This window comes from Leuciscus leuciscus (genome assembly GCF_965113295.1).
Source record: "Leuciscus leuciscus genome assembly, chromosome: 13".
Lineage (NCBI taxonomy): Eukaryota > Metazoa > Chordata > Actinopteri > Cypriniformes > Leuciscidae > Leuciscus > Leuciscus leuciscus.
In genome coordinates this window covers 38,898,625-38,959,572 of record NC_138737.1, presented here as the reverse complement: position 1 = coordinate 38,959,572, position 60,948 = coordinate 38,898,625, and the positions used below count along the sequence as shown (strand labels likewise).

Below are 60,948 nucleotides of genomic sequence, written 5' to 3'. Positions count from 1 at the left end.
CGACAAACACCACACACACCAAACACAACGACTTCTGACCGCCAGAACACGAAAATCACCACACACACCAAACACAACGACTTCTCACTGCCAGAACACGACAATCACCACACACACACCAAACACAACGACTTCTGACCGCCAGAACACGACACTCACCACACACACCAAACACAACGACTTCTGACCACAAGAACATGACAATCACCACACACACCAAACACAACGACTGCTGACCGCCAGAACACGAAAATCACCAAACACACCAAACACAACGAGTTCTGACCACCAGAACACGACAATCACCACACACACACCAAACACAACGACTTCTCACCGCCAGAACACGACAATCACCACACACACCAAACACAACGACTTCTGACCGCCAGAACACGACACTCACCACACACACCAAACACAACGACTTCTGACCGCCAGAACACGACACTCACCACACACACCAAACACAACGACTTCTGACCACAAGAACACGACAATCACCACACACACCAAACACAACGACTGCTGACCGCCAGAACACGAAAATCACCAAACACACCAAACAAAACGAGTTCTGACCACCAGAACACGACAATCACCACACACACACCAAACACAACGACTTCTCACCGCCAGAACACGACAATCACGACACACACCAAACACAACGACTTCTGACCGCCAGAACACGACACTCACCACACACACCAAACACAACGACTTCTGACCACAAGAACACGACAATCACCACACACACCAAACACGACTGCTGACCGCCAGAACACGAAAATCACCACACACACCAAACACAACGACTTCTGACCGCCAGAACACGACACTCACCACACACACCAAACACAACGACTTCTGACCACAAGAACATGACAATCACCACACACACCAAACACAACGACTGCTGACCGCCAGAACACGAAAATCACCACACACACCAAACACAACGACTTCCGACCGCCAGAACACGAAAATCACCAAACACACCAAACACAACGAGTTCTGACCACCAGAACACGACAATCACCACACACACACCAAACACAACGACTTCTGACCACCAGAACACGACAATCACCACACACACCAAACACAACGACGTCTGACCACCAGAACACGACAATCACCAAACACACCAAACACGACTTCTGACCGCCAAAACACAACAATCACCACACACACCAAACACGACTTCTGACCGCCAGAACACGACAATCACCACACACACCAAACACAACAACTTCTGACCGCCAGAACACGAAAAAAATCACCACACACACCAAACACAACGACTTATGACCGCCAGAACACGAAAATCACCACACACACCAAACACAACGACTTCTGACCGCCAGAACACGACAATCACCAAACACAACGACTTCTGACCGCCAGAACACAGCAATCACCACACACACCAAACACAACGACTTCTGACCGCCAGAACACAGCAATCACCACACACACACCAAACACAACGACTTCTGACCGCCAGAACACGACAATCACCACACACACCAAACACAACGACTTCTGACCGCCAGAACACGACAATCACCAAACACAACGACTTCTGACCGCCAGAACACAGCAATCACTACACACACCAAACACAACGACTTCTGATCACCAGAATGCACGGATGCTCTCTGAAGGTCAAACGTTCAAGGCTCGCTGTGTGTGATGCGGTTGTGTGTGTGTGACTCGACGCTCACTTGTGTTGAAGATCACCGTCTTCTCTCAGGATGATGGAGTGAAATTGAAGAACAGTGGATAATTAAAACACAACAGACCCTGACAGCCGTGCAACGACAAAAACCCTTATTGTAGACGTACAGATTTGTTCACGCATGGAAATATTTTTTATTCAAAACTAAATAAAAATTAACACGGATTGAATAGTCAGGTTATCAAACAAAACACAGATCAAAACATTTATCTGTTCTCAGATTCATGTAATAATGTAAAACTTTAAGCCACAACAAACCCAAACTGGGTTTGTTGTCTGACCTGATTTCTGAGGAATATTCTGTAATTATAGAAATAAAAAAAAAATAAAAAAAAAAATGCATTTGTGGTGGCAGATTGGGAGGTTTCAAAAGGTTTATATTTGCTGAAAGCACAATTATCCTTACTATGATTTTTTTACATATTATAATAATATAAGGATAAAGCTTAATTTAATTGTTGTAATAAAGGTTATACTTTTTGCTTTAAAAATCAGCCCAATACAGATATATATCCAATATGTGATTAACGAATGTCTATCAAGAGAAAGGTTAGGTTGCTACTGAAGTAGCCTACTACTACTTTTACTATAATACTCTCTATAGTCGTGTTATGCCTTTAACCGCTAGCGTGACGCTTAGCACTCTTTTTCATATTTTCGTAATCATCATAAATTAGATATCCTTCAAAAGTTTAAAAACTCCAAATTCATCCCGTGAAAACCGTTTTGAAATTAGACATTGCGTTATCATGGAAACTGTACTTTAAAAACTTTTAGCAGGCTCCTCCCCCTAGTGGGCGGTGTCATACTTCACATTACAACATTTATTTGAACTATTTTATAATTTTTTTCTAATCTTGACAAAACACATATCGTTGGAAAGGTCTGAGACTCAAGGTTTCGTTTTCGGATTGTTTTGTGATTGAAGTGATATTGTGACAGAAATGTGTATAAAAAAAATAATTATTATAATAATTCAATGGAATGTGGTTGACACTATGACTGGGTATTTATTGGTATTACGCCTAAACAAATTTTTTTTGTGTGTGTGATATCAACTCCAAATTTGGAAAACATCTTGTTTAGACATATGAATTCAATTTTATAACAATTTTGTAAAACATATTTTGTATAAAATACAAATGTTTAGTACAGAACATTTGCTCTACAGTAAACTTAAACTTCTATAGCACTTTCATTTTTTGAAGTGCTTTTACTTCAGCAATAATCTGAGTGTATTCTTTAAAAAGAGACCAACCTTAGGTCTGGATTCCAGCATTTATGAATTACAACCATTTAAGTTTGGATAGTGCATGTTCATGTCTATGCAGTTAAGAGGTTAAAAATTCTGCGCAAAGGTTTGCAGAGTTGACGTTCACCAATCACATCACTCCGTCACACGGGTCAAAGTGTCATTGCACGTGAAACTCCGCCTTCAACAAACTTGCACTACCTTTCATCATCGTTATAACCAAAATCTAGATTTTTGCCTGTTATTTCGCTATATTTGTGATATTTGTGGAGTAAGGCGGTGTTTGAAGAGTCTCTGCACTAGTGTGAGCGCACTGGTAAGTGTAACGTTAGCTTTACTGTCATGGATGTGACTGTGTGTTTGTCTCGCCATGTGTTTGGAAGCGTGGAAGTAACGTTACCGGTTTGCTGTAAATATATATTCCAGATCTATAAATACATCTGCAACTGAATGTTCAGAGTATCGTGGCTTGTCAGCATTGCAGTATTCCTAACGATTTTAGTCCTACATCCTTAACAACAGTTCTTCACAATTTGTACAGAATTTCTGTGAGAGTCTGGGATCAATCCTAAATATTCATAATGGGAATTGTTATGAGAATTCCAACATAACAACACCAACGCTAGAATTTTTACAACACGTAGTTCTCATTAAGACTGTGAAGATTATCAGAAGCATGTAATGAAACTTAATGAGTTTTAATTTAATTATTTAGAAATTGTTATATTTAAAATGTATTCATTAATATACTAAAAACACATGTATGTGTGTGTGGCTGCGTCCGAAATAGCATTCTCTCTTGAGTAGGTACTTATTTTAAATATGTAATTACTTTACGACCGCTAAACAACTATGTTCTATAATCTATATATGAATTTAATCTGGACGTAGATTCGCCATGTTGTCATTATCACGTGACCTACCAATTCTTAAATTAAATTTTCTTCATTTCTTCTATAATATTGTTCCTTTCTTTTTCATACTTGATACATTTGAGAATCGCATGAGGTATTTTTTCTTTAACATGACATTGTTCACATTTGGATGCTTCCCTATTATTTTAAGTGTGCAAGTATCATTTGGAATGTCCTAAAATTATTCTATTATAAACAACCTCTTCTTTCCTTGATTTATCTATATATCTTGGGCAACGATTAATCACATCCAAAATAAAAGTTTGTGTTTACATAATATATGTGTGTATAATTATTTTGTATATGTAAATACACACATATGTATATATTTAAGAAATATTTGCATGTATATACTGTATATATATATTTATACATAATTTATATTATATATAAATAAATATTTTAGAAATAAATAACACATTTTTCTTAAATGTAAATGTGTGTATTTATATTTACAAAATAATTATACACACTAGACACACATATATTATGTAAACAAAAACTTTTATTTTGGTTGCGATTAATCGTTGCCCAGCACTAATTCATACAATATAGAACAGAACATGCTTTTTTAGCGGTCGCGAAGTAATTACTTATTCAAGATGAGTACTTAATGCGATTTCAGACGCAGCCAAAGTGTCCATCATATTCACACTTCAGAATCTCACCGGGAGTAGTAGATCATCCAGGGACTTTAGCCGTGTTTTTCTCCTACTATATTGTAGGAAAATATGTGAGTTTGGATGCAGCCTGTATATGTTATAAAGCTGTTTTGCATACGCTTGTAATAGGGCTGCACGATTAATCACGCTTAACTGATTTGGATTATTGCGATTATAAAAATCACAAAGGCTGCGATTATTTAAATTTTTTTATGTGCAGCTTGTCAGGGACGTACGGCTCTGTGATCAGTAGTAAACGCTGCTCCATCTGAAAACTGTGACCGAGTCGCTTATAACGTGAATTTGAAAAAGCAACACGCATCAAACATGAAAAGCGTTTATGAACCTTGTCCAACAAAAGACAACATTTAATAACATGCTTTTACTCCAAACTCACTCCATAAGGATAGTTGAGCTCCTTCTTCTGTGAGATGATGTGCTTCTCTTACACAGAATAAGGCAGTCGTGTGTTTATTAGTCATGTTTAATCAATCAAAGCATTTCAATCTTCTGTTTATTCAGAGACAGCGATGATGCCCGATAGTGATTTCCTGGAATGATGTGCGTTATCGTACTTCTGCGGTGGGGCATATTTGGCGTGTGTGTGTGAGAGGCTCTCTGGTGTTCAGATGGATAAGTGGTGTGTGAGAGACAATAAGTGGTGTGTGAGAGACACCCTCTGGTGTTCAGATGGATAAGTGGTGTGTGAGAGACAATAGCCCTATTCGCACGGGATTAGTATTACCCCTGGACCTCTGTAATTAAGAAATTACCCCCTGACGTCTGTGTTTTTGGTGGCTCATTCACACGGGCAAATAAATGTTCGTAATTCCCTCGAGTTTACGGACTTTACAGCGTGCGCCCACCCATTCACACTTCACTAGCTGAACGTGCTGAAACGAAGATCGCGCTGCAGTATTGCAATTCAAAAAAAGAACTTATTTAAAACCAATTTATTAGAGAAATATATAATATATATTATAGAATATGATATTATTGTATATATATAATATATCTTCTTTTTCTTTTATTCTTTGTCCATATTTAAAACAAGCCTGCCTGAAGAAGGTATTATAAATACCGAAACGTCGCGATAGGCTTGTTTTTCTATTCATTTTATTTGGTTTATTTCATTAAATATCATTTTTACTCTTTCACACTTTGATTTCTTGAGATACTTACAGGATGGACGTCTTTAGAGGCCGTGTGAGACAAAGAAATGCTCCACGATACAGACTACTAAATTACACTACCACAAAAAGCGTCCAAACTTTCCAAAAGAGCTTCCATGTTGCGCCAAAATACTTAATTTGACGTTTCCATGACAACGGTCCGAGTTGAGCTTCCGGATCACGTCTTTACTGTAGTTTGTTTTCTCTTTTGCAGCACTTCATAGTTTTTTTGGAGAAAAACTATAATCGGATTGGAGTAAAGCATATCGAGAGATTTTATTGTTAATATAGTTTTAATACAGACGTAAAATGGACTGTTAAACGGCCCATAATGGTTATTACGTTCTTTAGGAAACGATAGGCTCACAGAAAAACAGCCCAAATCACAGACATGGGGATTCGCACGGGACTGGTATTATCAGAGGACCCCTGTGTTGGCCGAAATACGGTAGGTAATTTTCGGGGGAATTTTTACAGACATTTTTACAGACATGGCAGATTCGCACGGGATAAAAATCACAGACGACCTCTGCGATTATTACAAATTACCGGAGGTCCCTAGGTAATACTAATCCCGTGCGAATAGGGCTAATAAGTGGTGTGTGAGAGACACCCTCTGGTGTTCAGATGGATAAGTGGTGTGTGTGTGTGAGACGCCCTTTGGTGTTCAGATGGATAAGTGGTGTGTGTGTGTGTGTGTGTGAGAGACACCCTCTGGTGTTCAAATGGAGCATTTACTACCGATCAGCCGTTCTGCACTGACAAGCTGCACATTAAATAATCGCAGCCTTTGCCAAATCACGTGCGGTTTCATTGTGATTAATCGTGCAGCTCTAGCTTATAATTAAAAGCATGTGCCATTTAATTGACATATAGAAGTTTGCAGTGATTTGGTAACATCTCTTGTCTTGTGTCAGTGAGATGGAGAGCTCTGGTGATCCCGGTCCGAGGACCCTGCAGGGTTATTATGATATTAATGATTATAATCATATAATAAGGATATTGGTCCTTATGATTATTACTCATAATTAAATATAATAAGTAAGCATATTCATCTATTTTCTCAGTCCGAAATCACATACTGTCTGAGAAGGTACTACATTTGAATTTGAATTTGTGACCGTTAAATAGTATGAATATGGATGAAAATGAAATTCGGACGTACTACATCTGTCATATTGTTACTGTCACATGACCAACCAGCCTAGGTTCACTGTCATTCATAAATCCTCTCCTGTTGCCTCATGGGATAGTAAAGTGTCATCACACTTCATAATCCCGGCGGAAGTAGTAGATCATCCGGGGACTTTTTTCGAATACTATATAGTAGGGAAGTGTGTGATTTCGGACGGAGCCTGTATGTGTTAGTATAGTCTGTTTTCGGATATGCTTGTAAAAGCATGTGGCATTTAATTGACCATGAAGTTTGCAGTGATTTGGTAACATCTCTTCTTCTCTTGTGTCAGTGAGATGGATGGCTCTGGTGACCCCGGCGGGCCCCCGAGGACCCCTCAGATGGGCGGAGCCAGAGGGTTGCCGATGGGCCGCCGGCTCCCCGCCTCCATCACTCCGGGACGGCTTCCCACAATGCGCTCCAGAGACCTCACGTTAGGAGGCGTCAAAAAGGTTACCGTCCATAGCTGAACACACCAGGGTTTGAAATTAACACTGTAGTACGCTGTCAAATCACGAGCCAATTTGGCGTGTTACTTATTATGTTTACTCACTTTGCTGGGGAAGTTCGTGTAAACCAAATCTGTACAGATTTAGCACAAATACTGAACTCATGAGTCACCATGATATATCAGATACAGCGTATTGTGCAGAATCTGCTCATATCTGGCTTACTTGAACACACACGTCACTAACAACAAATAACGGCACGCTTCTTCATTTGCATTGAAGCAAAAGCGAAGATTAAAAAGCATCTGATTAACAGAAAAGACGTTATTTTCCAACATCCTACATTTGTTTTAATGTTCTCTGTACTGTATTCTGTCCATCTAAAACACATTTATGGTGAAAATGATGAGGATGAAGGAGGAAGGGAGGGGATGGATGGATGACAGGATTTTGTTTCAATAAGAAATTAATGTATGAAATCCAAATTTTATAAATTTTATAATATATACAGTACAGGCCAAAAGTTTGTTTTTGAAAGAAGTTTCTTCTGCTCATCAAGCCTGCATTTATTTGATCAAAAATACAGAAAAAAATGTAATATTGTGATATATTATTACAATTTAAAATAATTGGTTTTCAATTTATTATACTTTAAATTAGCATTTATTTCTGTGATGCAAAGCTGAATTTTCAGGATCATTACTCCAGTCTATCACATGATCCTTTAGAAATCATTCTAATATGATGATTCATTATCAAAGTTGGAAACAGTTCTGCTGCTTAATATTTTTTCATAACCTGTGATACTTTTTTTAGGATACTTTGATGAATAAAAAGTAAAAAATAAAATAAATAAATAAATAAAAAGAAGCAAATGTTTAAAAAATAGAAATGTTTTGTAACAGCAATATCCACTACTGGTCAGTCATTTGGGGTCAGTCATTTTTTTTTCTTTCTTTTTTTGAAATAAATCAATACTTTTATTCAGCGAGGATGTGTTAAATTGATAAAAAGTGATAGTAAAGAAGATTTATATTATTAGAAAATATTTTTTTATTTTGAATAAATGCAGTTCTTTTTAACCTTTTATTCATCAAATATATTAGGCAGCAGAACTGTGTCCAACACTCATAATACATCAGAATATTAGAATGATTTCTAAAGGATCATGTGATAGACTGGAGTAATGATCCTGAAAATTCAGCTTTGCATCACAGAAATGATAATTTAAAGTATAATAAATTGAAAACCAATTATTTTAAATTGTAATAATATATCACAATATTAAAAAAAAATTCTGTATTTTTGATCAAATAAATGCAGGCTTGATGAGCAGAAGAAACTTCTTTCAAAAGCATTAAAAATTCCAAACTTTTGGCCTGTACTGTATATATGAGCTGTGACATAGTTAATCTGGTTCATGTTTTGGCTAGTAGAATTTTGTAGAAATTTAGCAGCCAAATTGGCTGGTGAGTGAAAAAGTAAATTTCAAACCCTGCTAAGTCACTCACTACTAAACATTTCAGATTCAATTTCAAGTGTGTTGTCATTTGTCCCGCAGAAAACCTTCACCCCCAATATTATCGGCCGAAAATCTAAAGAGGAGTAAGTGACGGACTTGTTTATTCCCTAGTGTTCCTCAGTCCATCATGCATTGGTGACATAATGAGTGCGTCACTGTTACTAACAAGTGATGCTGTGTCACAGATTAAAAGCTGATGAAGGAAAGAGACGGGATAAGAAGGATGTTGATCGAGGCCGGCAGCGGGACGGGCGAGGGAGGGGACGGGGTCGTCCTGAGGTCATACAGTCTCACTCGATCTTTGAGCAGGGTCCCGCTGAGATGATGGCCCGGAGGAAAGGTAAAGGAGGATTTGAGAAATCATTAGGATGGATACTGCGATCTGAGCATGATGTCAGTCACACTGAATGTCATTAAAGCTTTTCAGATATATTCAAATATCTGTGACACTAGCGAATTAAAATACTTATGAGCAGTAATTTATTCATAAATGTATGTACACCTGCTCTACCGTTCACAAGTTTGAGGTTGGTAAGATTTTGTATGTTTTTGAAAGTCTCTTCTGCTGACCACGGAGATTTATTTGATCAAAAAATACAGTAAAACAGTAATATTATGAAATATTTTTGTTACATTATAAAAGATATGAATATATTGGAAAATGTAATTTATTCCTGTGATCAAAGCTGAATTTTCAGCATCATTACTCCAGTCTTCAGTGTCACATGATCCTTCAGAAATCATTCTAATATGATGAAATGTTTCTGATTATTATCAATGTTGAATACAGTTGTGCTGCTTCATATTTATGTGGAAACTGTGATACAGTTTTCCTCAGGATTATTTGATGAATGCAAAGTTCAAAAGTTTTTACTGTTCATTCAAAAAACTCACTGAGCCAAAAGTTAAAGCGGGACACTTTTTTCAGGGTGAATAGAAAGTTCAAAATAACAGCATTTATTCAAAAAATTTTTATTTTGTAACATTTTTAAATGTCCTTACTGTCATTTTGGATCAATTTAATCCTTGCTGAATATGAGTATTAATTTCCACAAAGAAATCGTACTGACAGCAAGCTTTTGAACGGTATTGTATATATACAAAGGCTTTGAACCAGAGTTTTAATATTTATGGAAAACCTGGAATAATTATGGAATTTTATAATGCTTGAAGGTTATGAAAGTGAATAAAAAAAATACAAATTCATGATCAAATATTTAATTGGACAGAAATTGCTCTTTGAGAGTGAAAGTTCATGTTAAATGCTAATGCAGTTATATGGTAAATTTGACTCCCATAGTCGAATATTCAAGAATGTGGGGAAGAAATATAAAAATATAAAAAAACAGCCATATTGATCAGTCAGTAATCAGAATATTGGGGTTAATATCTAGGGTGTTTACCATTGATTTAGTTTAATGTTAAATATAATTGGTATTTTTCTTTCTATATTTGATTAGGTTTATATGATGACACCAGAGAAACGGCAAACACTGGCCCTTCGCCCATCATCAACATCAAAAAGGAGAAAGAGACCGAAGAGGAGACGAAAGAAATCCTGCGCAAACTGGAGAAGGACAATGTATGTTTTCAGAAACAAAAATAGAAGCTTATTAACTAGTGATTAACTAATCAAACCTGTGCAGACTCGTATTACAGCCCAAAACCAAATTCTGCTTTTAAGAAAATAGAGCTTATTTCCCAAATTAATTTCTTTTCCGGTTTAATGGTTCTGGATTCCATTTTTTCCTGTTTACTTTTTTTTGGGACTCCATTTTAATGGTTAAATTAAATTTTAGTAATTAAAAAGCATGTCTAATTAATTGAAATCATAAAACTTATACAGTTTAACAACAATTTATTAAAAGTTGTATTTTTTTCCCCTCAAATTCGGTTTTATTGTTTGGCCGACCAACTTCTGTTTTTTCTGTTTTAAGTTTTCTGGATTGCATTTTAATGGTTTAATTCAACTGTAATAATCAAAAAGCATGTCTAATTAATTGAATTCATAAAAACTATTTATTAAGAATTATTTGCATAAAATAATTGTAGTATTACTTGTCTTGTACTTCTTTGATTTAAAAAAAATAAATAAAAATGTATGAGAATCACCACTGAAAATGGGACTTACAAAAATCTAAATCAAATGTAAAATAACCTGATGCTTTACAATGATGGCAGTTATTGAGGCAAAATTTCATAATGCAAAATCTATGTAAATATAGGCTTCATTTTCTTTATACAACACATTTATTTATTTATTTAATTCTCTTTTTTGTATTTTGATTTTGAAGTGAAATATGACCTAGGCCATGATTTTATTTGATTCTCTCAAATGCAAATATTGCCATTTTCTTAACTGAGAACATGATGCCGTGTGTGTGTGTGTGTGTGTGTGTGTGTGTGTGTGTGTGTGTGCTGTAGTTTGTGGACGACCCTCACCTGCGAGGTGAAAGAGAGAGCTGTCCTGTGCAGCTGCCGCTGGCCGTGTCCGGATGGGTCTTCAAGCAGGAGTTCAGTGAGAAGAGCTCTTCAGATCCTGAACCCATCAGCACTGGAGCTGAGGTCAAGGGTAGGAGCGACGACACTCCATGCTGTTATCAGTGTGTGTGCAGATGTGAAGTCAGTCAGGGAGAGTTTCACATGAGGCTGAAAAAGTTCCCCACACAGATTTGGTCACGGGTGTTTGTGGCGTCGACCAACAGAAAGTTGCTTGGGTTGAAAGTGTAGTGATGTATGAAGCTCAGCTCACACAAAAGTCACTATTGAAATTTTTTTGCCTGTGAAATTTCGAAACCAATTCACTAAAAGTAAAAAGTACTGATTGATGAATGTTTATTTATTTTTCAATTTTATATGCTTCATCATACTGCTCAAAATACATGGAGGATATAATATATTAGACACACAGATAGAGCTTAAATAGGTTACAGCTCAATCTGACATTATGAATTTAAGTAGCCAGCACTAGTCAATATAAGGAAGGTAATGCAATTAAGTAATCACAGTGTGTTAAAGTCTCCCTGTAGTCAATCATTTTATCCCTTAAAACTCTTCTTTGATCACCAAAATTACATATTTAAAAAATTGTGCATTTCTTCATTCCTTAAAATATCTTGAATGTAACTCGACACCCTTGCCTCATTTAGTATGTGCGGTTCTATGAATATGCAAATGAGCCCCGCCTCCACTCACTCACTCAGCTCAGAGATCCACTGGTTGACGATCACACGTTGATCTGATTGGTTACAAGGTAGTTTGTGACGTCAGAAACACCAGCGATTTCAAAGCGTGTTTTTGAGACTGTCTTTGGTTCAACTGCAGTTTTAAGGAGGAAATACTCAGCAATGCTGTCGACTTATGAATTTACACATGGTTTGTCTTAAAGCATATTAAAAACACCACATAGGCATATAAACAACATTGTTGGAAACTACCTTGTAAGCAATCAGATCAACGTGTGATCATGTGTGGATCTCTGAGCTGAGTGAGTGAGTGGAGGGCAAGGGTGGCAGTCTGAATTTGCATCATTTGCTCATTTGCATATTCATAAAAAAACGTTTAAGCATGTAATTTTGATGATCAAAAATAAGTTTTAAGGGATGAAATGATTGACTACAGGGAGACATTAACAGGTTAAATAACGATTTCTTCTGGTCAAAATAATGAGGGACGAAATGTTTTTATGGAATGTAGTGGAGTAGAAGTTTCCCAAAATAAAAAATACTCCAATAAAGTACAGATACTTGAAAAATGTAGTTAAGTACAGTAATGAAGTAAAAATCTGTTTTACTGAGCATTCATTACACAGAATTGAAGAGTGACAAACTTTCTCTATCATCCATCCCGCCTCGTCTTCCTTCAGTCAAGCAGGAGCCGCTGGATATTCCTGAAGCAAAGAAGGCGGAGACTATGTTCAGACTGCCACCCTTGCCTGAACCTGATTTGCTGCCTGATTTACTAGAGGTGTGGAATCACTGCAAAGAGGAGGAGTTTCTCTTCATGCAGCTCCCTGATTCGCTGCCAGGCCAGCCGCCCACCACTGACGTCCGGCCCACTAAAACAGAGGTTCAGTCCAGTGATGGACAGACCATGATGCAGAAGACCGAGACTCAGGTTGCCACTAGCTAGGTTTAGGTCACATGGCCATGTCAGTTTTTGCATATGCTCATGTGTTTTTGTTCTGCTGTGTGTTTGCGTGTCAGGAGGAGTCTCAAGAAGAGAACAGCTGTTGTCTGAAGGATCTACAGGAGGGTTTGGTGGGAAAGATGCTCGTAAGGAAGTCGGGGAAAGTGCAGCTTATTCTGGGTAACGTGACCCTGGATGTGGCCTTGGGAACCCCATGCGCCTTCCTTCAGGTCAGTCACACTCAGAACAACAGTATGTCCTTGACGGTTTTCAATAGCTATGTTTCCATCAAAGGTGCGAATTTAACCTGAGCGCAAAATTGGGAATATTGCATAAAACATTTGTGGATGAAGCAGCGTTTCCATCCCATGTGTTTAAGAGAACAAATTTGTCACTTCATGGGAAATTGGTGGAAAATTTCTGTGATAAAAATGGAAGTTGCTGCGATTGGTCCGCTGGTTAGTCTAGTTATCCAATCACATCCTCTGTTGAGGAAGTCACATGAGTTTTTCGTTGGGCATCAAGGGATTTATTTGGTTTCCATCATAGTTGTGTCGTCTTATCAGATAAAAAATAATCCGCCTCAGTTGACTGTTCGCAAAGACCCGCCCCCTTTAGTTACTGTTGCTATGTCAGACAAGCCACGCCGTTCTCACGCAGTGAAAAATGCATCGCACATGATCATGGAGCAGAGAGGACACTGACAACACGCTGACAGACAGGACAGACCAGGGTACTTTTAATATGAAACAAAGTCTCACCTTTCAAATCTGGTAATTTTTTTAAAGAAATTGAATCAATAAATACCGTTTTGTGGCTCTTTAATGTGTCTGACAGATCGCTGTAGAGCCTCAGTTAAAGCTGCTCGTGAACCGATCATCTCTTCCTTCTAGTTAATTTATAGCATCAAATAAACATGAATGAACATCAGAAAGACATCAGTACACTCCGCTTTTCAAGTTCAAATCCTCCAACGCTAATCTACTAACTTTCCTGACTGCTTTGTCGGACAAAAATGGCAGATTCGGCGGATTATGATTGGTCAGATCGCCTGTCAATCAAACTCCCTGCGAAGGGACAATTGAGTGCGTTTATACACATTTTTAGTATTTCATTATTCAGTCTTTGTATCTCTGTACAGTAACCTTGAGTTTGGGAAAAGTCACTTTATAAATAAAACTTTTTATTATTCATTTATTTGCATTTGGAGTTTCCATCCAGTGTTTCTTTTTTTTTATGCGATATCCTAAAATTTGCATAAAAAAGGTGGATAGAAACATAGCTAATCAATGTAAAATTCCTGATAGTGTTATCCTATTAAAATAACTGGGTTTTGCCATCTAAGATTCAGCAAACAATGGAAAATGCGACTGCACATATAGTTTATTTAAAGGCTGCGTATATTAATCGGGATACATTTGAAAATGGTGAGTTCAGTGAGTACATTTTTCTTTCATCTTTGTTACTTCGTATAATCTTCATATGACATTCCTGCATTTATCCTTAACAGAAATGTGAAAGTAAACAGTGCATACCGGTATTTATCTATGGGTACAATATGCGTCATTGTTTTCAAATATTACAAATGTTTTCAGTCCAAACTACAATGCAAAAGCTGCGTTTTGACATTTATCTGAGGACAAAGTAGAGACAAAAAAAGAAGCATTTTCAAATATATCTGGATTAGTGCCTGTGTTCGCTGCTGAACTGATGGTTTGGTTGGGGAATTACTGCCGACTGCTGGGGTGAAGATGTTAGGACAGCATTTGTAGACCCAAAGTTCAAATGCCAAACAATGTAATGAAATTGGTGACACAGACACTATACAAGCACATGGCCATTATAGCTTTGGGTCTGAATCTGTACACACAATCTTTACACTATCTAGCTTCTTAATCTGTCTGATTACATGCTTTTCTGTTTCTATCTTTATTATTGTCTCTGTTTTTTTGTAGGAACTGGTCTCCGTGAATACCGAGGGCAGAAGGGGAGACATGTCTGTGCTGGGACACATTAAACACAAGTTGGTTTGTTCACCGGACTTCCAGACTCTTCTGGAAAACCGAGTTTGAGGAACGGCTGCTGGGAATCGAATGCTGTAAATCCCTTTGTGAGGAAATATTCCCATGTACTGTCACCGATGGAGAACTCCGAGTGAATGAACGGAAATTATTTATAAGTGCAAGGAAATATATTTAGAAGAATTTATGAATTGTCATTCAGGAGTGAGACACTATTACACATGTAAATACTGTGGGTTAGAATAACTAATACATTTATACAAATCTGGGTTTGAGTTTGAAACTTTAAGTTAATAAAAAAAGTGCCATAAATACCTTTTTTCTTTTGTTACATTTATTGAAATCAGCCTTTCAAATATGTTAAACTTTGACTACATGTAGTAGATGTATATTATTTTGTTAGGAGGAGGATGTTTTTTTTTTTTTGATCATAAGTCATCATAATTTTTATACATTTTACAACACAATTCCTCAAAAGTAATATTGGCAGTCGGGGCCTAAAACTAATTTTTAGCCAAACCCTGCTAATGTCCGGTGACTGAAGAAAATGTACCTGCCCATACATATTTTTTTTACCAGCTATGAAATAAAGTATCGAATAAAGTAGGCTTATCAAATGTAAAAGAACACTACATAGTCACTGTATGAATAAAAAACATAGATTAATCCTTATTAAAGTTACAAAAGTTATTCAGTCAAGAGCAGTGAGTGATTAACATTAAAAATGCATACGGCAGCAGGTTTATTAGGCTGCTGTCACTTTAAGACCGAATGCATGGATCCAATATACTGTTACACACGGATACACATGCACTTTCTTTCTCAACGTTTTACATTCATTTAAGACTGTTTACAAGGATACTCGGCAAGAGGATTTTTGATTTTGTCCGTTCAAGCGCAAGAAGATGTGAAAGAGTTCAATTTAGTATTCGTGCGCTGTCTGAGACGGAGCTTTCTGGGTAAGTTAATGAATTTGCGAGTAATGAATTGAGTTCCTTATGTCATCTTTTCGTGCTTGAATATTTAAATTAGCAAGGCTTAAACTGATGCAGCACTGGCCTTTCAACTGTCCTCAGCGTCGTTCATGTTCTCACAAAATCGCATTGTTAGAATTCATAAAAATATAACCAGCCAGCTGGCGATTGACACCGATTTTTACGAGTATCTGGTGTTTGGCGCGTGTTAATTTTAGGCCCTGTTTGCAGTCAGTTTGGGTTTAGAACTGACATTGCTTCATGATGACTTTATCTTTATGACAATCACTGTGGTAATCGGTCTTTGGAGCATAATGTGCTGTTTGTTGCAATTTGGCACACTATGGTAAAATGTAGTGTTTGCATAAAATTAGACAGATATTAAAGTCCCCCTGTGGTGAAAATCCAGCTTTTAATGTTTTTTATGTCTATGTGGTGTTTTTAATATGCTTTAAGACAAACCATGTGTAAATTCATAAGTCTACACCATTGCTGAGTATTTTCTCCTTAAAACTGCAGTGAACCAAAGACAGTCTCAAAAACACACTTTGAAATCACTGGTGTTTCTGACGTCACAAACTACCTTGTAACCAATCAGATCAACGTGCTGGAGGGCTTTAGCATATCATTAACAGCGAACTAGCAGAGGAGTCTCAGGAGAAGCCAGGTTATCCCGGTATATATTTCTGTTGATATAAAAAATCGGGTAGCAATATAGCGGATGTATATTACAATGATGATGAATTATGCCTTTATTCACTGACGTTCTGAGTTGATCAAATCGTTTCTGATGATTGTTAGAAGGCAGACTGAGATAGACAGAACGGGAACATGGTTTGTGTAGCATTAGCAACATATTAGCTGTTTGATAACTTAAACAAGCCTAAAATAATAAGTCCAACATAAGCCTAACGCCTCGGGTTAGTTTTTTTGGTTTGACGCGCCGCGTCAAAAACTATCCGACCAATGAGACTGGCGCTTTTGCTCACGTGTCTGGAGCTTCTGAAGTTACAGTAAAACACAACTTGGGGGCGCTCAAACACAAAACGGTCTTGCCGAGCACACATACGTAACAGCGAAGAAGATATACGCCAAGTAAGTAGCGTCTCTGCCGGGAAGAAATGACGAGGAAGATGCAAGGCAAGATGAATGTAGAGCTGCTATAGTGCTGTCAATGTTTCTCAGATTTAGGGATTTATAAAATGCATATTTCAATCTGTCACAAGACTCACACTGACTCACACACTCCCCTACAAAAATCAATGTCGTCTTGACATTACCATTCTCTTTTAACACAAGAGTCTTTCAGTCCCTTTTGTGTTCCACACAAGATTTTTGTATTACAAGAGTTCTTTAAACTGTTCAGCATTTTAACAGTCCATGGATCATCCCGAACTTAAAAGTTCACTTTCTGGAACAAATCCCAAAGTTTTTTTTCAGAAAGAACAGTCCAGAAGTGTCTCAAAGTGCAAAACTGAAGCGGCATGAAACAACAGTCCATATTTTCTTTGACTTTCAAGAGTTCAATATCCTCTCAAAACTACAGTCCATACAGCAAACAGTCCATAGTTTTCTCAATTTCAAAGTTCAATGATTGTTAAAGGCAATGTTCAGCCAAAACAGTCAATCAGTTCTTAAAGGATTAGTTCACTTTCAAAAAACATTTTTCTGATAATTTACTCACCCTGATGTCATCCAAGATATCCATGTCTTTCTTTCTTCAGTCAAATTTTTGGTTTTTGAGGAAAATATTCCAGGATTTTTCTCCATATAATGGACTTCAATGGCAACCAACGGTTTGAAGGTTCAAATGTCCGTCTCAATGCAGCTTCAAAGTCTCTACACGATCCCAGTCGAGAAATAAGGTTCTTATCTCGCGAAACGATCGGTCATTTTCAAAAAAAATAATGTTCATCGTGTACCATCTCTGAGATGTGCGACGCATTGCGTCATCATGTTGGACAGGTCACGCGTCACATCATCTATTTGTCTGTGTACTCCGGTTCAAAAAGGTAGGGAAGGGTGAAAAATGTCATCTCATTTTCTCCTCCACCTTCAAAATCGTCCGACATCTTTGTTTTAATTTATTATTATTATTATTTTAAATTTTTTTCGTAACCTTTCCAATGTGATGACGTAATATGTGGTGCATCTCAGAGATGGTACAAGACGGGCATTTGTGGTTAAAAAGTATATATATATTATAATTTTTTTGAAAATGACCGATCGTTTCACGAGATAAGACCCTTATTTCTCGACTGGGATCGTGTAGAGACTTAGTAGAAGCTGCATTGAGACGGACATTTGAACCTTCTTTGAAAGTTGGAATAGTTGGTTGCCATTGAAGTCCATTCTGTGTAGAAAAATCCTGGAATGGTTTCCTCAGAAACCTTCATTTCTTTTTGACTGAAGAAAGAAAGTCATGGATAGGTGCCAGACTGTAACCGTTTATCATGCAAAGAATCCTTAGGTTTCAAGTTCATTTATAACATGTTCAGGGGATATAGTCTTCTCTGATTTATTGCAGATCTCGCTGACCTCTGATGAGACGAGGTGAATGAACTCTGTGCACCGCCAGCTCTCTGACATTGTTCGCTACTCGCACATTGGGAAGTGTTTATTTAATCATTTTATTGATCGAAACCAGCCGAGGAGGTTCAATGGGATGTTAATGATGATACACCCACAGCAACGGCTTTGTGTGGAGATTCAGATGATCTGGTCGGCTTTCTTATAGCAGCTCGCTAACACACTGTCCGACAGAGTGCAATTTTGAATTCAGCTTTGAATACAAATGCAGGGAGAGAGTGTAAGTGTTTGGAGGATGAGAGGAGTCAGTACCTTTCGGTTGATCAGTTTACGCTGACTCTCCACACATCAGTGCTGCTGCTGTTCCTGAATGGACATGTGGAGTATTAGGTAAGATCCAGCTGAGGAGACACTGCTTCAGACACTGCCCTGCCTTAGACAAACAGGATTTGAATCCTGGGGTCACGGACTCTCCAAAGCCAGAGGACACTATTCTTCAGTGTTATTATCAGAAATGGCTAATAATAGATGACAAGAAAGCCTGAGCATTCTTTTGTTGGAGTTTTCTTGTGTAGCAGCCGGAGAAGACTTCGACTTCGAAAGTATATGTTTCAGATGTTTATGTTGGAAGATGATATAGAGTTAGCTGCAGTAGAACTACGGTGTCATTTCTTTAATGACGCTGCACTACGAGCAAACGCTGCATTGTAGCGCCAAATTAAAAAAAGAAAACAGTGTGTGAGAGGTTATTGTTGCTTCAACATAGCGCTAATTTTTTATAACTGAAGCTAATAAAAAAAAAAAACTGCGGAGCACCATGCCACAGAACAGACTATCTTTTTCATTGAGAATGCACGAAGCCGTGAATTAAACACCAAGGACATCGTGGATGAATTTGCCGAAAGAAAGGCCTGGAGAATCCAACTAAAATTAGTGAGTAGGTTTGTGCTTTTACATTTTGGGCTGCTGTGTTAAGATCGTTTGTATGCATGCAGTAGTTTATTATTGACACTGACTGAGCCTTGGTTATGTTAGACTTTTTTGTTCCGTTCTGGTTGTGAAAAATTGTTGGGTAGTGTTTTATTTTATGGTATTGTTTGGTATGGTATTTATTATTTGTCTCTTAGGGGGGCCCATATAATTTTTTTTGCATATGGGTCTGGGACAGACTTGCCCACTTTTGCCCTTGACCCTTGAACCCCAAGGAATCCAGTACGACCTTGATCGACACCAGTACAACTATGTCGATGCTGAAAACAAGCTTCACTGGTTTGCTAAGTATTTCCCATATTTTGTGCTCCTGCATAAGCTAATCTTTCTAGCTTGCAGCAACTTCTGGTTCAAGTTCCCTTGGACAAGCTCAAAACTGGAACATTTTGTGTCTATCCTCCTGAAATGTTTTGATTCGCCATGGACCACACGAGCTGAAACTGTCGTGGAGGAAAGCGACCCCAAAGCTCTGGTGAAAATGAATGGCTCCTTCGATAAGAAAGCTTTGTATGTTAGCGAAGACGTTGAAGCGAGTGTTCCCATGCTGTCAGCAACCAGATCTCGTATTGAACAAGGAATCCTGGACCACTCCGAGACTGGTGTCCGTGAACAAGTTAAGGCGTTGTTTGAGAAGGTGAAGAAGTTTCGAATTCATGTTGAAGAAGGCGATATAGTCTACCGACTCTACATCCAACAGACTATCATCAAAGTAGTTAAGTTTATCCTTATTATCTGCTATACCGGCTACTATGTACACAATATTCAGTTCAGCGTCGACTGCAATGTGGACATCGAGAGTCTGACTGGTTATCGCACGTACAACTGTGCCCATCCCTTGGCCACTCTCTTCAAGAGTTTAGCCTGCTTCTACATTAGTCTAGTTATCGTGTATGGAATGATCTGCGTATACTGTCACATGCCTGTCTTGTCTCGTGTAGCACATGTGGTGTTTGTGTTCCTGTCACTGTTTTGACCCCACCCTCCTTGTTATCTCATTATTGGTTTGATTTGCCCCACCTGTTGTTCCTCATCACCTGCCTGATTTGTCCCTTTTATAAGTTCCTTTGTGTTTGCAGTCTGTGTCGGATCGTTGTCTTGTACACGTCTCCTGTTCTCCCGTGACCCCTTTTGGTATGTTCGTTTTTGAAGTTGTTGTTTTGTATTTAGTTATGTTTTCCCCCTCGTGGGTTTTGTTTTGTGTTTAGTGTTTCTTTTGTAATAAATATCTTTTTCCCTTTGCATTTGAGTTCTCCCTTTGTTTTCTGTAATTAACGTGACAGAACGATCCGACCATGTCAAGGACTCAGCAAAGGGTCTCTTCCCCAGCCACCGAGCGGGAGAGGAGGCAAAGTTTTGAGGGGACCCGGTTGGTCATATTTCGCGGGACCCGTGGAGGCCGCAGTAGAGGAGGTGGGCGAGAGGAATTTCAAGACCACTCTCCACTCTGGCCCCTCCTCGACCCAGTTCCGGTGGTCCCAGTTCCGGTGGTTCCGAAACGGAGGAGGAGAGGAAAGAACCCCTCCGTGGCTATGTCGGTGGTCCCTGTTCCGGTGGTCCCTGTTCCAGCGATCCTGAGTCCGGTGGTCCCTGTTCCGGTGGTCCCTGTTCCGGTGGTCCCTGTTCCGGTGGTCCCTGTTCCGGTGGCCCCTGTTCCGGTGGTCCCGAGTCTAGTGGCCCAACCTGAGACTGTTCACGTTCCGTCTGCCCAGTCAGAGACTGTTCAGGTCACATCTGCCCAGCCAGAGATGGTTCAAGCCACATCTGCCCAGTCGGAGACAGATCGGGAGATGCCCATTCTCATGGCCGGGGGGGCACTGATCGGCTATTTAGAGCGTTTAGCTCGGATCCTGGAGACGCCCTTCAAACCTTCAGTGTCTGTTCCTGAGCCGGAGCCAGTGTCTGTTCCTGAGCCGGAGCCAGTGTCTGTTCCTGAGCCGGAGCCAGTGTCTGTTCCTGAGCCGGAGCCAGTGTCTGTTCCGGAGCCAGTGTCTGTTCCTGAGCCGGAGCCAGTGCCTGTGTCTGTGTCTGTTCCAGTTCCTGAGCCGGAGCCAGTGCCTGTGTCTGTGTCTGTTCCAGTTCCTGAGCCGGAGCCAGTGCCTGTGTCTGTGTCTGTTCCAGTTCCTGAGCCGGAGCCAGTGCCTGTGTCTGTGTCTGTTCCAGTTCCTGAGCCTGTGTCTGTTTCTGTGTCTGTTTCTGAGCCGGAGCCGGAGCCGGAGCCGTCTGTTCCTGAGCCCTCAGTGACCGCGACACTGGCCATTATGGCCACAGCCATGTGGTGTGTGTGGGCTATGCACACACTTGGACCGGTGGTGTCTGTTCCTGGGCCGGTGGTGTCTGTTCCTGAACCGGTGGTGCCAGTTCCCGAGCCGGTGGTGCCAGTTCCAGTGCCCGAGCCGGTGGTGTCTGTTCCAGTGCCTGAGCCGGTGGTGCCAGTTCCAGTGCCCGAGCCAGTTCCAGTGCCCGAGCCGGTGGTGCCAGTTCCAGTGCCCGAGCTGGTGGTGGGAGTTCCAGTGCCCGAGCCGGTGGTGCCAGTTCCAGTGCCCGAGCCGGTGGTGCCAGTTCCAGTGTCCGAGCCAGTTCCAGTGCCCGAGCCGGTGGTGCCAGTTCCTGAGCCGGAGCCGTCTGTTCCTGAGCCCTCAGTGACCGCGACACTGGCCATTATGGCCACAGCCATGTGGTGTGTGTGGGCTATGCACACACTTGGACCGGTGGTGTCTGTTCCTGGGCCGGTGGTGTCTGTTCCCGAACCGGTGGTGCCAGTTCCCGAGCCGGTGGTGCCAGTTCCAGTGCCCGAGCCGGTGGTGTCTGTTCCAGTGCCTGAGCCGGTGGTGCCAGTTCCAGTGCCCGAGCCAGTTCCAGTGCCCGAGCCGGTGGTGCCAGTTCCAGTGCCCGAGCCGGTGGTGCCAGTTCCAGTGCCCGAGCCGGTGGTGCCAGTTCCAGTGCCCGAGCCGGTGGTGCCAGTTCCAGTGCCCGAGCCGGTGATGTCTGTTCCTGAGCCGGTGCCTGTTCCCTGGCCGCCCGAGGGAAGGTCTCCGCCCTGGCCGCCCGAGGGAAGGTCTCCGCCCTGGCCGCCCGAGGGAAGGTCTCCGCCCTGGCCGCCCGAGGGAAGGTCTCCGCCCTGGCCGCCCGAGGGAATGTCTCCGCCCTGGCCGCCCGAGGGAGAGTCTGCTCCGCCCTTGCCGCCCCATGGACTCTCTGCTCCGCCCTGGCCGCCCGATGGACTCTCAGCTCCGCCCTGGCCTCCCGAACTGTCCATTTTTTCCTGTCCCACCCTGGTCTGTCTTTCCTGTCCCTCCCGTCCCGCCCTGGTCTGTCCCTCCCGTCCTGCCCTGGTCTGTCCCTCCCGTCCCTAGTGGAGCGTCTGGTAGCCGCTCCTTAAGGAGGGGGTAATGTCACATGCCTGTCTTGTCTCGTGTAGCACATGTGGTGTTTGTGTTCCTGTCACTGTTTTGACCCCACCCTCCTTGTTATCTCATTATTGGTTTGATTTGCCCCACCTGTTGTTCCTCATCACCTGCCTGATTTGTCCCTTTTATAAGTTCCTTTGTGTTTGCAGTCTGTGTCGGATCGTTGTCTTGTACACGTCTCCTGTTCTCCCGTGACCCCTTTTGGTATGTTCGTTTTTGAAGTTGTTGTTTTGTATTTAGTTATGTTTTCCCCCTCGTGGGTTTTGTTTTGTGTTTAGTGTTTCTTTTGTAATAAATATCTTTTTCCCTTTGCATTTGAGTTCTCCCTTTGTTTTCTGTAATTAACGTGACATATACACCCTCAGCTGGATGCTTCGACGTTCCCTCAAGAAGTACTCGTTTGAGTCTATGCGAGAGGGGAGCAGATACAGCGACGTCCCAGATGTGAAAAATGACTTCGCCTTCATGCTGCATAATGATTGACCAGTGCCACCCCCTGTATTACAAGCGATTTGTGGTGTTCCTCTCAGAGGTCATCGAGAACAAACTTCGCCAGCTGATCCGTAACAACGAATGGACTTTGGAAAAGCTTCAGCAGAGGATCACCAAAAACTCCCAAGAGAAGTTGGACCTCCACCTATTCATGCTCACTTGGATCCCAGACACAGTCTTGGACTTGGTGGAGTTGGAGGTTCTGAAGCTTGAGCTTATTCCTGATGTCACCATCCCACCAATCACTGCCCAGCTTACTAACCTCAGAGAGTATTGCTGAACAGGTGGCAACCATATCGACAGACACGTAAGGTAAGTTTTGTTGTGGTGTCTGCAAGATCCCATTTTGTTGCCTAACATCATAAGTCGGTGTACCAAGTTCATCATAGGTAAGAACTCTTGGTGGGTGTCTTTCCTTGTAGGCAGCTGGTAAGTTTGCTCTCTTTCACCCTCTTGGTCACTTTCAGCAGACGACATGGGAGAAGGAACTTGTTCATCAGCAGGTAAGTGAAACTCTTGTTCTGCACTGTCGATCCCAGCGGTGCCTCCAAAATGTTGGACCCCTGAATAGACGGGGAGATGATTAAACACAAAACTCGCTGATGTTTTCCCACTGTCTAAAAATGTTCCACTTTCCAAAATGTACACACTTTTAACAGCTGGTCACATGTGCTGTTAATAATGTGCACTTCTAATCCATAACACTATTTAAAGTGTACAAAAAATACAATTAAGTATTTTTAAGGCATTTTATAATTATCTGGATATCAACTCCTTAGATGGATACATAAACTAGTACCAACATATTCTAAACATGGAATAAATACAGTAATTGTTTTATCTGAAAATACATAGATCTCTAAAATTCTCTGTCATTCACTTTTCACATTTACATTTTTCAATACCCGTGAATCAAACAATCAGCACTAAATATACAGAATTAAACATACGTACCACATACACACACGCAAAATTATGAAACATGATTGTAAACTGAATTTAGTTGTGTTTCAAACGCATTGATCAATATGCTTCTGTGTTCTGAGTCTCATCAATAAAGGCAAGCTCTGATCAGTCCCACAAGGTGTCGCTGTGGACTCAAATCGTCGTTCTTGCCACTCTGAGCTGCATTGCTAAGTCTGAGATAATGTCCTTTATTAATTTCTTTGTATATTTATTTAGTATTTTGGCAGGCCTGACATTCCATAAAATAAGGACATCATTGAATCAATAGGGAATGATATAATATCAAATGTAGGCTACCTGTTCAGAGCGTCTTTATTATAAATCATTCCGTCCAGTCATCAAACACGTAGGCTAAACTTACGTGTGATATTTTATATTTTCAAATGTGATCTTTTAAATTGTGGATGGGATTTTATGGTAAACGCTATGTTCGGAGATATAATCTGACTAATAATGTCAAATTAAAAGTTTTACATTAAAGTACTTTTTGTTTTAAAGAAGTAGGCCTACACTTATTTTGTGTTGACTAACATGCTAAAGCACATGTAGGCTACTTGATGATAATTTTAACTGTAGTAGTGTGTTATTCAATATTAAAGTCCCCCTGTGGTGAAAATCAAGCTTTTAATGTTGTTTATGTGGTGTTTAATAAGCTTTAAGACAAACCATGTGTAAAACTGCAGTGAACCAAAGACTGTCTCAAAAACACTTTGAAATCGTTGGTGTTTCTGACGTCACAAACTACCTTGTAACCAATCAGATCAACGTGTGATCGTCAACGAGTGGATCTCTGAGCTGAGTGAGTGAGTGGAGGTGGGGCTCATTTGCATATTCATAGAACCGTGTATACTAAATGAGGCAAGGGTGTAGAGGTACATTCAAGATATTTTAAGGCATGACGGATTTTTAGGATGGAATTTTTTTTTAAATAAGTGAATGGTGATCAGATGAGTTTTAAGGGATACAATTATTGGATAACTTTTAAAATTTAAAAGTTGATCAATTTAAAATGTACTAAATTGCAACTCCACCATTACATAGCCTATAGGCTAGGCCTACTAGTACTTTTCTTTTTTTAGAATAACATGGACAAATGGTTTAAAATAAATCAAAAAGAGTCCATTTTGATTTCGTGTTGACTTTAAATATTGTAGGTTAATAAGATTTGTAAATGGTGGAACTGGTACATTATTCCCTCTGTAAGTTATTGTGTAGATAGCAATGACAAGTTGGTTTGCGTAAAATTCAGCGTGTGCAGAAGGAAAACATTACAACGTCGTCTAGTGCAGATTCCAGCACCCGTTCACTCAGTCCACACAGAATACCTATAAAGCTCAAGATTGCTGATGTCACTGTTGATTACAGCTCGTGATAAACACTTGTTGTGTGAACGTTTAGGAAAATACAAGTTCCTAAAACTTTCAGGAACCTCTGGTCTGTGTGTGGAGAATGCGGCTGATGTAGGATATATTTCTCGAACTCGCCCAACAGTTTCCCAAACAAACTTGTGTGTTAGCGGCATTTATTTGTTTTCCTTCCTCCAAAAAGTACAAACCCCGCCTATCTCATGACTTCCCTCTAACTTTCAGTTTGCACACTTTATGAAACAGATTATGCGACTGAACGAGCACATCTGGCTTCAGGTCCGAGTGAGTGAGAATGGGCTTCAGCGCGCTCGTGTGTGTGTGCGTGTGTGTGTGTGTTCTCGTGTTGTGCAGCGCGTCTCCGGTGAAATACCTGCAGAGAAACGAGCCTGAGAACAACACACCGATCATCGGTAAAACTCCTGTCTTCACAGTACTAGGCCTATATGGCAACATGTGATTTAATGGCATAAGCTTAATTTCTTAATTTTTGCTAACAATCTAAAATCATATTTAAACTTCGTCTGTAGGGATTCTGACGCAAGAGGTTGACAGTGAGGCTATGCAAATATTTGGAAAGACCTACATCCCTTCATCATATGTGAAGTACATCGAATCCGGGGGAGCTAGAGTTGTGCCAGTTAGGTAAGTCTACTTCTGTTTGTAAGCATTGATTCGATTCATGTCAAAAACCGATTCATTGATTCGAATTCGTTTATTACAGCAAAGTGTCCCCTTGTGAAGCCATAGGCTAAACTTTATCATACTTTTAAAAATAGTTTTTAGGGAAATAATAAAATAGTAGTCTATGCGAACTGAATGTAATGTTTCTGAGCCCTTAATTGCATTTCATTTGCAGTTGAATAGACTTGTTTTATAGTTGAAATATTAAAAGCAATTATTTGAACTTAAGAGTGCCTTTTCAACCTATTTAAGTTGGCTACTTATCTTAAGTACGTCTTCATATATCATTTCATACATCTGTTGTTTTTGAAATATGGTGAAATGGTGCATACCGCTTAATGTACCATTGCTATAAATGTAATATTGAATAACACACAGTTGTTTATAATTAATAATTAATAATCAATAATCAAGTAGTACTTCTTTGAAGCACGACAAAATATTATTAAAACATGATAATCTAAAATAGGTAAAACTTTTTTTAATGTTGAAAGTGGCCTTTTATTTTAGTAATATAATATTATGTGCAGTTACAGTTTAAAAAAATTATATATATATATATACTTTCGAGAAATACAGTACAAGTGTACATTTAATACAATTAAGCACATCTCTTTTTTTAAGCACGACAAAATATTAAAAAATAATGATCTAAAATAGGTAAAACTTTTTTTTAATGTTGAAAGTGGCCTTTTATTTTAGTAATATAATATTATGTGCAGTTACAGTTAAAAAAAAAATATATATACTTTCGAGAATTACAGTACAAGTGTACATTCAATACAATTAAGCACATCTCTTTTTTTAAGCACGACAAAATATTATTAAAAAATAATGATCTAAAATAGGTCAAACTTTTTTTAAAGTTGAAAGTTGCCTTTTATTTTAGTAATATAATATTATGTTTGGTTACAGTTTAAAAAAAAAATACTTTCAAGAATTACAGTATACGTGTACATTCAATACAATTGAAGGGGTTCCCATGACGTATATGTTCATTATTTAGTCAGGAAATAATACACCATATATGAATTCACAAAACGGTGTGACTGAGTTATTAACCATTTCAGCCATAAATCAATAACAAAAATTGTACATTAAAAGAGAATCCCACATTATTGAATTTAATGAAATGAAATAAGCAAATCAGTGTCCAAAACATGTTATTTAAGCAATCATGCTTATAAATATTACATTTTATGTTACAGGCTAAACCAGAGTTTTGCAGAACATGAAAAAATCTTCAAGTCAATAAATGGGTATGTTCTCCAACAGTTTTCTCAAACTAAACTCAAAATAATGAGTTCCTTATCGTTATGATGACGTTTCCTGAAGTATTCATACATGATCGTTACATTCTCAAGATTTAGGCCATTAGATAAATATAGAAAGGGATGTATCACAGCACTGAATACATTGAAGTAACCTAGATTTCATCAATTCTACCAGTTTATAATTAGTTCTGAATGTTTATCTGCGCAGAGCTACATTTATGCCCTGAATACAGTATTCTTACAGAAGCTTACAGGAAGTAAACAAAAGCAAATACAAAAGCATAACTTTCATAACATATCTGTCTGCCAATCAGTCTTCTTCTCATTGGAGGCGCCGTGAACCTGGAGACATCTGAGTTTGCTCAAACTGCTGGGATTTACTTCAGACTGGCCCTTAAGGTCGGTGAATTACAGTAAAAGTCATGTTTGTAAGTGAATGTGAGATGCTCCTCGTGTCTCTTCAACTATTAGTTGTTAATAAAATGCAACTGTCTTTATTTCAGTAGTTTTCCTGATTCTTTAGTGTCATCTTATGAACTAAAATGAAGTAAATGAACAGGTTACCACTGATAGTTTTTAAAAATGTTCTCAGGCACATGATGAGGGCGAGTACTTTCCCATCTGGGGAACATGCCTGGGATTTCAGCTGCTCACTGTACTGGTGTCCGGAGAAAACCTGTTGAGTAAGACGACAGCCGAGAATGTCACTTATCCACTCAACTTCAGCTCAGGTACTCATACTGTACTATAGTCTTAAGGCCCATTCTCACCAAGGACGATAGCAATAACGATAAAGTAGTGCTGGGCAACTATTAATCGCGATTAATCGCATCCAAAATAAAAGCTTGTGTTTACATAATATATGTGTGTGTACTGTGTATAATTATTTTGTATATATAAATACACACATACTGTATGCATGTATATATGTAAGAAAAAAATATTTATATATAAAATATGTATATATATATTATGTAAAAAACTATATATTCGAATTTACATTTATACATTTAAGCTTACAGCTATATATTAAATCGATTAATCACATATAACATAAAGTTTGTAAATATATGTGTACACACACACACACACACACACACACACACACACACACACACACACACATATATATACATACATACATACAGTATACTATATATATCCCAGTCAGTCCGGGAAACTGCACATTTTAGAGTGGCCTTTTATTGTGGCCAGCCTAAGGCACACCTGTGCACTAATCATGCTGTCTAATCAGCATCTTGATATGCCACACAGGTGGATGGATTATCTCGGCAAAGGAGAAGTGCTCACTAACACAGATTTAGACAGATTTGTGAACAATATTCGAAAGAGATAGGCCTTTTGTGTACATAGAAAAAGATCTTTGAGTTCAGCTCATGAAAAATGGGGGCAAAAACAAAAGTGTTGCGTTTATAATTTTGTTCAGTGTATATATATATATGACCAGTATATGTATCATTAAATGTAATAGTAGCTGTGGTTGGAATCATCATCTGTGCTTGTATATCCACTAACAGAGGCTCCATCCAGTCGTATGTTTGCTAGCGTTCCTCCTGACCTCCGTAAAGCGTTGTCTGAGGAACCACTCACTGCGAACTTCCACCACTACGGAGTGACTAAAGAGGTACATGCTTTATAAACACACCATATATGTTCATTTAAATCATTCAAATCTAAATAACAAACAGCGAGCAATGACCTCTTCCTCTTTATCAGGCATTCATGGGTAATGAGAAACTGAAAGGCTTCTTTTCAGTGCTGTCCACAAACATAGCAGAAAACGGCCTTGAGTTTGTTTCCACAATGGAAGGTAAAAAACAACAACATATTCTTTACATTACAAACAAGCAGCCATACACAGTATGGATGAATGATATGTGTCTACAGGCAGGAATTACCCTTTCTATGGGGTTCAGTGGCACCCAGAGGTGAACCGCTTTCAGTGGGACCCGCGTTACAACTTTCCTCATTCCAGCAATGCTGTGCGCATCTCATCCTTACTGGCGGAGTTCTTTGTTAATGAGGGTAATTACAGTCTCTCACTTATTCACTTGTTTACTTGTTTGTTTGTGATGTTCCGAGTTTGTATTCATTTGGATGAACAGATGCAGTGCTAAATGAACAGATGCATCTGTGTGTTTTCAGGAAGGAGAAGCACACACTACTTCAGTGAAGCGGCGGAAGAGAGCAGCGCGCTCATATACAACTACAACCCTGTTCATGTGGCAAACATCTCTGCTTATGAACAGGTTTATTTCTTCTGATAATACTGGGCGGTGCTGAAAAAGAAAACCCCTCTCTAGACACTTCAGATTGACACGTACTGTAATAATCACAGACTTCATATTTAAAGAGAGAATGTTTTTAACAGAGAGACAAATGAAATGTTTTCTTGAATTATTTTGTGATTTATGCTTACATATTTCATTCCTTTTAATAAATGTTATTAAATATGCAGGTTTTTAAACAAAAAAAATTATTTTACAGTCCTGTTCCCCATGTACATAATACTTCTTATAGTGATTGCAATAACTGGGTAATAACTAGGTACTAACCCTGAACCTAGCCTTAACCAATGTAGTTATACCTATATTACCCAGTACTTTCTTAGGGAAGTACACTGTATGAACACGCACTGTAAAATGAAGTGAGACCAAAATTGCACGACAAAACATCAACGAGGGCGACTCGGGGTAGCCTTGAGGTCTCCGGTTTGAGTTTGCATGTTCTCCCTGTGACTCCGGGTGCTCCAATTTTCCCCACAAACAGTTTTCTCCAAAAACATGCAGTATCGGGGAATTGGAGACGCTAAATTGTCCGTAGGTGTGAATGTGCATGTGTGTGTGTGTGTGAGTCCCACGCCATGAAAAGGTAAGGGTTGGGGAAAGACCTGGTGACCAAACCTGGAAAAATCACCGTCAAGAAAATTCATGGACAGTTTGGCAAGAGATGGACATAGAATCAGTCGGATTAGACGGTGGCGGAGGGGTTAATGAAAGGCACTTCATGCTTTATGTGCCAGAAGAGGGCAGTATGGTCTCACATGGCATGTTTATACACAATTTGATTCAGTTTTTAACATAATTTATTTTACAATAATGATAAATATACCGTAGTACATTATTTAAACTGGATTATATATATTTATATTATTGTCTGTGTGTGTGTGTATATGTATTTACACACACAGACATGCACACACACACACACACACACATATATAAACACAAACATTTATGTTAGATGCGAATAATCGTGATTATTAAATGTGTTATTCATGCATGCTAAGAAATTAACTTTGTTTACTGTTATAAATAAACCTCGGCAGCCACAACATCATAAATAAATGGAGAGGGTATCGAGGCCCTTGGGGGCCCCTCAGGACCAGGATCTTGAAGAGGCATGCAGAGTAAACTTTATTTACTTGGGGCAGTTTAAGGGCCTCTCCTATATCTCCATACCACCGTATTGTGACCCATGAGGGTGGGCTCTTCTAAGAGTACTGAGGCCCTTTGACGGCCCCTGCCAATCACAGAACCAGGCATAAAGGTGGGTACTTTTGACTCAAGCCATCATACTCAAAAGCCCAATATACTCCCAGCAAACAGGTAACGTTTTAGAACTTTAGCTAACGTTCTGGACAATGAAAAATCTTTCTTCCAGTTAATAAAAACGTTAGCACTAAAACATTACAATTGCTCACAGTGCGTCGTTTCGTTGCAAACGATCAGAGAACGTTCAGAACGTTTTCATAACTTAATTGGAACGTTAGCACGTTCTTAGAACATATTTTTTGCCAGCTGGGTAATAATGAGTCTTGCTCCGGCAAACACCACTCGCTTTTTCTGAAAAAATCTAGTTTGTGTTTCAGAATCGTTATTTTGAACGTTGCTATTGTATTTCTATTCAAATTAATTTAATTTCAAATACTTATACATAACATTTAACGTGCTACTTGAATGTTAAAATGACTTGTTTATGTGTGCATAACATAAGTGAGTCAGAGATGACCGGGGAGATGTGCTGGTGGAGATTGGCTCTGTTCGGTGCTCATCACTCGGGCTGGGAGGGTCTTTAACTCGCTCGCTTTAGTTCTCAATGGATGCCAACATCAGCCACGACGCGCGAGCTGAGGAAAAACGACGCGCGCATCGCACTTAAACGCGCGCGAACGGCACAATATGAGCCGAATGTCGTGAATGTGACTGTATTTACTGACTCGCATCGTGTGAGGAGGACTGTGTTTAGTCAGATGAATCCAGATGTGCTGACAGAGCGACAGACAGACAGAGGGCATCATCTCTCTGTTTATAAACACACATCTGTTCATAGAGAGGAATCACACGGGTGGATTGATGCAGCCTTTCCAGTGGTGCAACGGTAAGATCACCTTTATCCTTCCTGGAATAGTGTGGGAGTTTATAGGCTGTACTATATGAAAACACAATAAAAGATGGGAAAAGGTTGAGGGTTTATATACACAAACAATAGGTTCTGCTAAATGGGTCAATGACAAAGATGTCTGAGATGATGATGAGGAGAAATCTAGTTTGAAACGCACGTGCCAGGTTTTAGAAATGTAATATTTCTATCCATATTGGTTTCATACATTTTGAAAAACGTTTATTCCACAATCTCTACAAAAAAAAGTTGGATTTAATGAGTAAAAATGTCAAGTGGTGTAACCATACTAAAATTATTTCTTTATAGCCTACACTGAATACTCTTCACAATTTAAACATATTTTTCAAAGTGATATTTTTTCAAATCACATAGGCTATCTTAGAGCCATGAATTATGTAATATATAGGCTTTGATGTTTTCTTAGGGTTATTCATTTGGCCTGTACAAAAAGTGTCTTTTTATATGTCCAAAATAAAAGTTTTTCTTTTTTCTTTTTTTCTTTTACAAAACAGACAAGACTTAAAAGATTAGTTCACCCCAAAATTAAAATGATCTCATAATTTACTCTCCCTCAAGCCAGGTGTATATGACTTTCTTTCAGCCAAACACAATTGGAGTTATATTAATATCCTGAATCTTCCAAGCTTTATAATGGCAGTGAATAGAGAGTTTTTGAAGCCCATAAAAGTGCATCCATCCATCATATAATCCATATGGCTCCAGGGGGGTTATAAAGGCCTTCTGAAGCGAAGCCATGGGTTTTTGAAAGAAAAATATCCATATTTATAACTTTATAAACTATAATTCAGTCGCAGATTAAAATGCATGTTTGAGCTGCTTCAATTTCCACTGACAGATCTTAAAATATGTCAGTGTCATTGTTTTGTCTCAACTTAATAGATGTCAAATCATTGACCAGATCTTTATCCACTTAATGTTCATTGTTGTCTCTAACTGTTACAGTATATATTGTATTAATAAAGCATATATGAGGACCTCACACCCACTTTTAACGCAGTATCATGAAGATTTTGACACTTAAAGGGACAATCATCCTGATGGAATAGATATTTGAATAGATTATTGATATTTTGTGGCATTCGTTCCTTTAGATCTGATACAGATCTACTTCTCGTTCTGTCTCGAGTCTTGAGATTCATTAAGGGCTGCTGAAAATATTTCGATTACACCCTTGTTTCATATTTATAGGTCATTCCATATTTGCCTTGAAAGCGCTTCATAGTCGAGAGCCCCATAATCTCCTGGGGTTGTTAATATTTCATGCACATTTTCAGTCTGCTTTTTTGTTAAAGACCCCTGTGGTGAAAAACAAGTATTTAATGTTGTTTATGTGTCTGTGTGATGGTCAAATCATGTGCAAATTTCACAGTCAACACCATTGTTTTCTCCTTAAAACGTGCTGTGTTTAAGGATCTGGTTTCCCAACACAAAAGAGCAGAGTTTAAATCCCGGGAAAGGGAGTCTCGCTCCGCAAACGGCTTTCTCTAGTGTTCTCTTACTGAAAAAACGTGTCTGTTAAATGGCCAGCAACTGTAGTGACCTAGTTTTGCTTACACACTTTTACGCTTGTGTCTCTTCCACACACCCCCTCATCTTACCGACTGCTTTATTTATTTATTTATTTATTTATTTATTTATTTATTTATTTATTTATTTATTTATTTATTTATTTATTTATTTATTTATTTATTTATTTATTTTTTGTTACTGCTAACAACACAAACACTTATAAGAAATGCACTTGTACTGAATGTATACTTGTTGTGTACTTCAAATCTTATCTTGTAAGTATATATAAAAACTACTACTGTTATGATATAATATTAATGAAATAAAAGGCCACTTAAGTGTGCTTAAGAGATACACTTTCATCATGATTTTTCTTTGAAATAATGTCAAATTAAAAGTTTTACATTAAAGTTAAATCATTGTGTTTAAATACATTTTAAGTACACTTATTTTGATGTGTTAACTAACATAATAAATCACAAGTACTTTTGTGTTTTGTGATATTACATTTTTGATATTTTAAATGTACTTAAATTGCAACGATCACATACAGGTTTAATTAAAAACAAATGTCATTTATATTGAAACTTGTATGTATTTGTTGCAATTTAGTACATTTAAATACACGTATATTTTAGTTTAGGTTACATTTTATTTTAAATAAAAAGAACTGTAATTAACTGTAACTGTAAATGTACTTATACATTTAAGTACTGAGTAATAATAATTAACTACATGTACTTACTAGAGGGTTAGGGTTTTAGGTTACACTTTATTTTAAGGTGTCACTGTTACAGTGTAATTATATATTTAAGTACTGAGTAATATTAAGCAACTACATGTACTTACTATAGGGTTAGGGTAGGATTAGGGTTTGGTTGAGGGTTAGTTGCATGTAATTATGCATCATTTACTGTTATTACTATGGTAAGTGCATGTAACAAATGTAACAAGGACACAGTAAAATAAAGTGTTACTGGGTTTGGATTGGGGTTTGGTTTAGGGTTAGTTCGTAGCACGTAATTATGCATAATTTATAGTTATTACGTGTAACATGTGTAACAAGGACACTGTAAAATAAAGTGTTACCTTTAGTTTAGCATAAATACTCGTCAGTAGAGATGATGTACTTGATGATGAAAAAATCACTCTTAAGTTCATATTAAGTTAATATGAATTTAAATGATAATACATTTTCATTTAATTGCAAATAACACGCAGTTAAGTGTCAGAAATGCATTCAGTTCACACTTAAATATAGCTTATTCTTTTAAAGTATTTAATTTATTTAATTAGTACTGACTAAAAAAGTCAACTTCTTTTTCATAACGGACAAAAAATAAACAGTACAATACAATACAATACAGTATAACTAATTCAATAATAAAGATACCAGCATAATACCATTAAGTAATAATACAAATATTATGCATGCATACAATTATTGCATTATTAAATCATTTATTATGAAAATTAATTATGATCAAATAATTAATAAAACAAAAATATTATGGTAAATTTAGGCAAAAACATTTAAGATAAAGTGTGTGGGACAAAGCAACAGATAATATGTTTATCAAGCTGATATATAAGAAAAAGAGCAGACTGGTGATCGACTAGACAGTTGACTGGGAATCGGGAATGTGGGGAAAAGCCTCCGATTTTAAATCAGTTTTCAATAATATATTTAAAAGTCTCTATTCAAGTTCTCGAGGACATTATGGGAGTGTGAGAATGAAGTGGAGAGACTATCGATTTCCTCTGACTCTACTTGAGGGAGTCGTGTCTCACTTTCAGCAGAAATGATGTTAAATGACAATGTTATTGATTTCCGTTGGTCCAGAGATGACAGAAATGAAAAAGCCACTGTTTATTTGTTTCAGTTGTCAACTGGGATCAGGAATACCAAGTGCCATCCTTGTCATTTATTTAAAGAAATAGTTCAAAAATGAAAACTCACCTTCATGTTGTTCCCAACCTCTCTTTCATCTTTGATACTTAAATGAAGATATTTGAACGAAATCTGAGAGATTTATGTCGCAACTACAACTTTGCCGCTTCAGAAAGTTCGTAATGGGATTGTAAAACTAATCCATATGAATTGAGCGGTTGAGTCCAAATTTTCTGAAAAGACACGTATTGACTACATTAAATCTGTTCATCGCTTTATATGATGAACAGATTTAATTTAGGCTTTTATTAAGCACAGTTCTTTTCCCATTGGGTGGTTCAAGGGTCGCTGGATTCTGCAGGCTCATAGAATCTTTCACGACAGGTTTTAGTGATGCACAGATTGTTAGCGGTCAGTTCACACTCTTGTGTTTCCTCTTATGGAGAATCTAAACATATGACCAAGGCTTGACATTAACATCCACCAACCCGTCAAATGTGTGTGTGTTTCAGCAGTGGTGTGTAACGCAGTCACTCCTGCTAGCCACTAAAACTGAATTTTATATATAATATGTACATTTTTCAATCCTAGTCTTTTAAAAAGGCATCTGAAATAATAAACCAAGTGCAATGTAGTGTTGTCAAAAATATAGATTTTTCAATACATATCAATACTGAAATATCTGAGACGCTTCCAATACTCATTTCCCACAGAATAGACACATGATACCAGCATCTCTTTCTCTCTCTCTCTCTCGTCTCTCCGACAGCGAGTGACACACAAACCCGCCTCTCCTCACTCACTCCTTTCATTTGCTCCGGATGAATATTGCTGGGTTTACAGAGCTTGAGTTATGGCTTGGGATTGCGCATATTCAGCATAATTTTGCACCGATTTTATGCTCATAAAGCTGCCTCTCAGAACTAAACTGAGTTCTTTTTCACTGCTTATTGCTCTTAAACAGTCAAATACACACAAAATAATGTCAAAATGCCGGTCTTAGCGAGTATTTACGTAAACACAGTCAGTTTTAAGTGAACATAAACAGTTGAGAAAGATAACGCATGTGTAACAGTATATTGGATCCGTGCGTCAGGTCTTAAAGTGACAGCAGCCTAATATTCCTGCTGCCAAATTATGACATAATATTAAAAATATCTATATGGCAGTTTTTCCCATGGTGTCGATGTCAAAATTGTGGCCAGTGAAAATGCTGAGTGGTTTGTAACTTTGGAAAACCACTAGCCACAGCGGATGCTGAGCAAAAAAGGTAATGTCAAGCCCTGAGTATGCCGTGAAAGTCATTAAGAATCACTGTTTTTTGCCCAGTGAATGGTGGAATCAAGTCTTATTAAACACATTAAGATTAGTCATTAAACTATATTTGTGTTCTGTTTGAATTATGTGTTGTTTTCCTGTTATAGTGTTTTAGTGATCAGATTTCACTTGACTGCCTCTGAATCCCCTGTCCTTGCGTGTATAGGGTGCTTCTGCGGTTTGGGACTGATCTACTCCAATAAGACCTGCACTATGCCATCCGTCAGCTTCCAGGACCTGCCTCTCAATATCTATATGGTTATCTTCGGCACAGGCATCTTTGTCTTCGTTCTCAGCCTCATATTCTGCTGCTATTTTATAAGGTAAATCTGATCTCATGCACACACACAAACACACAGGACAGGTGCACAAGCATATCTATCTTATCTATAACAGGAATCTGCTGTTTCTCACAGCACACATGCAGACGTCAGGGCGGCTCGTGTCACCAACACATTTGATGGGTGTTAAACAATGCAAACTGCTTCAAATATCTTAATCAAAATATGCCAATCCACTTTACAATCTAGTTATATTTTATGGTATTGTAGCGTTTTCTTTCAAGTTAATTTCTTTTCTTTTTCTTTATTTCCTTATATATTATATCCTATCATTTTTGTTTCTTTTCTTTTCCTATATCCTATCATATATAACACATATCCTACCATACCCTATATCCTTCCTATCCTATCCTATCCGATATATCCTATCCTTTCCTATATTCAAATATCAAACACGTCATATACCATATATCCTACTAGGGCTGGGCGGTATATCGAGTTTGTACAATATATCGATCTTTTTTTAAGAAACGATATGGAATGAGGCAATACCTTTTATATGGATGGTAGTTTGATACGAGTGCATACGAGGACTCAGAGTGAGCTGCTGCGGGGAGAGTGCTTCATCATCCAGTTTGTCCTAAACATGATCCATGCTTTACATTAAGGGCTTTAAAATCAATGGTAAGATTATAACACGTATGGTTTAAAGCGGCTTGTCCCGTCAGATGTTCTGACATATCATGTGCTGACAGACAGATATATTCTTGCGCTGTTGAATGTGTTTGAGATGTGGTGTTTTCCTCAGTGCATAACTTTCATTTTGCTGGTATATTCTCCATCTGTAAATGTTAGAAAATCATGCAAATCCGTTTTGCTGGCAGAAGTGAATCTCCGCTAAACTTCACAGATTTCCGTGAACGAGCCAAAACAAACGGAGCGCAAAAATTCTGACTAAAATATACATATTGCTTATATGTTATATATTAAATATATTTGTTGTTGGGCAATAAATGTGCCAAATGTAGAATTTAAAACCTACAAGTAAGTGCATTTTTATGATAGCAGTAACTCTAAAACTATAAAACCATTTGTGGTAATCAAATGTAGGTTAATTAGTCTGTGCTTTTGTTTGTATTTATTTTCATTTTTTAGTTTAGTGAATTTTAAAAATGTTACAATGTTAGAATGTAATGTGATTTTTAACCCTTTTTTTGCTCATAATATATACCAGAGCATACATTACGTTCACTATATTTGCATTTATAGCCTTCAATATGAACATTGTTTCCAGGACAACATTGGGCAGGATGTGAATTATTATTTATTTATTTATAAATAAACAGTTTTTTTTTATTTATCCAAAAACGTAGAAAATACCGAGATGTATACCGTATATCGCCATTCAACCCAAAAATACAGAAATATTGTTTTTTGACCATATCGCCCAGCCCTTTCATACCCTATCCTATCCTATCCTATCCTATCCTATCCTATCCTATCCTATCCTACCCTACCCTACCCTACCCTATACTATATCCTCTCCTCTCCTCTCCTCTCCTCTCCTCTCCTCTCCTCTCCTCTCCCCTCCCCTCCACTCCACTCATATCCTATCCTACCATACCCTACCCTACCCTACACTATACTATATCCTATCCTATCCTATCCTACCCTACCCTATCCTACCCTACCCTACCCTACCCTACCCTATCCTATCCTATCCTACCCTATCCTATCCTATCCTATCCTATCCTATCCTATCCTATCCTACCCTACCCTACACTATCCTATCCTATCCTAACCTATCCTATCCTACCCTACCCTATACTATATCCTATCCTATCCTATCCTATCCTATCCTATCCTATCCTATCCTAACCTATCCTATACTATATCCTATCCTATCCTATCCTATCCTATCCTATTCTATTCTATTCTATTCTATTCTATTCTATTCTATTCTATTCTATTCTATCCTATCCTATCCTACCCTATTCTATTCTATTCTATTCTATTCTATTCTATTCTATTCTATTCTATTCTATTCTATTCTATATCCTATCCTATCCTATCCTATCCTATCCTAATCCTATCCTATCCTATCCTATCCTATCCTATCCTATCCTATCCTATCCTATCCTATCCTATCCTACCCTATCCTATCCTATCCTATCCTAGCCTAGCCTACCCTACCCTACCCTACCCTACCCTATCCTCTCCTACCCTATCCTATCCTATCCTACCCTATCCTATACTATCCTATCCTACCCTCTCCTATCCTATCCTATCCTATCCTATCCTATCCTCTCCTACCCTATCCTACACTATCCTATCCTATCCTACACTATCCTACCCTATCCTATCCTACCCTACCCTACCCTACCCTATCCTATTCTAACCTATCCTATCCTAATCTATCCTATTCCATCCTACCCTACCCTATCCTATCCCATCCTATCCGATCCTACACTACACTACACTACACTACACTATCCTATCCTATCCTATCCTATCCTATCCTATCCTATCCTATCCTATCCTATCCTATCCTACCCTACCCTATCCTATCCTACTTTATCCTATCCTATCCTACCCTATCCTGTACTATACTATACTATACTATACTATCCTATAATCATATATCAAACACGTCATATACCATATATCCTACCACACCCTATCCTATCCTATCCTATAATCATATATCATATACATCATCATATCCTACCATACCCTATCTCATACTATATTAACTTATACTATACCATCTTATCCTTTCCTATATCATATATCCTATCCTATCCTTTCCTATAATCATATATCATATATGTCATATATCATATATCCTACCCTATCTTATCCTATCGCATATTTGATATTGTAAGGGGTTTTACAGTCAAAGACCCAGAACCAGATATGATGAATGACCCAGAGTCAGAATTATAATAAATTGAAGAAAAGTTTTACTGAAGATAGTTTGCAGTTTTATCAGCAGAAGTCAGCTTCAAGACTCACACAGGAGTTTGTAGCCCGCCCGCTTACCGTTACAAAGATCACAGCAGTTATACCCTTCACCAAGGTCTAAGCTACGTCCTTGCTTCAGGTTGCAGTTTCTGATTGGCTAAGAGATGGATAGATAGGAGAGTATGTCGCCATTAGTCAAGATAGTTGTCGCACGATTCCTAGATTTAGGTCTGCGGTGACCTCGGATGTCGGAGAAAGGCGTCTTCGGGTCTGTTGTCGCATGCCGAAGTGTCCCATAGCTCCTACTGTATACAAGACCTGCACAGAACATCCAACGCACACACAAAAGCACTAGGGAATCACAGCTTCTCCAAGGTTGAAGAAAGCCTGAGCTAGCTATCATCAGGACAAACTACCAAAACATACTGATAATACATTCCCTTCTCAGGAAGAAGTACAGATACTATTCACTTTAGTTTCTAGAGAAATACACATGAAAGAGGTACTGTGATTCTGTAAATCAGAACCCCTGTAACCTTAACTCGTCAGCTAGAAACAGATACTGTATATAGACAACACACGTTGAGGGTCACATCAGAATGTATAAAAGCAGCTGGTTAACACTCACAGCAAACATATGATTAAAAGTATATTTGAACCACTCACTTCTTGAATATAGAAATGATTTATGTAGAAATGCTTATCCTTGATTATTAATCACTCATTACATAGACACTGAAGCAGCAGCGGATTCCAGTCCACCCACTTTAATATCATATCCTATCATACATCAAATATTATATCCTATCCTATTTTTGTATATCCTATCCTATCCTATCTCATATACTATCATATGTCATGTCATATCATATATCCTATCCTATCCTATCCTATTCTATCCTATCCTATCCTATCCTATCCTATCCTATCCTATCCTATCCTATCCTATCCTATCCTATCCTATCCTATCCTATCCTATCATTTTCCTTTTCTTTTCTTATCTTTTCTTTTCTTTTCAATTCAATTAATTTAATTTATTCTTTTCTTTAACTTCTTCTTCTTCTTCTTCTTTATTTCATTATCTATCCTATTCTATCCTATCTCTTTTGTTTCTTTTTTTCTTTCCTTATCTATGCTATCTTATCCTATTCATTTTTTTGTTTCCTTATCTGTCCTATCCTTTTGTTTTCTGTCTATGATCTATGTGTTTTGTTGTAAACAACTGTAAAATGAAGTGTATTGATGGCAAAGCACAGACAGAAGACTTCTATAATTTATCATTATTTTAAATGATTTCTCTGTTGACTATTGCACAACATGTAAATCATGTCAAATGCAAATGAAAGCCCTTCAAGAAAATTAGCATTGCAGACGCTGAAGAGCTTGTGTCGTGATTCTACTGCCATACAAATCAGTGATTCACCGGTGAAACTGAACTCAGGTTTAATCCTGGACCTGAAAATGACTCATGCCGTGTCCATGTTACAGATTCAGCCATACTTAGTGAGTTATACTTTCACTTTATCTTGAGGTATCTCTCTCCTACTGTGAACGTGAAGACCAGAATTCACATCAGACCATCTGATACAGTTAAAACAATTACTTAAAATCAGTCATAGTATCCCAGTATAACTTTGATGTTGACAGTTTCGTAAGTGACTTAATATAATAAAAACAACAAGACTGATAATCTAAAATAGAGTGAATTATACTTCTCATCATTTTTCAGTAATTGTATGCTTTATCTTTCCTATGTCATCAATAGTAAATTGAGACATCAAGCCCAAAGTGAGCGCTTTGGATACAGAGAGGTAAGAGAGAGTAAGAAGAAATGCTTTAAAGAAGTCATAGCTGACATATTTATCATGATAGTCAATGCTAATTGTACTTACTGTTGGCATTTGTGTCGATTGCAGGTTATTTTAAAAGGAGACCCGAAGAAGCTGAATCTTCATGGGGTAAGAAACTGCCTTGACTCCTGGAAAACCTGGAAATATCAGGGAGTCGTGGAAACTAAAGTCTAAGAAATTTCTATAGTAAATACAATATATTTTTTAGTTATGCTCAGCTCTAAAACATTAAGGGCCGGATTTACTAACAGCTTGCTCTAGCAAACCTTATTTTGGTGTGAAAATAAATAAATAAAGACACGCAGTGAAAAATTAGCGATGACAAGGTGAGGACACAGTTATTTTTGAGGCTGACCTTAGAAAAAATAAGTATACTTCAAGTTCATTTTATTAAGTATACGTAGGTAAAGTTCAAGTATATTTTTAAGTATGTAGGAAGTATACTAATATCAATGTACTAGAAGTATACTTGTAAGTGTATTGTTTCCATACTACTTTAGTTTACTATTATTTAATACTACTTTAGTATTACTATTTAGTTTACTACTAATACTTATAGTATAGTACTATGTTCATATTTAGTTGTTATTTTTTTAGCTTGAAATATACCTTTAACTGTACTTTAACTCTTTCCATTTTAAAAACATTTTATTCTAGCTTTGGTGATTGAGGAGATTCCCCCTTCCATATGTAAAGCGCTTTGAGTATCCAGAAAAGCCATATATAAATGTAACGAATTATTAATTAATTATTACTGTATATCAAAACATAGATGGAGTAGATTGAGTTCATCAACACCTCCAAAGCCTCAGTCCTACAGTATATCATCAACATTAAACAGCATATAAATCATAACTGCCTAATGTTTCTGAATGAAATGTTTTTCGCTTTCAGGGAAAGAGTTAATATCGCGATATCTCTACACCCCTAGTAATAATATGTGACAATATTACTGTTTTTACTGTATTTTTTATCAAATAAAAACAGCCTAGCAATAGATAATCTATAATTGAAGCTTCCATGCATTTGTTTCCTCTTTTCCTCCTTGTTTTGTCCCTCTACAGCAGACGTGTGCCGTGTGCCTGGAGGACTTTAAGGTGAAAGATGAGCTGGGAGTGTTGCCGTGCCAACATGCCTTTCACAGGAGGTAATAAGAAGGAGTGAAACAGCTGGTGTTCATAAAGCTTCATCTGCTATTGTTAGCAGCACTGCGAATGACAGGAGACGGGCTGATCCCGAACTATACTGCGCTGTTTCTCTTCAACATTCTCTGTTTCCCATTGCATTTAGGCCCTTTAGTTTACTGATGTCTATTTAGATATAGCAGATTGATTAATACCAATTGGATATTAAAATTTGATAAAAAAATCTAGCAAAAAAGGGGAAAGGGTCAAATTCTAGCGGTGTAGCGATACCCTCATGTCACGATACTGAACTCACGATACGATATTATTGCGATACTCCAAGACACATGATAAAAGGTTAACAAAAAATGTACTGTTGATTAAAATGCTAAATTTGATATTACATTGTGTGTGTGTAAATGAATAGGCTTGGACTTGGTGCTGGAAACCCAATGCACAGGACAATAGAGACACCAGAATAAAAATATTATAATATATATATAATTAATAATATATATTATTTTAGACAAATATTCTTGCACTCTGTCACTGACTAGGTATATTTAAAATAATGTAGGCCAATTTTTACTGGTAACATTTGGCATTATCAGGACACACAAATATTCCCCCATTGCATTATTATACATTATATTCAACATTATATATAGTAGTTTAATGTAGTACTGACACTAAAACTCTGTAAACTTTATTTTTATTCTCACACAGTAATTTTTATTTTGGGTGAACTACACACAATACATATTGTCACCATCCACGACTGATGCATTTTTGTTTTGCGATATACACATGCATATTGTTGACTAATTGCAGTGTGTGTGTGTGTGTGTGTGTGTTTGCAGGTGTGTGGTGAAGTGGCTGGAGGTGCGCTGTGTGTGTCCCATGTGTAATAAACCCCTGGGCGGATCGCCGGAGCAGAACCAGAGCATCGGGACTCTGCTGGATGAGCTGGTGTAGACGAACATCTGACTCTCTCTGGAGTCTTTTACAGACATCAACAGCCCGAATACTCTCTGATCCGACACCTTATTCTGAGACTGAACCTCACAGATCAATTAAACACAAGGGAAACCATAGATGCTTGACTGAAGAAACTTGAAAGGCTTTATATCTTTTGAGAAAAGGCCTTTAATTTGAAGTCTAGCCGAGCTGTTCAGTCAATGTCAGCTTGGATGCTGACTCGAGGCTAATTCACTACAGGTTCTCTGAGGAATTTACTGTATAAAGGGGTTTATGAGTAAAATTAGGTCTTTGGTCAACACTACTTCAAGGTTTATGAAGTGCTTTATAAACTCGTAAGAACTACAACTACCAAGAGGATGTGAGTTTTAATACTTGAGCAAACAAACAACCATTGTAGTCTTTAAAGGATTAGTTCACTTCAGAATACAAATTTCCTGATAGTTTACTCTCCCCCACGTCATCCAAGATGTTCATGTCTTTCTTTCTTCAGTCGAAAAGAAATGTAGGTTTTTGAGGAAAACGTTCAAGGATTTTTCTCCATATAGTGACCGTATGGCGGACGGCTTACAGACTCCCATAAGACTTTGAAGCTGCACTGAAACTCACATTTGGACCTTCAACCCGTTGGACCCCACTGAAGTCACTATATGGAGAAAAATCCTGGGATGTTTTCCTCAAAAACCTTCATTTCTTTTCGACTGAAGAAAGACAGACATGAGCATCTTGGATGACGTTGGGGAGAGTAAACTATCAGGAAATTGTAATTCTGAAGTGAACTAATCCTTTAAGTAGAAACGTTTTAAAGCACACAGCAGTTTTACAATTGTCATCTGAGGTATCAATGTGTGTAATTCAAGTTGTAGAACAAACAGTGCCAAAATGAAATGTAAAAACAGACCGTATTTTACTCCAAAACCACTAAAAACCCATCTGAGACTCCTGTGAGAGCTCATCGCTGGGTTTTAGGACTACAAACTGAACATCTCTACTGTAAATGCTCTACATAAGACCGGCTGATGGAGGACACTGCGTTTACAGCGTTCCAGCAGCAACAGCACAGTGCGTTGGGCCCAAAGAAATTCATCACAGAGTGAATGAGTGTGTGAGTGAGTGGGTTTTACAGTCATCAGTAGTTGTGACAGATGTCACGTTCATTCTCTAGATTATATGTGCACAAATCATCGACTGTCTTAAGAGATTTTTAGCAAACACTACCACAGAAATGGGCTGCCAGTGAAAACACAAGTGACTTTCTTTTTATATTTGGAGTGTTTCGTGTTTGTTCATTGTAATCTGTTTGCCATTGTTATCTGCAGTGTTTTAGTCAATGTTTTCACACCAAAAAAAAAAAAAAAAAGAACATTTGACAGCATTTATCTGTGCAGTATGTTTCCTTTTCTCTCTCTGTCTCTCTCTCTCTCTCTCTCTCTCTCTCTCTCTGTGTGTGTGTGTGTGTGTGCAGCTGACCTTTGACCTGTTAACTGTCACATGTGGAAAACATATGATCTTAGATGGTTGTAAATCATGAATGCTTTGGAATACAGATCTAAAGCAGATTATTGCAGAGGTGAAAAGAAGTAAATAAAGTTATAGAAGTTGTTCAAGTTTACTGTAAAGCATATGTACTTTACAGTATTTATTTTATTTTATACAATATATATATATATATTTTTTAAATAATAATTTGCAATCTACAATTGCTAGAAAATCTAATTTGAAGTTGATATTACAAACATTTCGTTGCTGTGAGATTTTCTTTAGGCGCTATACCTAAAATAGCCACCAGGTGATCGGCCATTGGTTAACATGACGCTGTTCACACTATCACACGCATCACTCACGCTAACAAATACAAATCAATGACTTTTCATCGAAAATGTAACTGCATTCTAGTGCTGTAAAAACCAAGGAGAGGTAACCTTTTAGAGGTGCGATTGATGTGCTGGTTATGTTTTTTTTTTATGTAGGCCTATAACTAAATATGCAATATCCATATGCAAAATTATCACATTAATGATAAAACTAAATGTTGTGAAAATCCTCTGCTAATGTCTATTGCAGATACAGATATTCATACATGTGGATAACTAGGTTTTCATTTGCACATCGACCGTTCCAATATGGCGGACGGCTTACAGACTCCCATAATCCATTATTCCCAATTTATTTCAGCCTTTCCTTTCCTTCAGCTCTTTCACTTCACACTTGGACAGCACGTACACACGTTGACCAGCAACGTGTTTCTCCTTTTGTGATTTTGATTTTGAATGAATATGACAACAACACAAAAGAATATGGCCATGTGACCTGAGAGCTTTCAGGTAAAAGATGAGATGCGAATGTTGCCATGACAACAGCACTTTCACTGGAGGCGAGTGAACATCCAGACAACAGGTTGGTGAGGCTGAGGTTTGATTCGTTCAGGTTATTCATCGCTTCGTCACTCGACGGTGTTTTCAGAGAGGTCACCTGACGCATTTTACATGATGTTCAGTGAAATAGACTGCTGTTGTCACTATGTTTTTGATTAACTTACATAGATTGTGTCATGTGTTTATGAATGTTTATGATTCAAACATTTTGCTGATCTGACAAATATACTCATACTGTGGAATTCATGTAATTCATGGGCTGCATCCAAAATCGCATACTTCCCTATATAGTAGGCGAAAAACAGTATGCCTAGGCTATGACAAAAGAAGTAGGCTATGTCTGTATTCACAGTACTCATAAAAGAGTCGGCTAAAGTACTCGGATGATCAGGTGAGATTGATTCTAAAGTGTGCATATGATGGACACTTTACTATCCCATGAGGCCACAGGAGAGGATTTTGACTGACAGTGAAGCGACGCTGGTAGGTCACGTGATAATGACAACATGGCGGATGTAGTAGGCCTACGTCCGGATTGCGATTATATTACACTCATCCATACTATATAGAACATACTCTTTTTTTTTTTGCGGCCGTGGAGTAATTTCTTATTCAAAATAACCTACTCAATAGAGTATGTGATATCGGACGCAGCCATGGTGAAAAACTACCCATTGCAAATTGCAGTATTTATTATAAATGATTAATTTGTGCACATCATTAGCCTATCTTTTTAAATTCACATGCCTCGTAATCTTTAATCAAAATAACTTTCCCTCCCTCTTGCAGCAACATCTCTTCTCTTCTCTGATGACATGTTTACTGGCGTGAGGGCGGAGCAACCTGTCACTCACATCATGAGATCGACCAATAGCAAACCACGACCATCCAATCAAAACAGAGAAGAAATTTGAATCAGAAAAATTGTATTTCCCAATTTTAATGATAGGCCTATTGTCCATCTTCGATAAATCAGTATCACTTTCCATAAACAAGATCATTGTGTCAGTTATTGTATTGAAAAACAAATAAATAATGAAACTTGGGAAGTAAAACTGAAAACTCTTATTTACAGAACCAACACCTTCTTGGATAAAAAAAAAAAAAAAAAGTAATTACAAGGATATAATATCGATTTATTATTTTAAAGTGAGTTTTTTTTCTACCTATGAAGATGACTGACACTAGCAAAACTCAAAATGTACAGCTTCGAAATCGAATTTTATTGTCTTTTGCTCTGAATTAAAAAGTCTTGCTGATTCCCTATGTGAATTTGAAAGAAACAAAAAAAAGCAATTAAAACATCCCAGAATAAAGTCACCTGTGAACAGAGATCCCATGTTTAAATGAGATCTTTCTATCCGCCTTGAGACAAAACGAAAGTAATGCACATTTACTTTCTTGCCTTTCCTTATATTTTTTTATTTTGTTTGCTTATTTAATAATTGTATGTATTATCTGTTTAAATGTCAATACTCTATGTCACTCGTACAAAGTCAATTGTTCTACTCATTGTTAATTTAAAATGTCCGTATGCTTTATGTTAATGGAATGAATGTAAATTGTTGTTACTTTTAAAAACTCAGCACGCCATGATTCCGGGAATAGGCCTATATGGACAAAATTAAGGAAGTGTCTTACAAAATACTTCACAGAATTTATCCTGCATGCTCAGCATGTTTTTGAAAAGATTTAGGCTTAATATTTCATATACCTGTGAATTTTGTGCACTAGAAAAAGAAACTATTTTGTGTTTTAGTGTTTTTTCCACTGCATTTACTCAAGATTATTTTGGAAAGACTTAGAAACCTGAAGTGTATGATAGAAATGTGTGTATTTGATGTGCTTTTTTATACTCAGATTGACCATTTGGAATGTGAAGAACAACATATTATACAGTTATTTATTTTGTTAGGAAAATACCATAAAAAGAAGTGGGCTCAATGCAAACCAAATTTTTCACATTTTAAAAATGACTTTAAATTATATGTAAATCTTTTGGAACAAACAGAAAATGCTTTGAAAGCACTGGATTTTATGTAATTTTTCAATTTTTCCCCTCTATTTTTATTTATTTATTTATTTTCTTTTATTTTCTGGCAGCTAATGTAATGTGAATATGTAATACCTCTTGTTCTCATGGCATTACATTAAAAAAGAATAATAATAAAAAAGAATAGGCCTATATGCACAGATATCGAATGGGTATTTAATTACGTTATTTGTGTATATTTTCATATGCGTAATATTGTTCCATACTTGAGTTTGTGTATTACGGAAGCCCTGAACAGCAACGTAAAAAAAAAGAATAATAATCAAATAAAAAAATCCGTAAAAAAAAAAGAAATAAAATTCTAGCATCTTCACGAACGCATTTCTTTACACACACACACACACACACACACACACACACACACACACACACACACACACACACACACACACACACACACACACACATCTTCACGAACGCATTTCTTTACACACACACACACACACACACACACACACACACACACACACACACACACACACACACACACACACTCGTAATGTTTTGACTTTAATCTCGAAATGTTTCGACTTTATTCTCGAAATATTTCGACTTTATTCTCGTAATTTTAGATTTTTGGGTATTTATTTATTTATTTTTACGTTGCGGTTTCAGGGCTTCCGTAGTAAAATTATATTGTTTACAGTTTTTCTCGATTGTTTACACACATTTTCTGAAAGCATGCCTCATATTCTCAGAACTCTACACACAAATTCAAAAAAACACACACAATGGGCAAAACCCCTCAATTCTCCTGCAAAATGACACTTTACATTCAAAACAGTGTTATTTCTTCTCAAAATGGTATTTTGTTTTCAAATGACACACACAAACCATCATATGAATAGACATTTATAAGAACCAGTTGAACACTGATGTGCTCAATGTAAAACACTATGATGAATGGAAAACACTTCTTCTCCATTCATCATAATGACTTAGGCCTTTTTTTGTTCAGTGTTACACTTACTAAAGACAGTACATACATAAGTGTGTTGTAAAATATTTGAGAATATTGTTTTTATACTCAGAACACACAAATACATGGTAACAAATATATTTTATTTTTCCCACAAAAACAATGTACACAGTGTACATCTCAACCAACACAAAGTTGTACATACAGTGGTCTACATACAAAACAACAGAAGAATTTACTGTATACAGTTACAGTAAAAAAAAAAAAAAAATCCAATGTTGGCATCCATTGCTCCATTGAAGAGCTCACCTGTTGCCCTTTTATGCTAAAGCTCTGATTGCTAATTGTAAAACTGTGTGACGGGTGTTTGCCCATGTGAAGAGTCAGTGTGCATATCTGAATGGCAGTGTGTTCCTTGTGAAAACAAGAGATTTTCTGCATGAAAATTGTGCCAAAAGCAGAGAATTGTGTGTAGTGTTTTGAAAAAAGTGTGTTTTAGAAGTACAATTTGAGTGTAAAGCAGGAATTGTGCTTGTAGTTTAGCAGAATTGGTTCAGGGGGTTGGTGAATGAGTTACATGTTGTGGTCATTGTGTCTCAAGTACCAGAAAATGTGTGTAAACAATCGAGAAAAACTGTAATAAAGGGTTGTCCGTCAGCAGAGGGCAGTGTCGCACAGGTTTTTCGTCAGCAGAGGGCAGTGTCGCACAGGCAGAGCATCATCAGTGAACATGCGAAGAACCTCCCCGTCCCTCCAGTGATGTTTATTTCAGGAAACGGGACACTCAGTAGTAAGTCCGACAACACTCTCGGGTGCTCCAGGAACCGCAGACGAAGGAAAGCATGCTGATGGTTGTGTGAGCAGCGCGTAAAGATGGTGTTCGAGTCAGTGGTGGTCGATGTCTTGAACAGGTTTCTGGGCGATTATGTGGTGAACCTCGACAGCTCGCAGCTCAGCCTCGGCATATGGGGAGGTAACGTACAGTAAACGTGTCAGCTGTCAAATACAAACGTGTGTTTGCTGATTAAAACACCTTTATGTCCATTCATGAACGTACACAACACATCTATATGGTCGTTTACGTTAAAAGAGTCAGCTGACCTTACACTGGAATCTGAGAGAAATGACAGATTTGAACATGCGTTTTACAGTAACCCTTAACTAAAAGCTAACTCAGTACATGCGTAATCTGCTCTTCTGGGTTAACTCTATTGTAGGGATGTTGGTTAGCTCCACTGTCTAGTTATGTTACCTTGATTGGGATAGTTCACCACACATGTAAACTCTGTTCACTCTCATGTGGCTTAAAACATGTCCAGTTACATTCTTACAATGGAAGATAATGGGATTTCTGCTGTCCAGCTTCAAGCTTGACCTGCCATACAAGACATTCATGACACAGTTCTCACTTCTGGGTGAACTGTGGAGAAACGCCTTCACTTTCATTCTGAGATCCAGGAGAAAGCTTCAGTTTATATTCATTTCACTGGGTCTTGCCTGTCAAACAGCAACATGTTCACTTAGACATTAATCAGAGATTATGACTACAATATTATTTAACACGGATGTACCATTTCATTCTGTTTCTCTTGATTTTTATCAACATTATGATGAAACATTTTACTACTATATTGTGAGAAAATGAAGAGGTTAATTTATAAAATATTCCTTTTATTAGTTTCCGCTGCTGCATCCCTACTTTCTGTCAATACCATCAGATATTTATCAAAACTAACATTTAAAATATTTTTTTTTTAGTATAAAAATATTCTGATTAGTATAAAATCACCTCCTGTGGTCTTGTATTTTATACATCTAAAACCCCAAATCATTTTACTGACGCCATAAGATTGGTCTGGCTTGGGTTGGTCGATATGACCATATTCTTATTTCACGATATAAGAAATTGTATTTCACGATTATGATATAAATCACGATATAGTTATTGTGTGTAATTTGATCTTATTTCTGTTATTAAGAATAAGAAAAAATAAGCAAATTACAAACAATAAGACAAATACAATATAAAAAACAGAACAAAATGAATTTAACAAATTAAGTTTTTCAGGTACAATATAAATGTGGTTAGAATTAGTACAGAAATGTAATAATCAAATGTAAAAATAAAATATTGCATAGTCTTCACTGTATGAATTAAATATAAATGTATTCTTATTAAAGCTAATAAAGTTATTCAGTCAAGTGCAGTAAGTTATTTCCTCTTTTGTTTGATGAACATTAATGACACGAGCAGCGTCAGGTTTATTAGGCTGCTGTCACTTTAAAGGCACACTACGCAGTTTCCGGTTTTCTCAAACAGCGCCCCCTAGAGTCGCTGTGGAGTACTTGTATTTAATGTTACTGTCGTAAACACCACTCACGCAGAGCCGTCTCTGCACTCTTCTAACCGCGTTTTCTTCGTCGACTCTGCCATGATTCACGTCTGAAATGCGTGCTAGTGTCTTCCAGAGAGGCGGCTTCATATGTTGTTGATGTATGTGACGTCGTGCCGTAAAGCAAGTCGTGATTCTCGTGAGATTTGTTAGGGCACCACCTCTCAAACTTGCATTGCTAGTCCCCCCCGCTTTGTTATCGGGATGATTCGCCCTACTACGAGTTCGTTTACCATCTAAATGATTTCGAAGCTGTTATATTAAGGTACAAATCTTGCATAGTGTGCCTTTAAGACCAAACACACGGATCCATTATACTGATACACATCTGGTTTACACCCAACTGTTTGCTGCCCAGCCCTAGTCTGACTGTGATGATAATCAATATCTGTGGTGGAAATCACTTTGAAACCGCCCTGTAGTTCTCAACCAGGGGCCCGGGTCCCCTCTGGGGGCCTCCGCAAATTCCCAAGCGAGCCACAGGATGACTTATTTAAAATTAATTATTTATATCAAGATATAAACTGATATTTCTCCACCCTCCCCCACTTCAATAACCATTTTTGGTAAAAACAAACTGCATCAGAATCTTGAATCTTTTGGAATCACACAATGAATCGTGGTTAATTATTTTACTATATAACGCTCCCAGTTTCTGTTAATAAAACGTTTGAAATCAAGCAGAAATACCAGAGGAAATATGGGGCAATATTGGTTGAGAATCGTTCGTTCGTTCGTTCGTTCGTTCATTCAAAAAACTGCATACTAAATTCATCAACATTTATTTAGTTTTATGATATGCCATATTGCCGTGTGGTTTATTGACTCACTGATAAGTAACTTTCAATACCACTGTAAATATTTGCTCAATGATATGAATTATTGTAGACCAAGCCGGGTAACATAGCAATGTTTCTGTTGCAGGTGCTGCCATTTTAAGAAACCTTGAGATAAAAGAAAATGCATTGGTATGTTGCTTTATGTTTCACGTTAGATATGTAATGACATTTAATATCCATTAAGGAAGCCTTTCAATGCATTTATTCTGATGCTACTAGTGCTCTAATGTGAGTTTTATCTCTGTGACAGAGTCAACTGGACATTCCTTTCAAAGTCCGAGCAGGACACATCGGTAAGAGAAGTATTAAACCAGTATGCACGGTCATATATTATACATATACAGTACAGGCCAATAGTTTGGACACATTACTATTTTTAATGTTTTTGAAAGAAGTTTCTTCTGCTCATCAAGCCTGCATTTATTTGAAAAAGTTATTGGTTTTCAATTTATTATACTTTAAATTATCATTTATTTCTGTGATGTAAAGCTGAATTTTCAGCATCATTACTCCAGTCTATCACATGATCCTTTAGAAATCATTCTAATATTCTGATTTATTATGAGTGTTGGACACAGTTCTGCTGCTTAATATATTTGATGAATAAAAGGTTCAAAAGAACTGCATTTATAAAAAAAAAAAAAAAAAAATCGAATAATATAAATCTTCTTTACTATCACTTTTTATCAATTTAACACATCCTTGCTGAATAAAAGTATTGATTTATTTCAAAAAAAGAAAGAAAAAAAATTACTGACCCCAAATTACTGACCAGTCGTGTATATTGTTGTTACAAAGATTTCTATTTTTAAAACATTTGCTTCTTTTTAAAAATTTTTAAAAAATTTAAAAACTTTTTATTCATCAAAGTATCCTAAAAAAGTATCACAGGTTATGAAAAAATATTAGGCAGCAGAACTGTTTCCAACTTTTATAATGAATCATCATATTAGAATGATTTCTAAAGGATCATGTGATAGACTGGAGTAATGATCCTGAAAATTCAGCTTTGCATCACAGAAATAAATGATAATTTAAAGTATAATAAATTGAAAACCAATTATTTTAAATTGTAATAATATATCACAATATTACATTTTTTTTCTGTATTTTTTATCAAATAAATGCAGGCTTGATGAGCAGAAGAAACTTCTTTCAAAAACATTAAAAATAGTGTTGTGTCCAAACTTTTGGCCTGTACTGTACATGATGAGGTCTTCCAGTGCTCATATCTGTCTTTGGCAGGTCGTTTGGAGTTGAAGATCCCCTGGAAGAACCTGTACACTCAGTCTGTGGAGGCCACGCTGGATGAAGTGTACCTGCTCATCGTGCCGACCGCTAGTAAGAGCTGGGGCCTGTGCCATGATGGTAGTTCAACAAACTCAGGGTTGCAGGATTAGTTTCGAGTTGACAGAACCAAACCAATCCAACCCGGCTTTGTTGGTCCCATGATGCCGATCATCAACTTTCTCTGTCAACTCAGGCTTTGATCCTGAGTGTAGGTGTGACATCAGTAGCGAACAGCCAATCACATGCTGAGAAAGAGTGAAGCTGCGGTTCATTTCTCGCGAGAGAAGCAGCGCAATTCACTTATTAAATAAAAGTATTAAAATATTAAGAATTTAAACAAATTTACACAGCAAGAAGAAAATAGCTGTCTATGATAGAGGACAAATAAAAGAAACAGTCTTGCTACTGTATATCAGTGCAAGTAAAAGTTGTGAAGTTAGTTGATAAAGGTATAGAGAGAATTGAACATTTAAGCTCACATGTAGTCATTTTATAGCTTCATCTGCGACTTCCAGGTTAGCGGTAGCATTAGCCATCAGGCAAGTGTTTAAATAAACTCCTGATGTACTTACAAACTTTCCAATGCCTCGTTTTATGAGTACAGAACCTATTTGTACTTCTGTAGAAGTTTGGTACCATCCTGGGCATTATTAGTGGAGTAATTTACGAGATACAACCTTGGATCCATTAGCGCCTGCACTAAGCCATTCGGCTGATATCTCTAAATAAGCTCTAACTTTAATAATGTTCGACCAAGGGAAAAAGGCTTCTGGGTGGTGTTTGGCTCGAGGTGATGGTGCAAAGGACCCTAGGTTGATTTTACTCCGAACCATCCCTTTAACTTAGACAGGTTTTGAATAAGGCACATTCAATTTTAAGAAATGTAGATCATCCTTTATGTAAAGAATTTTAATTGTTGCCTTCTGGGTGTCGTTTTAGGGCGTTGGGTGGAAGAACAAAACGCTTTAAGTTTCGGTGGCTGTTGGTTTTATGAACTATTCATAGTAGGGGTGGAACGGTACACAGAAGTCACGGTTCGGTTCATACCTCGGTTCAGACATCACGGTTCGGTACGAGTTCGGTACAATGGAGGGAAAAGCAAAACAAAAATGCAGAAGGCTTGTGCATGTCTCAGGCTGGACCACCAAAGGAAAATAAATTACTTAAGCCTTGCATTTAAAAAGAAGAAGAAAAGTTTTCTTAATAAAGTAAAAGCATAGAACCAGTTTCTTTGTAGTGCACTGACAATAGTTTTATATAATTAATTTATTAATTAAATTAATAAAAAGACAAAAATACCTTGAGATATGTTTTGTAACTGTACCTGAATGAATTGAAAATTTATTTGCTACATTTCAGATTAATATATTTGTTTTCCTTAAAATTTTAATTAACAGTAACTTAAACACTTTGCAGTTTGAATGATGTCCTGTATAAACAAAATTACGGAATATGTTTTTATGTTTCCACTGTTCGATCGCGCCCGCGCCTCACACACACACACACAAATATAAGTAAACACTTTGCGACTTTTCGATAGCGCCCTCGCCCCCCTCTCTCTCTCTCTCTCTCTCTCTCTCTCTCTCTCTCTCTCTCTCTCTCTCTCTCTCTCTCTCCTGCTTCAGAGCTAAGGCGGGGCTACAGATTAGGTGTCCCTAAAGAACCCGCGTATCTAACTAGTTCCGCATTACATTAATTAATTTGCACGCGAGTTTTATTTATTTTTATACCGTGTATTCTCTGTGTAAATTTAAGCACCGAACCGTTTCAGTTCAATACGAATACATGTACCGTTCCACCCCTAATTCATAGGTAGATTTTTTTTATATGAACTATGACTGTGCGACGTTTTATATATCGTTTCTGTATTATGTATTGTTTGTGTGTCTTTTGCTGCAGAACTAGTTTCCTTGAATGGGGACAATAAAGTGTAAACAAACAAAAACAGTTTAGTGAAGTGATACTTATTTGACCTGCCGGCGTCACAGAAGATCCCAGCATGCATTATGATCCAGCCAGTGTGCTCTGATAACAGGCTTCTTGCCTCTCTTCACGCAGGTATAAAGTACGACGCGGAGAAGGAAGAGCGACAGCTTCAGGAGTCTCGGCAGAGGGAACTCCAGCGCATCGAGGAGACCAAACAGAAAGCGGCAGAAAAAGGTGCAGTAAACCATTCGAGCTCACTTTACTCATTCATGGAGACGGATGACACACGTTTGCATTCGTGTCTTTGTATATTCAGAGGATCCAAAGGCAGAGAAGCAGGACACATTTGTGGAGAAACTGGTTACACAGGTGATCAAAAACGTGCAGGTGAAAATCTCCAACATACACGTCCGCTATGAGGATGATGTGAGTACTTCTGACGTTTGGAGCTTTTATATGTTAATGTTTCTTTGTGTTTACGCCTTTCCATGTGCTTTATCACTCGTGTGGCATGAGGTGTAGTGCAGACTTTTGAGTGTTTTCAATGTTAAACATGTTTTTTTAGGTCACTAATCCCAATGCTCCGCTCTCATTCGGAGTGTCCCTGCAGAACCTCAGTCTCCAGGTATGCCAATCATTTCATGCACAATAAAATCATTTATGAATGAATCTCATATAACCTGTCAAAAATACACGTCACACCAAAATCAAGAAATGATAAGAGATAATAGCAATATATATATTTTGCATAAAAACAATAAAGCCTATTTTTATATTATTTCTTAATACTATAAAATACAATAAATAATATATATTTAATAAATACTATGAAACAAAATATTAAACAAAAATATATTAAAGTTAATTACGTTATTTTGTAAATATATTATATATATTTATAAAAAAGCAACTTTTATTTTGACATGTAAATACATTATTTTATATTTACTATAAATAAAAATTGTAAATATAATGTATAATATTAGTGCTGTCAATCGATAAAAAAACCCAACTAATTAATCGCACATTTTTCTGTAATTAATCGCGATTAATAAAACATAACATAACATTACTTTTTTTTTTTTTATAAATTCACATTTAATCCCCGAATTAACATAGAAAGTGAAAGTTATTGAGTTATTGAAAGTTATTTTTTGTTTTCAATTTTAGCTATTAATTATAGCCATTCAGCATTAAAGTATCATTGAAAGCTATTGTTTTTTTAACATTTATTAGGCTTTAAAAAATACGTCAACTTTTAGTTTAAGTAAACTTGAAACAATCTAAACCCATTATAATAAATGTCACATTTACCCGTACGCTTCATTATATCAGGGCTCAAATGTTTCTAGTGGCCCAGTCAGACCAGTTCAGATTTTTACTTGCCCTGTCAAAATGCACAAAAAGTTATTGTTTTCATTGTTTTTGACGAATGTAACCTTGTAAACGGTGCTTTAAGATGTTCAGGTAGGTCTAACATGTAGGTTATATACAGAAATTGAATTTAAGTTATTAAACGCTTCACAGTCTTCACTGCATAAATTATACATTAAATATTGATTAATCCTATGTAAAAATACAAATGTTATTCAGTCAAGAGCAGCAAGTGCTTTTTCTTTTGTTCTTTGATTATCATATCATGTTCTTTGATTATTATTGATTAACTCACGGGGAAAAAATGGATGCTGCGTTTTGTGCGTTAATTGCATTCAATATTTTTATGTGTTAAACTGAAAGAAATAAAAATCGTTAATGTGTTAAATTTAACAGCCCTAATATATACATTTACAAACTTTTAAGTTAGATGTCATTAATCATGATCACTTCTTTTAAGCACCTCACGTTTAATATACTGTTTTATGTACACAATATATAGTTGTTTGTGGTGAAATACATCCTGGCTATGTGTTTGTCTGTCTGTTTAATACAATCTTTGTTACATTTTCCAGACAGCTGATCAGAACTGGAACCCGTGTCTTCTGGATGAGAAAGCCAAGCTCTTTTTTAAGGTCTAAAACGGGTCTTTTTCACTTTAAGGGTTATGAGTGGCAAAGTTAACCAGTATTGTTCACTAATACTGCTTGTTACTTCATTTAGCTCGTACGTTTGGACAATCTGTTTGCGTACTGGAACGTGAATTCAGAGCTTTACTCCAACCACAACCCTGATGAGGCTCTGGTAGGCCTTCACGTCTCCGTTTCATTCATCTGTGAGTCTGAGGAAAAGAGATCTCCCATCTTCATTGACTGTTCATTTGTATTTTTCACAGCGGTACCTGAAGCACAGTGTAGCTGTCCAGAACGCTATCCCTCAGGATTATCATTTCAGTGAGTTCCTTCTTGCTTTTCATTCTCAAATGTGTATTCAACAGTGTTTTATGATAATATGTGACCGTGGACCACAAAACCAGTCACGGGTCAATTATTTGAAATTGAGATGTATACATCATCTAAAAGCTGAATAAATAGACTTTTCATTGATGTATGGTTTGTTAGGATAGGACAATATTTGGTCGAGATACAACTATTTGAACATCTGGAATCTGAGGGTGTAAAAAAATCGAAACATTGAGAAAATCTCCTTTAAAGTTGTTCATTTATGTTCACGATTGTGTGGCAGTCACTCACAAAAATACATGTTTTATATATGTATATGTAAATGTAAATATATTTACGGTAGGACATTTACAAAATATCTTCATGGAACATGATCTTTACTAAATATCCTAATGATTTTTGGCATAAAATAAAAATCGATAATTTTGACCCATATGGCTATTGCCACAAATACAAAATCACATGTGCGACATGTGACTGGTTTTGTGATCCAGGGTCACATATGATAAATATTTTATTTAGTTTGGTTTTGGAGTTTGACAGTTTTGGTCACTATAACTGTATTTATGAAAAGGCGATTAATGCTGTGCTTTTGTTTGGTTTAGTTTTTTTGTCACAATCTTTGTGAACTGGCAAAATTCATAAAGACTATTCAGAAAAGTTCTCCTTTTTATGTAAAAAAACAAACAAACAAAAAAACAGCATATTGGTTTGGAATGACATGAGTGTGTTTTATTTTTTGGCTAACTTTAGAAGACATATGTGACCCTGGATCACAAAACCATCACATGTCGCACGGGTTTATTTGTGGCAAAAGCCAACAATACATTGTGTGGGTCAAAATTATCAAATTTTTTTTTATGCCAAAAATCATTAGGATATTAAGTAAAGATCATGTTCCATGAAGATATTTAGTAAATTTCCTACCGTAAATATATAAAACATTTATTTTTGTGAGTGAATGCAGCACAATCGTGAACATAAATGAACAACTTTAAAGGAGATTTTCTCAATGTTTAGATTTTTTTGCTCCCTCAGATTCCAGATGTTCAATAGTTGTATCTCGACCAAATATTGTCATATCATAGCAAACCACACATCAATGAAAAGCTTATTTATTCAGCCTCCATATCATACATAAATCTCAATTTCACCCATGTGACTGGGTTTGTGGTCCAGTGTCAGATATTTGCAAATTCTTGGATTTGGATATTGTCTTTCTTCTGAACAAATATAGTATCAAGAAAATACAAACCAACTTTGTTTTTGTTTAGTCTTTCGTCCAATATCTGCGAATGCCAAGCTGCGCATGAATCCTCGCTCCGATGTGGACTTCTCCTCGCCGAAAGTGGACCTGGTGGTGAACCTTGCTGAGGTGGCTGTGGAGCTGAGCCGGCCACAGGTGAGGGAAATGTGTTTCGTTTGGTCTAATTCAGCCAACAAATAATTACAAAACATTCATATGACTTTACGGCGTTTATTTTCTAGTACGTCAGCATTCTGGAGCTGTTGGGCTCGGTGGACATGATGACCCGTAACCTTCCGTACAGGAAATATCGTCCAAATGTGCCGGTTCACACTAACGCTCATCACTGGTACGTGCATTTGGAGTGTGTGGTCTTGGATAATTAGGGGTTCAAGCATGAAATGCTGAAACCCTGTTGTAATTGTAAGGATTTGTAAAACTGATGATGCAGGCCAAACCGTAAGGCCTATAGACTTGAAACCTGGCCAGATGGTAGGCCTCAATTTGGGGAGAACCTATCAGAGTATGGCCCTGATTGGCCCATAGGTGGCGCTACAGCAACCAAAAGTACAAAATCTAGGTTTTAAATCTAAAACCTAGACTCAAGTGTCTTACACCACTGTGATCGCTGGCTCAAGGTGGACAAAATGTGTATCTCCAATTTCGATTTAGGCATCAATAATTATCAAAAAAAAGTTGAACTTTTGCATTTGGATGTCTATAATAGGGGGATTTATAAAATGGGTGTGGCAAAATACACTAAAAAGCCTATAAATCCTAAATGAAAACTCAGAACTTCACAAAAATTGGTGAGCATATGTGACATAACATAGTAAACAATCATTTAAATTGTATGAAGATCGGACCATAGGTGGCGCTATAACTGTAAAAAAGCTTTGAAAACCATGTATTTCCTATGGTAAATTGCCTGTATTGGCTGTAAATGGACTTTTCCATCTATTATTTCAGTGGTTAAATGCTTGCTAAATAAAACTTAATGTCTTAAATGCTTATGTGCTTAAAGGCCATGAATACTTGAACCCTGAAACATGCTGCTTGCAGCTTTAATTCGATTTGTAGTTGTGTAATTCTGTGAGGTTCTGTGCCTTCTGCATGTGTGGTTGTCGTCGCAGGTGGAGATATGTGATCACAGGCGTTTTGGAGGTCAACATCAAGCCCCGCCTTCACATGTGGTCGTGGCAGCATATCCGACGCCATCGGCAACATGTGAAGAAGTACAGAGAGATCTATAAGAGCAAAATCACCAGTAAGAAACCTGCCGAGAGTCTGCTGAAGGAGCTGGAGGTGGGTGAGCGCTGAGCATGCTCCACTTTACTCTTACATTTACTTGCTCTCATGTCCTTCCAAATCAATATGCTGCTATTTTTTTCTGTTGAACACAAAATGAGAGAAATCTCATTCGTTTTTTTGTTTTATTTTGTTGTTTTGACAGGCATGGCCACTATAAGCGGTATTTGAGAAATGGACAATAA

General features: G+C 37.4%; 4 protein-coding genes and 1 pseudogene across 6 annotated transcripts; all 5 read left to right on the top strand.

Annotated features, from left to right (window-relative positions):
* Positions 1-3,148: 3,148 nt before the first annotated feature.
* polr3d (polymerase (RNA) III (DNA directed) polypeptide D) lies at positions 3,149-15,352 on the top strand. Its single transcript, XM_082188788.1, has 9 exons — positions 3,149-3,312; positions 7,211-7,370; positions 8,929-8,972; positions 9,075-9,229; positions 10,350-10,471; positions 11,314-11,461; positions 12,755-13,005; positions 13,095-13,247; positions 14,973-15,352. The coding sequence occupies exons 2-9, from the start codon at positions 7,215-7,217 to the stop codon at positions 15,087-15,089; spliced, it is 1,146 nt and encodes a 381-aa protein (XP_082044914.1). The 5' UTR covers positions 3,149-3,312; positions 7,211-7,214; the 3' UTR covers positions 15,090-15,352.
* A 4,342-nt stretch (positions 15,353-19,694) lies between these two features.
* Positions 19,695-23,939, top strand: LOC309513403 (volume-regulated anion channel subunit LRRC8A-like; annotated as a pseudogene). The gene is made up of 2 exons: positions 19,695-20,435; positions 23,290-23,939. The product of its transcript is annotated as a volume-regulated anion channel subunit LRRC8A-like (transcript).
* LOC309513417 (uncharacterized protein) lies at positions 21,226-23,181 on the top strand. Its single transcript, XM_082189208.1, has 2 exons — positions 21,226-21,504; positions 21,748-23,181. Exons 1-2 carry the CDS (start codon positions 21,277-21,279, stop codon positions 22,882-22,884), a joined length of 1,365 nt encoding a protein of 454 aa, XP_082045334.1. The 5' UTR covers positions 21,226-21,276; the 3' UTR covers positions 22,885-23,181.
* A 2,045-nt stretch (positions 23,940-25,984) lies between the features above and the next one.
* On the top strand, positions 25,985-30,194 carry LOC309513020 (gamma-glutamyl hydrolase). The gene is made up of 9 exons (XM_082188807.1): positions 25,985-26,173; positions 26,291-26,405; positions 27,653-27,703; positions 28,033-28,117; positions 28,311-28,449; positions 29,257-29,363; positions 29,456-29,549; positions 29,627-29,764; positions 29,885-30,194. The coding sequence occupies exons 1-9, from the start codon at positions 26,056-26,058 to the stop codon at positions 30,001-30,003; spliced, it is 966 nt and encodes a 321-aa protein (XP_082044933.1). The 5' UTR covers positions 25,985-26,055; the 3' UTR covers positions 30,004-30,194.
* A 172-nt stretch (positions 30,195-30,366) lies between these two features.
* On the top strand, positions 30,367-45,453 carry LOC309513046 (RING finger protein 122). 2 transcript variants are annotated; one of them, XM_082188838.1, is made up of 6 exons: positions 30,367-32,119; positions 37,048-37,204; positions 41,892-41,937; positions 42,043-42,084; positions 43,044-43,123; positions 43,961-45,453. In XM_082188838.1, exons 1-6 carry the CDS (start codon positions 32,095-32,097, stop codon positions 44,073-44,075), a joined length of 465 nt encoding a protein of 154 aa, XP_082044964.1. In that variant the 5' UTR covers positions 30,367-32,094; the 3' UTR covers positions 44,076-45,453. The 2 variants fall into 2 exon arrangements, with proteins under 2 accessions (XP_082044964.1, XP_082044963.1); XM_082188837.1 differs by having other exon boundaries at positions 43,041-43,123.
* Positions 45,454-60,948: the final 15,495 nt, after the last annotated feature.

What these genes read in the sequence shown, in the direction of transcription:
- LOC309513417 (XM_082189208.1), top strand. Translation starts at nt 21,277, where the DNA reads ATGGTTCAAGCCACATCTGCCCAGTCGGAGACAGATCGGGAGATGCCC. An exon ending in CTGAGCCGGAGCCAGTGTCT is followed by an intron (nt 21,505 to 21,747) that starts GTTCCGGAGCCA and finishes CCGGAGCCGGAG; the next exon opens with CCGTCTGTTCCTGAGCCCTC.
- LOC309513046 (XM_082188837.1), top strand. Translation starts at nt 32,095, where the DNA reads ATGCAGCCTTTCCAGTGGTGCAACG. An exon ending in GCCTTTCCAGTGGTGCAACG is followed by an intron (nt 32,120 to 37,047) that starts GTAAGATCACCT and finishes TTGCGTGTATAG; the next exon opens with GGTGCTTCTGCGGTTTGGGA. An exon ending in AGAAGCTGAATCTTCATGGG is followed by an intron (nt 42,085 to 43,040) that starts GTAAGAAACTGC and finishes GTCCCTCTACAG; the next exon opens with CAGACGTGTGCCGTGTGCCT.
- LOC309513020 (XM_082188807.1), top strand. Translation starts at nt 26,056, where the DNA reads ATGGGCTTCAGCGCGCTCGTGTGTGTGTGCGTGTGTGTGTGTGTTCTC. An exon ending in GCTAGAGTTGTGCCAGTTAG is followed by an intron (nt 26,406 to 27,652) that starts GTAAGTCTACTT and finishes TTTATGTTACAG; the next exon opens with GCTAAACCAGAGTTTTGCAG. An exon ending in ACTTCAGACTGGCCCTTAAG is followed by an intron (nt 28,118 to 28,310) that starts GTCGGTGAATTA and finishes AAATGTTCTCAG; the next exon opens with GCACATGATGAGGGCGAGTA.
- polr3d (XM_082188788.1), top strand. Translation starts at nt 7,215, where the DNA reads ATGGATGGCTCTGGTGACCCCGGCGGGCCCCCGAGGACCCCTCAGATG. An exon ending in CGTTAGGAGGCGTCAAAAAG is followed by an intron (nt 7,371 to 8,928) that starts GTTACCGTCCAT and finishes TTTGTCCCGCAG; the next exon opens with AAAACCTTCACCCCCAATAT. An exon ending in GCAAACTGGAGAAGGACAAT is followed by an intron (nt 10,472 to 11,313) that starts GTATGTTTTCAG and finishes TGTGTGCTGTAG; the next exon opens with TTTGTGGACGACCCTCACCT.